The following is a 60,948-nucleotide window of genomic DNA, read 5'->3' on the forward strand; positions in this document are numbered from 1 at the left end:
GACTAGATCTGAGAACCATACTCGGCCCGGCCAGAACGGGGCTACTAATGACAGACGGACCCCGTCCCGGCGTACTCTCGCCAGAACTCCCGGAAGCAGAGCGATAGGGGGGAAAGCGTACAGACGAAGTCTCGGCCAGGTCTGTACCATAGCGTCCAGTCCCAGAGGAGCTGGATGAACTAGAGAGAACCAGAGGGGACATTGTGACGTCTCCTGAGTCGCAAAAAGGTCTACTTGAGCCCTGCCAAACACTCTCCATATCTGATCTACCACCCGTGGGTGAAGTCTCCATTCCCCGGGCCTCGGCCCCTGCCTCGACAGTATGTCTGCTCCCATATTTAACTTCCCAGGAATATATACTGCTCTTAATGAGAGGAGTTTGTTCTGGGACCACACCAGGATCTGGTGCGCCAGCTTGTACAAAGGGCGCGAACGCAGACCACCCTGGTGGTTGATGTAAGAGACCACTGATGCGTGACCTTGATAGTGCGAAGCGGATTGCCCCTCGGGGAAAATCCCTTGGTCTTGAGCCACCACTGTAGGGGTCTCATGTACAGCAGGCCAAGAGGTATCACGTTGGACGCAGCTGCCATCAGACCCAACAATCTCTGAAATTGTTTGACAGTGAGTGACTGGCCTTCTCTGACTCTCTTGACTGAGATGAGGATCGACTCGATACGAGCAGGGGACAATCGTGCCTGCATCGCGGTCGAATCCCATACTACGCCTAGATAGGTGGTTCTCTGAACCGGAGAAAGTACACTCTTCTTGGCGTTCAGTCTCAAACCCAGCTCCCCCATATGTGCGAGAACGACATCTCGATGTCGAACCGCAATCTGCTCTGACTGAGCTAAAATCAACCAATCGTCGATATAATTGAGAATGCGGATGCCCTGCATGCGCAGGGGGGCCAGAGCCGCATATACACACTTTGTGAACGTGCGGGGTGAGAGTGCGAGGCCAAAGGGAAGTACTCGATATTGGTAGGCTTCGCCCCCGAAAGCGAACCTCAGAAACTTCCTGTGTTGAGGAAGGATGGAGATATGAAAATATGCGTCTTTGAGATCTATCGTGACAAACCAGTCCTCGGACCTGATCTGAGCTACAACATGCTTGATTGTGAGCTTTCTGAACTTCAGTCTCATAACTGAACGATTTAAGACCCTCAAGTCTATAATCGGACGCAGCCCCCCATCCTTCTTTGGAACTATGAAATACCGGCTGTAAAATCCGGACTCCCTGTCCTGAGGAGGGACCACCTCGATGGCCCCCTTCTCTAATAGGGTTTTCACTTCCTGTTCCATAACCAGACCCTGCCTGGGGCCCACTATCGTGTGAACGACCCCGTTGAATATAGTCGGCACGGAGCCGAACTGAATGCGGTAGCCTTTTTCTACTATATGCAGGACCCAACGAGATACATTTGGCCGTAGTTTCCACGCTGCTAAATAATCTACTAAGGGAATTAGTCTCTCGAGACTGACCTCTGGTGTAAGAGACCCCCGCAGGGGCGGCGAGCGTCCCAGCCCCGCTACGCGCACTGGCGGAGGATACTGAGAACGATGCTCGCCCGGGGCCGCTGCGCCCTGGAGCACTGGCAGGGTTGGCAGAACGACCCCTAGAGGGCACTGAGGTGGGACGGGCACCGTGGACTGCGGTGTGTACCGTTCTACCCCAGCGGAGGCTGCCCTCTGAAACCCCGGGCCATTGGCGTCAGGGTTTCTTGGCCGAGGACTTCTTAGCTTCGATAACCGCCCTTAAATCTAATTTGGGCTTAGGAGACCTCGGCCTAGAGCGTTCCCGACGCGGAGGAGCACGAGAGGCGACGCTCTGTTTCTGGGCCTCGCGGTGTGAGGAGCTAGGGTGCGGCTGGGGCATCTCCTTCCCAGATGCCCCGAGGGAGCGACGAGGGAGGAACTTATGGAATGCCGCCGCCTGTTTGCGGGCCTCCTGGAACCTTTCGACGACAGAATTAACTGCGTCGCCGAACAGGCCAGTCGGCTGGATCGGGGCGTCCATGAGGCAGACCCTGTCCCGTTCTTTCATATCGGACAGGGTCAACCATAAGTGTCTCTCCGCTGCCACCATAGCTGCCATGGACCGCCCAATCGCTTGGGCGGTCTCCTTGGTGGCGCGGAGGGAGAGATCAGCGGTCCTTCTTAATTCAGAAATATCATGGGACTTGATCTCCTCTCCCTCGTCTAGCTCCTTAAGCAGGTCGGCCTGGTACGCCTGTAACACCGCCATGGTGTGCAGACACGCACCAGCCTGACCTGCAGCCGCATACCCTTTGCCCACCAATGCCGAAGTTGTTCTTAGTGGCTTTGAGGGCAATGCCGGGGCCTTCAGAGACGATGCCGCGCCAGGGGACAGATAGCTCGCAAGCGTCTGTTCCACCCGGGGCATCGCTCTATAACCGTGCTCTCCCATCCCCACTACATTTCCGTAGTAATCAGACGAGGGGATGTAGAGGGGGGCCGAGAATGGACGTTTCCACGACCTGGCGATCTCATCATGCAGGTCGGGAAAGAATGGAAGGCCCCGGCTGGGAGGTGGCTGACTCGCGCGCAGGAAGCGTTCATCCAGCTTGCTTCTCTGCGGTTCGGTAGACTTTTCGGCGGGCCAATCGATACTTAATTTGGCCACCGCGCGAGTAACCACCTCTAAGAGCTCCTCATACTGTAGCGAGTGGGGTGGCGAATCCCTATCGAGCGACTCCACATCGACCTCCTCGGAGGAAGAGAGGTGGAGCGTCGATCCCTCACCCTGAGTGGAAGGAACCGCTGTTCGTGCTTCCGACTCTAGGGATTGGGTGCCGGATCTGGCAGAAGTGGAAGGAGATAGGGACTGGCCCGTCTCCATTCCCTCTACCAGATATCTCTTGTATATGGGGTATCTCTTGCGAACCCCACGAGTGCAGCCGCCGTTCTGCCTCGGCAGAAGCGGGACCAGCACCGCGGGGAACGCTGGCGAAGGCCCCCTCCTCGAAGAGGGCCCTCCGGGAACGAAACAGCCGCTCCGACATTCGCTCACAGTGCGGGCAGTCGGCCCCCTCGAGAGCCGACTCAGCGTGCTTCGAACCCAGGCAAACTACGCACAGGTTGTGTGTATCCCCACCCGTTATATTATCTCGGGCAGGGAGGAACACACAGCCTATAACGCGATTTGGAATCGCCATCTGAGTGCTTAACTTTCGCCTTGCTTTTTGACATGTCTAGGAGCTCTTTTAACTGGACAGACAACAGTAAATAAGACTCACAAGACGGACAAATGACATTCACACACAGAGCGCTTGCTGAAAGACGCGAAGCTGACGCCAGCTGCGTGGCACGTGCTTTTATAGCTTCCTGGTCGCTTACGTCACCACGTCGGTGACGTCACGCCCTTCCATTGGACTGATTACACACGATATTCAGAGTCGCATACGCTGAACGCGTTCCCCAAAGCGCTTCGACGCAGCTCGAGTTCCTGAAGAGGAACTGTGGTTTCTTGCATCTTTTTTAAGCCACACAGAAGTTTTAGCATGGTCAGTGAGATGTTTATCAAGCTGTTATTGTCTTTATTGTGACAGTAGGAGCAAGGGTTGGGGAAGATTGAAATGCCGTATCTCACCAGCTCCTCGTATCTCTTCCTCAAGTCACATTCAGTCTTTGACAGATTCCTGGTTTGAGTGCTCATGGATTATTGGTGTTCTCAGAAAGCTTGGATATTTCTATCTGCTCACTGACATCAGAAGTTTTTTTTTTTTTTTCCTGGATAAGTTTACCAATAGGGAAAAAAACAGAGGGGTGGCACGAGCAAAATAATCACATTATTACGCCAATGCAGCATTTCTGAAGAGCAATCGATGGTGTCATTTTGTGCTTTTAGAAAATGTAACTCAGCGGATAGGGAAAACATATAGCTGGAGAGATCTTAGCACTGATTGTGCTCTCTCCTAAATGGAGGGCTCATTACTTTAAAGGGAACCAGGGTTGTTTTCCCACAAAAACGTGGCTCTTGAGAAAGCTTTTTGTTCAGATAACATATGCTGTTGAGGTAAATGTTCTTTTTTCTCAGTATTCACTTTCATAATATTGATTGATATCATCATAAATCCAAACAGGTATGGCCTCTCTTCTTGTTCCTGGAAACAAAGCTGGTTAGCTGGTTATCTAACTGCACAGTAATCAATAATTGCATATTATGTAGTTTTTGTACATAATATCTGTCACAATTTTGTCTCCTACTCATAAAACACAAGGCACTTTGGTTCAATAATCACAAATGTTTCTGCATCTGTGAAAACAAGGATCAGGCCACATATGGATATGTTTTGTTCATTATGAGTATTAATCATTGAATCAACCCTTACCAATTATGCATGGTCAGTTGACAGATTGTAGTTTGTTCTGGCCAAGAAACACTTATAAGATATGAGATATATACAAGAAATGATATTTGACATATACATTTGATAAGCAGTTTTGTTGTGTATTAATATATATATATATATATATATATATATATATATATATATATATATATATATATATATATATATATATATATATCGGAACACAAGATAACATTTCCATATCTGAAGAATGTAAGTTATGGTGTAAGGCACATGCAACACTTTTTCACTCTTGCTTATTCACAGAATGCCTTTGGTGGTGTTCTGTGATGGTGAATTTTGTTTTTATTTTTATATATTCACATGAGTCCAGCTTGCATCAGTTGACTCTCAGATGATCCACGTCTACCTTTAGGAATTTGACTCCTATCATGGCATTCCTATTTAAGGTGATAGATCTATCATTAATTACTCACCTTCATGTTGTTCTAAACCCATAAGATTTACGTTCATCTTTAGAACACCAAAGTAAGATATTTTTGATGAAAACTGAGCACTTTCTGACCCTCCATAGACAGCAATGCAACTACCACATTCGATGTCCAGAAATGTAGTCAAGACATTGTTAAAATAGTCCATGTGACCTTAATTTTATGAAGCTATGAGAATACTTTTTGTGCGCAAAGAAAACAAAAATAATGTCTTTATTCAACAATTTATTCTGTTCCATGTCAGACTTTGACACGCGAGTACCACACAAGAGTACCACAACGCATGTGTGTGAACTCCTCTGCTTGCAGAGCCGGACAGTAACGGAGTACATTCACTTGAGAACAGTACTTAAGTACAATTTTTAGGGATCTGCACTTTACTCGAGTATCATTTTTGGGGAGTACTCATGACTTTACTCAAGTACATTTGAGAGGCAAATATTGTACTCTTTACTCCGCTACATTTCTATCCATAACTGTAAGTACCCGTTACTTCTTCGGCCCCGTCCAAACTGAGACGGAGCTTACCCCAATCCGATCTTTTTTTTCCTCGTCTCGAGAAATATCCGCGTCCATACGAAACCACAAAACGATGTAGCATAGATGCCTGACCAGCAGGTGGCGCTGTAATTCTGCCACAGAGATACACTTAAAACGGAGAAGAAGACATGGACTATGCTCATAAACCTTGGGCGTGGTACACAAACGAACATGGAACAATATATGTATTAATCAGTGTTAATGTCAGTTAATAAAAAGACAATCGTTCAGTGTTTGTTCATGTTTTTGTTGCTGTTACGTGATGTAGTGGTGTCTGATTAGGGGCGAGACGTGGGCTGATAACATCATCGTTTCAGAAACTGGATTCGCTGTCCAAACAAAAACGCAAAGGCCGCGTTTTCAAATTTATCCACTCTGGGAAACGGTTTCAAAAAACATCGGTTTCACTCTTCCAAAACACCGGATCCGTGTGGACGAAATGTCTATCTGATAAAGAATTTGTGCATATTCACAGAAACGTGTCTCTGTGTGGACGGAAAAAAAGAAACATCTCGGAAAACCCTCAATTCATTGTTTCCCTCTCAAACATGATTGGATTGTGCTGGCGCCACTGATTGGGACAGCCTATCAGCAATCACATTCAGCTTTCCGCCAAAGACTTCATGACATTCGATTGAATTGAAGTACAGTACACACACACACATAGATTGTGTGTGTGAGAATGTTGTTATTCATCTGAAAGTATTTTCTCCTGCCTTTGCCTGTATATCAGTGAGGGAGGAAGGGGCTTAATACTGTCACTCAAATTAAACACAGCTGATTTTCTTTAAGCATTATTATTTTCTCTTATATGCTGCTTGTATAACACGGTCAGGTTCAGAGGTGGGTCAGAACATTGCTATATTGCCTTCTTTGCTGGTTTAGGTTTATTGATTTGATTGATGAAAAAACAGAGAAACACATGTACACACAATTGTAAGCGGAATTTTCTTTTCTGATATTACACATTAATGTAAGCTGAGCATCTGCTTTGATGTTCTTGAGTATGCGGTGTGTTTAACACAGACAGGTTCAAATGTGGGTGCAAAAAAATCCATTAAAACTCCAGCAGAGGTTTGTCAGAGCATTGCCATTGTGCTATTGCCTTGTGGGCAAGTGAGAAATGTTAAATAAAGCAACATGGTAAAAAGATGAAAATGACTTGATTTTACTTTCAATTCCTTTTAGATTCTCCAAGGTATTAACATTAACATTTTTCATAACTCCATGTAGGACGTTTCTGTACATAAATGAAAGCACTGTGGCAGTAGTAATGCAATATTTAGAAAATGTACTCTTGTACTCTTGATAATAAAGTACTTTTAAAACCAAGTACTTCAGTACTTTTACTTAAGTACACAACTGACTGTAGTACATTTACTTGTACTTGAGTAAAATTTAGCAAGGGGCAAGGGCGTAGATTTGGTTTGAAAATTGGGGGGGTTGAACGTTGTATGCTGCCCGTTATTTTTTTCAAAAAAAAATTTTTTTATGTGTATTGTTATTGGATAATTTATTTCTTCCTATCTATCTATCTATCTATCTATCTATCTATCTATCTATCTGGCAACATGCTTTAACTGATTACAAATTCAACATATACAAATATGAAAGAGACAACATTTAGACATTTATTTTAACATTTTTACATTCCACCTTAATGCATTTTAATTTTTTTCTAAAGGGAAACACATCTTTAAAACATTAAAGGCATTAATGTATAGCCTAACTTTACAAAACTGCTGTTTTTCTATACTGTTTCCTATTTTATTTTATTTTATTTTATTGATTGAATGGCATCTTCTTTACCTGATCACCTGCTCCTCCTCTCCCTCTGCTGATTTTTCTACCCTGCAGCTATATTTACCTCGAATCTGTTATAAAAACATGTTAAGAGATTATACACCTCATAACGTTATGAAATTTGTGTGTAATCATCATTCATAAAATTCTAACATAGTAGAGATTATCAAAAGAAAGAAATTAAGTATTGAAACCGCCAGTAGGCGGCAGTGTTTCACTGTTTTAATGAGTTAGCCACTTAAATCGTTAATTCATCCAATTCGTTCAAAAGTCAGATTAATTTAGTAAGAAAACAAACACCGACGTGAATACTTTTGTCGTTGATAATTACAGACACTATTGAAAAATATACTAGCAAAACAGACAGCTGCTTTGGTAACTTGTTATACTGATAGTTATAGCTAAATACATTGCAATGGATTAGCTAGCTAAAATATATGTGGTGTGTACTAACTATTACACAATATTCTCATACCTCATTCTCAGTACATGCTTTAATTTTTTTTGCATCCCTCTCTGACCAGCAGTTAAATATAGTCCGCTGTGCAGCGCTTCTCTTCATTTTTGGCGTTAACATTAACCGTGTGCTCTCCCATTCAAACACCACTCGCTTGTTTTGGTGAAAGTGCGACTCATTGGTTGGGCGTTACCAATCGGTTCAAAGGAGGGGGAGTATTTTTTGTCTGATTTATTATGACATACTCATATTTGATTATGAACAAAATTATTTTTACAAAATAAATGAATTCTATTTTTTCATATTATATTTTTCATTTGATCTACTGTGATTTTCATGTTGAAATATTGGGGGGGTTGTAACTGATGGATTTGAATATTGGGGGGGTTACCTCCCCCCCATCCCCCCCATAAACTACGCCCCTGGCAAGGGGTATCTGTACTTTTACTCAAGTAATGAAGCTGTATACTCTGTCTGACTCTGTCTGCTTGTTTCTGATTTCTTTGCTTAGCAATCATTATTGACTCGTGACGACTTGAATTAAAACAAAAGAACTGATTTATTGGAGTTTCAGGTTTTTACGGGGATTAATTCACTTTAGCAACGCACACACGTATTCAGTTCACTTCTTCTCAGTGCGCTTTTAATCTGAACATCGTGTTTTGTTTACATTTGACTTTAGACTGGAATGCTTTTGAGGTTGGATTTTGAGAAATACTGCTCACACATTCTCACCTTTATCTGGAATGCAGCATAAGCAGTGTGTCTTCTTCCTTTCATGGTGTAATGTGGTCAGGGTAACATTTACAATCATTTTTCATCATTTATTCTGTATGATGTTTTCTGGAGTAATCCAGACACATACATTTCACTCTCTCTCTCAACCCTTTAACAACATTTACAAAAGCTCTTGAACCTAATGATTATTATTTATTTACTCCCAGTGCATTTTCTGGCATATATAAACATTTTAACATGCTTTTATGAAATAAAACTGCTCTTAGGAACATACAGAATATGAGAAAAATGAGTGAAATGACATTTCGACCACATCAATTTTAATGTACACTGCAGCTTTATTCTCCACCTTTTTGTTAGTCCACAACATTCATCCTTTCCCTTCCAGAGGACACGGATGCCAGGTTCATCAGTGTGTGTTGCCAGATTGCTACTGCTTAATAAGAGTAATTAAAACTAAATGAATGAAAGGAGAGATTTTTGGGGGGGTTTTCCAGAATGCTACAAAAAAAATTATCTTTTTTTTTTTTTATGAATAAAGTGCATTTTTGTTAAATAGAATGCAATTTAGCTGTTGGCATAGTTACTGGCTCAGTTACTGGAAATTTGCAAATTACTCAAATGTCAAACTTTCCAACTTTTTGATTTTCAATAAAGATTAATTAGTGGTGGAGATGCTTAATTCGTTTAATGATGGTGTATTTAATTAATGGCACAAATGAATGTATTTAGGTTTCAGAATTCATAAGCATAATATATGTGCAACAAAACACAACAAAACATACATCAAGCTTTTGTAGCAAGATGCATCTGTGTTGTACATAAGAGACTGCCAATATTTTTTTTTTTTTTTTTGGCATGTATTAACTAAAAATATTAAATTAATAAATTTACTTAAATTTAATTAAATTAAATTTACATTTTCAACTTGAATGTCCAGTTCCAGTAACAGATATCTCTGTGCAGTTAATTTTTTTTTCTCCTTCACCAAAAAATCTCTGTTAAATTTTATTAACTGATGTACATTTTAATTTTTGCAGCTCATGCTAGTTGCACTTATGGTACATATCGTTCTAACATCATCTATCACTCATTGCCTGACCTCACTGGAGTGCCCCTGAGTTCATCAATGTTTTTTCATGATGTTGCAGGAAAGCTGTCGCTTATCTGCAGAGTTGAAAAGTTATGGAGCATAAAGTCTTCTGTCTGAAATTGATAAAGCCTGGAGGACTGTGTTTCCCATCAGGGCACAAAGCTTATCAGCACAACCAGCCCGGAGTGATGGCCTGCTTTGCTGTGCTCTGAGGACCAAGACCAACCCAGGAAGCCAGTCAAGGGAACATTCTCCCTGGAGACTCTGTTGATGTGACTGAACTGGAGGCTGTTCTTTATTAAATGTAGGAATCCTGCTGTGGTTTAGGAAGTTTTCAAAAGAGTTTACTTCCTAAGAGGCAAAACATGTCGAACTGTTGCTTCTGTAGAGTTAGCACTTTAAACTGACATTAAAAGGGGTTGAAGTTGGAGTTTGAGGTAGAGGGCTGCATTGGGATTGGGTCTCACAGGAGTGGGCGGTTTTACCTTTGCTGCAGGCAGGAGTAGATGGTCAAAAATTATAGCGCAGGTCTCGGGAATCGTAATAAGAATGATGGAGTCAACAAATGAAGTTGAGAAGAAAATAATAGAGGCTATTTTTCTTTAATAAAAAAAAAGCAAAGCAAGTGCAATGATTGAAACCAAATTTAAGTTGATACTGAAAGAATGGAAAAGAATTGACCTTTGTAAGTAGTTTCAAATGTGGAAAGGTGTTAGTATACAAAGCTGTAACCTCTGGGTTAAGGCGACATACCTGCTCCGTTTGTTATTAGGCATATATTTAAATGTGATTTTATGCTCTATTAGTTTTGATACTTTGTTTTCAAATTGAAAAGAGTTTTATTATTTTATTTTATTAAAAATGGTCCAATGTTTTTGTCATGTGTGGTGCTTTACATTAGCATAATTTTTTTCTTATTGTGAGTTTAATTTGACGCAGTGTTTTATGTCAGTTATTCTGAACATTTAGCATAGCCCTAACGTTTGTGTACATTGTTCAGACTTACTATAATTAACAGTATGTTTGTGGATGCGGGCAGGAGTGGATTCAAACACAAATCATGCGTAACATGATTAAACATACATGTTTAAAAACGTCTCACAGCAAGAACTGGCAAATCTGGTGCAGTCCATGAGGATAAGATGCACGCCATAGGATAAGATGTTGTTCATGCCAAATTCTGACTCTACAATCCAGATATTGCAGCATAAATAAAGACTCAACAGACCAGGCAACCATTTCCAATTGTCCAGTTTTGGAGATCCCATGCATACTGTATTTTAGCTTCAGTTTCATGTTTTGAGCTGGCAAAAGTGGCTTTCAGGGATGGCTTTCTGCATATCATACAGTATATATATGATTGGTCAAAAGGTAATTTTCTGTATATATATTACTGAAAATTGTCCTTTTGACCAATCATGTACAGTTACTGTATATCATACAATATGTTATTGTGATAAAAATAACAGACCAATACACATTATTAACGAAGAAAATTTGTCAAAAAGGCAGAAACAAAAACTAAATCTATTTTAGCAAGAGAGATTTTGTAGGCACAAAAACTGTTACAGAAATATCATCCAACACAGTTACAGAAAAAGCCCAGCTATTTTTTTCTCAGTCTGACAGTCTGTCTGTTTGACCAACCTAACACTTTACTTGACATTCTATTTCACCATTAGTGTCCATCACAACCCTGACTACAGTCTGCAAAAAAAAGGGCTTATGTGTGTGTACATGTGAATGGGACTACGTAAGCTGGAGGCCCATAGGGCAAACTGGTGTGAGGTTTTAAAATTGAGTTTCTCCTGGCAGTGAGACAGTCAAACCAGGACTGAATCCAGCTGTCCCTTTCTTATCAGTAGTGTAATGCAAAGAGCAGAGGTGCAGCCTTCCCACACACAGGCAGTATGAATTAGAGCAAACGAAACAGGGAGGGAGAGACAGACACACGCAGTGAGAAAGGGAGGCTTTCATAGAGGTGTTCAATGGGAGGGAAAGGAAAATGGCAGCTTTAATACAGTACAGAAAATAAAATGGTCACTGCAATCTCTGCACTATGGGAGGCACTGCTGCCTTGCACTTTACATCTATAGCGTGCTTCTAACAACAGCCTCTGTCCCTGATTGCCTCCACTCCATCAACAACAGAGTGACACAATCTGTACGCTCATAAATCCTGCTCACTATCAGTGATGAAAGGGGGGTTATTTCTAATCATGTCTGTGAGAGATGTCTTTAATCTCTCTCTCTCTCTCTCTTTCTCTCTCTCTCTCTCTCTCTCTCTCTCTCTCTCTCTCTCTCTCAGGGTGGTGCTCCCTCTCTCTCTGGTTGGCCTCTTGGTATTCTCATCGCTGACTGACAGAGTGAGTGCCTATAAAACATGCAGAATGCCATCTGTGACTTTTCCCTTTGGGCATGACTTCTAATCAACAGCAGTCACAGAGCTTTGTTCATTTCTTTTGTTCTGTTGATGCACACAGCATCACAACATCCAGGCCCTTCAGTTCAGTTCACCGCTGATAATTGGATTGTGTGAACAGTTTTGTGCACGACTATGTTTTTGCAGATTTATAAATATCTTATTCTCTGGTTCACAATATGCAGTATGCCATGTTTGTGTCAAGTGAAGTGAGTGGAGCTTTTACCGGTGTGACTGTTCATTTTTTATTTATTTATAAATTTTTCTGAAAGCTGTCTCAGTTGGAAAGGACATTTTTAGTTAGCATCAAACATTTGTATGTTCAGATCTAAAAAAAAAAAAAAAAAGAAACAAACAAATGAAAAGATATCATCAATGAGGTCTAAATTACCTGGAGAGAATACCTGCCTTTCATCTCAAAGGCAGTTGGTAGGCTTGTGCAACTTTACTTATGTTTTTGTTGTTGTCATTTGTTTGTTTGTCTGTTTTTCTGAACCAAAAATTATGTCACTAATTACTTTGATGTCACAAGAAAATGACGTCCTCTGACAATGTTGATTGGCTGTTTTTGAAAAGATAATCCTTTGAGCAATTTCATTGAGCAATTTCTTAATTGTTATATGATATACTCTTGTGGAAAAAGTACACTTTAGCATACTTAAAAAAAATAGCAATTCTTACGGCAATAATATATATTTTTAAAGAATATACATAATTGCAAACTAATTGCATGATAGTTGCAATTAACTCAAAATCTATTATAGTTTAAAATTGTACTGGACATTATCCAGTACAGTAGTACCATGGACATTTCCCTTAACCTTAAAACAGAACAGAATGAGAACAAAATTAAAAAAAACTAATGTTCAAAATAAATATTAATCTTTGCTGAAAATTATAAGGCAAGGCAAGTTTATTTTATTTATATTGCACATTTCATACACAATGGTAATTCAAAGTGCTTTAAAAAAAGGAAGTAAAATAATAATAAAAAATATCACAACAATAAAACAAGGAATTTAAAAATGAAAATGAATAAAAATATATATTTAAAACAGTTATATTATTAAATGATTACATATAAAATAAAGTGCAATCAGTTTGCATATAGCACTGTGCTCATTCAATAAATGCACAGCTAAACAGATGAGTTTTGAGTCTAGATTTAGATGTGGCTAATGTTTTAGCACATCTGATCTCTTCTAGAAGCTGATTCCAACTGTGGGCAACATAATAACTAAAAGCGGACTCCCCTCTTTTTTTAGTGAACCCTTAGTATTTCTAATTGGCTCGATCCTAATAATGTGAGTGGTTTTGTTAGTAAAAGTAAAACAAGTAAAAGTACTTTAAAATCAATCCTAAATATAACTGGAAGCCAGTGTAAGGACCTGAGGACTGGTGTGATATGCTCAGATTTTCTGGTTCAAGTCAGAATCCTGGCAGCAGCGTTCTGGATGAGCTGCAGCTGTCTAATGGTCTTCATGGGAAGACCAGTGAGAAGACCATTACAATAGTCCACACTGCTGGTGATGAAGGCATGAACTAGTTTCTCCAAGTCTTGACTGGAAACAAAACATCTAATTCTTGCAATGTTTTTTAAATGATAGTATGCTGAGTTAATTACTGCTTTGACGTGACTACTGAAACTAAGGTCTGTCTCCAGAATCACACCAAGATTCCTGACTTGATTTTTAGTTGTTTGACCAGAGTCAAGGTATGCATTCACTTTGAGAACTTCATCTTTGTTTCCAAATACAATGACTTCAGTTTTCTTCTTGTTTAACAGCTTAGCTGTGTAGGCAAGTTTTTTTTTTTCTCATTATTTGACTTAGTGGGAGCATATACAGGCTAAACAAGAGTGGTGCAAGAATTTAGCCTTGTGGGACTCCATATGTCAAGGGTGGACTCTTAGACTCATGCTCTCCTATACTCACATAATAACCTTTCCCCTCAGTATGACCTGAACCATTTGAGTACCATCCCAGAAAGCCCGACCCAGTTTTCACATCTTTCTAAAAGTATGTTATAATCGACAATGTCAAACGCAACACTAGTCTAGTAGTACCAGCATTGATATTATTATTTTTTCACCTAGGGCCAGGTTTGGACAGCTTTTTCCCCTAATAAATAAAATCATCATTTAAAAACTGCATTTTGCATTTATTTGCATTATCTTTGTGTAATATAAAAATGTGTTTGATGATCTGAATATTTTAAGTGTGACAAATATGCAAAAATAAAAAATAAAAAACAAGAAGGGGGCAAAAACCTTTTCACCACACTGTATACAAACACAATCGTTTTCTTCCTGTATGTTTATTTTATTTATTCTTATTTATTTTGTGTTAATATGGGATGACATGGAGCATAATCCTATGCGACATCCAGTGTAACATCTGACATGATGATGTGAATTCACGCTTTTAAGGTATAAATAAATAAGTTATCAATGATAAAACATCTACAATATAATTTATATGTTGCATTTAAATGTAAAAACTATCTTTATTTAACTATCCGATTTTGCACTTTTTATTTTCACTTAGCAATTTATCCATTTCTACACTTACTTATTTCCTTCGTACATCAGACTTTCATTCTTCTCTGTTTCTCTCCCTTCACAGATTGAGGACAAAATGGAAAACATCTTACTGCAGTAACAAAAACACAAGCTAGGGGGCAACAGTAACCACCTAACAGATGTTCAGGACAAGAGACACGTCAACACAGGGATATGAAAACACACTTCCACCCTTCTTGTAGCGGTCCCTAAATGAGAAATTACACACTCAGTGATTTGAGTGATGAGTAACCGAAGCAGATGCCTGAAGAATCTGGGCCATAGGTATGAGCTGAAGTTTTTGTATGTGGATTTACCACAGTCAATCATGATATGCAGGGGACTGGTGCAGAAAATAAACTTTTTATTGTTGTTGTACAGCATAGTACAATTTTCCCAGTTCTAGTTGACTTTGATTCCTACAACTGTAAAATCCCCTATGAATAAATGAATGAATCAATTACTCAGTCAATGCACAGCCATCTTTTTAACATGTAGCCTATAACTCCTGATGTGCTGCCTGCCACTTGCGTTTTTGATTTATTAAGAGCAGTAAACACAGAATCTGAGTGGTTACTCTATAAAAAGCAAGCAAAGTCTCTGAATCACCTGTTCCTACAGATGGGATCCAGCTGCGTGGAGCTGGAGAATGAAGTCTGGCTGTGGATCTCTCCAGTTGGATGACAGCCGTATATATATATATATATATATAAAGCAAACATTTCTGTCTGAAAATAGAAATGTCTGACAGTGAATGAGAGCATGCTTTAAAATGGTGCATTTAGAAATTAGGGGTGAACAAATGTAATGAAATTTTCCCAGAAACTTCTGCGTATAATCTCCCTCTTCCCACTGGAGTAGGAGCAGGTCATCTTCAGCAAATGTTGTCCTGCTATAAATGGCAACCCAGACAGCTGAATTATGGCCTAACCCACTTCTTTTTCTGCAATATAGTCTTTTTATAAGACTAACGATCATAGCCTTTTAGAGACGCTGGTTAACAAACAGGAAGTGCATACAGGGGTTCTGTCTTGCTCTGCTTATCCATTTCACTAATGAATGTTTTTCCTCTTTATGAACTAACAACGTATTTTGCAATACACTGTAAAATAGGGATGCACCGAATATTCGGCCACCGAAGATTTTCGGCCGAAAATGGCCCAAAAGAGCATTTTCGGTTTTTGGCCGAAAGACTTTTATCACCGAAACAACACGGCCGAAATGTTGTGATGATGACGCAAACAGAAACCGCGACCTGAACGTGCACCTGCATAGCGCAGACCACGAGCTCCCCGCGACATTCACTTCACACCAGTGAGAACATTCTCTCTCTTCTTATTCTTTATTCGCAGCACTAAAGCGTCTCCTAACAAAGAGATTGAGACGGACCACGAAGTGAGAACAAAGAAAGGTACAGTCTTATAGAGTCTGTTAGCACACGTCTCACTGAGATCTTTTCGGATCCTCTGCACTTCATCGCGAATGTGCTTGATCCGCGTTATAAAGATCATTACTTGGATGCGGAAATAAGGCAGCGCGCACGAGAAATGATACAGGCCGCGCTGGATGCGGAGAGCCCGCGTGGAGACGGAGAAGTGCCAAGCGCAGGAGACAGATCAGAGCGCGGAAAAAAGACTCGTCTCTTGGCATTCACCCTCGTTGTCTGATATTTTCAGTGAAATTCTGCAAGAAAGTGCCTCAAATAATAATACATTGGCTATTGTTCTAGTTCTTAGGCTACTATATATGTGACATTTTATTTACAGTAGCCTATATATATATATATATATATATACACACACACATATATATACATACATAATATCAGATTGTAGCCATATTTCTGCTAGATTTCTGCTTTAATTTGATAAAACAAATTATTTATGCCCTGCCCCTATTTAAATACACTCTCTCAAATATTTCTCAAATGTCAGGCAGATGACAAGCTCAACTGCTCAACAGCTAGATGGTTATCTGTCTGAAGTCCCCATCCCCAGAAGTGATAACAGTCTTGCCTACTGGAGAAGTAATGCACTTTCTAGTCCTACAGAGAACAATTTCAAATGCACTTGACCTAAATGCACTTTGTTTTTATGAGAGAACAGTTCATTTTAAAACCTTTCTGCAGGCCAGTAGGCCTGTACATTATTATTTAATATTCACATGAGTGGGATACATTTTTAGTTTGAATTTTATTTTATACTGTGCATTGTTGCAATGTGCTTAATAAATATTGCATAATTTGTAATTATGTATTTTTATGTTTTTTATAATTTATGTAATTGTAATTATCTTTGAAACTTTAATATTAATTTATGCAATTGCAATGTCTTAATTTTAGTAAAGTTAGTACATGGTCATAGCAATAAATGCAATGGAATAATTGGCATAATTTCTTTCGGTGTTTCGGTTTCGGTTTTCGGCCTTGGTTTTCTCTTTTTCGGTTTTCGGTTTCGGCCAAGAATTTTCATTTCGGTGCATCACTACTGTAAAATGCAGTCGATTTATTCAAAGGACTTCTCATTTGTCTCCATAACTGAATTCAGCATTTGTACGTGATTACATAAAAATGAAAAGTAGTCTTGGAATTATATGAATGTTCTGGGTTCAGCCTTCTTATCATTTCCAATTCACTGTTGCAGAAAAGAATGCATCAAATCTGCATTCTTTAACATTTCTTCAAGGGTGAGTGAATCTCCATACCAGCAGTTTTGACTTGTGTTAGTGACCTTGTGACCTTTTTAGCTTAAAGTCGCTTCATTGACCACAGCAATATCCAAAAGTTTAAAGTATTTTTTTAACTCACCATTTCTACCCAATTAAGTATTTAAGAGCAAGGCATAACTAAAACATATATTCATTATAAAAATTCCAATGGAGTTTCTAAGATGTGATCTTATTTTAAAGATTCATTTGTCTTCTTTTCATTTCATGTCCCCTTGAGGCACCCTTGGAAGTTCCTATGGTTCAGAACCACTCTATACCATCTCTGGTGCTGCATGATTGGTGCTGCTCAGCCAGTGATATGAGAGAATAATGACATCCTGCCTCATCCACATCACCCATTGATTATATAATTCCTCGGATACACTATGACCATGCTAAATAAGATGTTCTAGACCCTTTGCTCCAGAGCAGTTTGTTTCTGTCAGACTAAAACGATTAGGTGGTGTAGAATTGATTCATGTTCAACAAAGGCTTTGCTAGTTTCTATCAGCATGACCATGTCAGATTACCAGCCATACATGTTGCAGCAGTGTTTCAGAATGCTACACAATCTAAATGTTAGAGCTGACATTGTGCATGCACTGTAGCTGACTCCAACACTCAGAAACGCAGTGTTCCAAGGGCATTGGTGGTGGCCAGTGTTGGGGAGTAACTAGTTACATGTAACGGCGTTACGTAATTTAATTACAAAATTATTGTAACTGTAATTAGTTACAGTTACTACGAAAAAATGAGTAATTAAATTACAGTTACTTATGAAATTTTTAACGATTACAAAGGGGATTACATTTGAATGTTTACACGCATCCACATACAGATTTAACTGATTTATTTCCCAAATTGCACTGACTATTCTGAGACATACCGCCCTAATAATTTCTGGGATGCGGAAATACAGTCTGGTTCATAGAATCCAGTCATAAAAATGAAATGCCTAACGCGGACGGAATATGCCACATTTTGGATGACTAAATCAAAAGTAGGTCAGTACACTTGAATCAAAACATGACATGGACTAGTGTCTGTGAATATTAAGCCACAAAAATGCAATATATGACTTGCACATTCTGCGTGTCTGTGGAAATCAGGCGCGGACTGGACACCGGGAGAACCGGGACAATTCCCGGTGGCCTGGCAGCCGATTTTGCCCCACTATTTAATATCATTATTGTATAATTGCCTGCCGAATGTACTAAAGCGATCATTTGCGAATCCGCCATTTGATAATTAAATCTCTAATAAGTCATGAATTGTTAGTCATGACTCGTGCGCTCTCCGCGCCTCCGCCAAACGGTTTGGATCAGACTCAGAGTAATCAATGCGAGAGAGAGAGAGCAGAGCAGAACTCCTGTTCAGGGTTTCAGGTCAGTTTCATCTGTAAAGATGCTTTTTCGTCTTTGTTTTTTTTATTTATTTAATCAAGCAGCAGCACGTTGCTCATCAGTCATCACTCAAAATACTATATAAAGGACATCATTATTATCTGTTGAAATGTTACAGTAGTAATTTAGCTGAAAAAAATTCAGATTTTTTTATAGGTTTAGGGGGAGCTACGACAGACAACAAAACAACCCTTACGAAAATTAACATTTGAATATTTATCTATAAATCCAGAGAAAATGGTTACTATTGTTTAACTGTGATAACCAAAAATTTAAAATTATTTTACAAATGCATTTATTTAAAAATAAATACAAATCAATTTGCAAAAAAAAAAAAAAAAATTAAACAAGGTTATTTTACTTTTATATAGGCTAATAAAATCATGGTTAATTTTTGTAAGGGAAAAATATGACTCGTGTACAGTATTAGGATTTTTCTATAAAGATATTGTAGTATTGTAGAGTATTGTATTGTAAAGTATAGTTTTGTTCAATCTTGAGTATTAAAGTCATGAGAGAGATGGATAACAGGGCAAAATAAAGAGACTGAAGAGAAAAATGGAAGTGAAGGTGCAGTTCAGGAGAGAACTTTTAATTATTTTGCATGTCCCCAAATTAAAGATTTAAAATAGATAAAAATCGTTAGATAAACGATTATAGATAAAATAGATAGACGAAATAGATAAAATAGACGAAATAGATAAAATAAAAAATAGTTTGGTCCATGAATTTGTTTGTATGAGTTTGAATTTTCCAGTCTGAATTTTTTTCCCAGTCCACCCCTCCTGTAAATTAATGGCAAAGACATGGTTTCATTTACTACACATAGGCCTACTGAAGCTTGCAGTGTTTTCAACCTCTGCCATCTCAATATAGGAGTACACGAGCACATAAACACAATTTCTAGAACTGCTCTGTGTCACTTCATGTGCATTTTACTTATTTTGAGAAAACTATCATCATATACAAAGAGACAGCAAAAACACCAATGTTTAGGAGTTTATTACACAGAATACGTCACATGCTTATTAGATAACTGTATTTAAGTTGATGTATATGCTTTTATTTATTATTCTTTAATTTTCACAAATTTAGAAAAGTAATCAAAAAGTACTCAAAAGTAATTAGTTACATTACTTTAATAAAGTAATTGAAAAAGTTACACTACTATTACATTTTAAACAGGGTAACTTGTAATCTGTAACCTATTACATTTCCAAAGTAACCTTCCCAACACTGGTGGTGGCAGCGGCTGTTACCCTGTCAGTGAATATGATATGTACTCAGACTGACAGCCTCTGAAAGGCTTAATGGAGTTCTGCAAGCTAACCATGCAAGCCAACAGTCTATTTCCTCCCCCAAATGACGGCTGAATGATATGACATTGCATTACTTGCTACACGAAAAAGACTCAGTCATCGTTAGGTTACAAAATACGTACATCAGAAAGACTGAGAAATACTCTTAGTAGCTTATGAGCCTAAGCTGAAGACGTGCTTCACTTTGATCTGGAGAGGAATGGTGTAAAAGCTTTCACAGGAACCAGCTATAATAAAAACACACTGAGTTGGTTGGAGCTTCTCTGCTTGATTATATAAGATCTGTTGTATGTACTATATTTTTTTCTTCACATATTTCAAAGAAAAGATGTGTTTGAACTTGTTGAAGGTTAACCTGAACACATCACAACAACTTATGTAAGATTTTTTAAGTAATTATTTAAGATTATTTTTGTAAGATTGTAAAAGACACACATAATGTTATTTCTTTAGTGCCACGATTTTAATGAATTTTATTTAAATTAAATGTATTCAATTAAGATGCTTCAACAAACCTACCTGCAGAGCTACAGTACTGTTTAAAGGTCTTGCCACTTCTGTAAAAAAAATGCATTAAAATGATGATGCTGTCAAAAATAATGTTAGAGGACAAGGGAATATTGTTGCGCTCAGATGAAGGCTGGTTGTAAGTCCAGGTGCGTGAAAACAAGTAAAATGTAGAAGAGACTGTTGATGGTTCGCACTCTGAAAAACTAGACAAAGTCTTTAACAAAAAGAATCAATCATTTTATTAGAGCAAGAGCAGTTGTTTCAGCCATCCAGCTATTCTCAATGCTCATAATGAATAAACAACAGACATGCAGTCAATTAATACCCGATAGATAATCAGGAAACAAGTAACAGGTGCAAAGGGAGGGGCTACAGCCCAGACCCAGAGAACAAATAGAAGCACAATTCTTTTGATAGAAAAGTTAACAATATTTATCTCTAAAAAAGAATAAAGGCATTTATAGAAAACATGAATAGTTTATCTCTTCATTCATCCCTTTCGGGAAAAGGCTGTTGAGTTCAAAAATCCAAAAAGATTCTCTCTGTAGCAGTTTTTTATCTACATCACCACCTCTCCTTTTAGGCAAGACTCTTTCGATGCCCAGAAATATCAGGTCAGAAATTGCATGCTTAGCTAGTTGAAAATGTTGGGACACAGACGAAGTTGCATCACATCTCCTGATTGCACTCAAATGTTCCAAAATTCTCGTTCGTTCGTTCGTACATACAACAATGGGCAAGGGCAGATCAAAATGTACACCACGTGAGTAGATTTACATGTAATCAATTGCTTGATTTTATATATCTTACGTGTGTGCAGATGTGTGAAAGATTGGAGTTTAAGGTAATGTATACAGGAAGTGCAACTTTTGCATGGAAAATTACCCTGGGCATTAGAAAGAGTACCAGAAGGAGGTGTGGCAATATCAGCATGGACCAGCCTATCTCTAAGGTTTGAGCTTCTAGAAAAGACACAAAGAGGCAAATCTTGAAAAAGTCCATTCAGTTGATAATCACTTTTAATTATATGCCAATGAGAATTAACAATGTTTTGAATTTCTCTGCTCAAAGGACTATGGGTCAGTTTTAGAATGCAGCGGTTCTCATTTTGTTTGGAGACCAAATTAGACGAATGTGTACCAGAGGCACGTACTTTGTTTAGTGCTGTATCAAGCCAACTGTTGGGATATCCCCTAGAGTTAAAATCTCTGTATAGAAGTCTTGCTTTTACCTCAAAGTCATTTTTGCCAGAGCAGATACGATGCAATCTGGTAAACTGACTGAAAGGAGACCACGTTTCTGGGATGTTGGGTGAGCGCTTGTGGCATGAAGTAAGCTGTTTTTCTCTGTGTCTTTCCTATATAAAGAAGAAACAATATGTCCATCAATAACAGAAATACAGGTGTCTAAAAAGTTCACACTAGTGGCACTCGCTGTATAGGTGTACTTAATAGAAGATCTTAAGCAATTCATGTATAAGACAAACAGTTCAAATTCAGATAATGAACCATGAAAAATCACAAAACAGTCGTCAATGTATCTCTTGAACAATATTATCTTCTCCAAAAAAGGATTGTTATTGAACACATACTGTTCTTCCAAAAAACCAAGATATAGATTGGCATAGTCAGGGGCCATAGTGGCACCCATAGCTGTGCCACTGATCTGAAGGTAATATTGATGTTCAAACATGAAACAGTTTTTAGTGAGCACTAATTCAGACATATCTACAATGAATTTAGTAGGTAAACCATAATCATTAGTCCGAAGATCAAGAAAATACTTCAAGGCAGTCAAACCATCAGTATGGGGAATGTTTGTATATAAAGAGGTTACATCCATAGTGGCAAGCAGAACATTCTGACCTAGATGACTAATTTGAGACAGACATTTAAGGAAGTCAGATGTGTCCTTGAGATAGCTTGGGAGCAAAGTAACCAAAGGTCTGAGAATGAAGTCTACAAAATTAGAAAGAGGTTCAGTAAGACTATTATTACCTGCAACAATTGGACGACCTGGTGGATTAGATAGATTTTTATGAACCTTAGGCAAAATATAGAAGGCTGGTCTAGTTGGGGTACGATTGAACAAATATTGAAATTCTCGTTCAGAGATAAGAGAAGAGGAGTGAGCTTGCTGAAGGAATAGTTCTATTTCCTTTTGAAATCTACTGGTAGGATCAGTGGGCAAAGCTCTATAATAAGACAGGTCTTGTAATTGTCTTAGAACCTCCTGATCGTACAGGGTTTTAGGCATAATTACTAGACCACCTCCCTTATCAGCTGGCTTTACCACAATATTTTTATCTTTGCAAAGTTTGTCAAGGGCCTGTCTTTCAGAAAGTGTCAAATTATTCATGCCATTGTGAGAATGGGGATTGCTAAAAAGCTGCTCAACATCACGTTCAACAAGTCTACAGAAAGTATCCAATGAGGGGTTAAAGATGGGAGGGCAAAAAGTACTTTTAAATTTTACCTCGCTCCTGTTTGTTGTACATCTGAGAAGAGGTAGTTGTAGTGTCCTTGTAATAGGTTTTCAGTCTCAGATTGCGAAAAAATTTAAACAGTTCTATTTTGGTGACAAAGGAATCAGCAGGTTTACTAGGGACAAAACTCAAACCCTTATTTAAAAGGCTTACTTCATCTGGGTGTAGGGTGTTGCCAGTAAGGTTGAGATTAAGTTATCTTTTTCCGGCTCTGCTTCCTCACCATTGATGTGGATTTGCTGTCTGGTCTTACTGCCTCGTCGACCTCGGCACGTCTTCTTAGGCGTGGACGTGTGGCACTTTGGAGACTGTCGGTGTCGCTGGACTGTCCTCCTAAAAAATCACTCTCAACACTAGACGCTGAGGTCAATGAGGCACCATCTTCAAAACGAACTTTGCGAAGTGGCCTGGTTGTTTTGGTCTGATTTAGCCATGTGTAGACTTGGTTATCCCTGTAATCCATTGTGTCTCTGCGAAATTTTCTTATCTTGATTTGTTGTAGATCTTGTTTGAATTTTGCCAAAGACTTCTCAAGAAGCTCAGTATGTTGTTTGAACACAGTCTCATCATGGGAATCAATGATGGAGGTTTGAATCTCATCGATGTCTTGTTTAGTCTTAAGTAACTCTTTTTGTGTGAACTCTATAACCAGGAGAGTAAGATCTAGAGATGCCTTGTTCATAATCTCACACCATCTATTGCAAAAGGCTGGGTCTTCACGACCAATGGTTGGAGCCTTCTGGATACGAAGGCCTCTAGGTATGCGGCTAGCTCTCCAGTATTCACTCAATGTAGAACCATGAAGGTTATAACGAATCTCTTTTTCCATAAGATGTTTATAGTGTTTCATAGAGAATTCAATGTCCTCTGGTTGTAGACAAGGGCGTAGATTTGGTTTGAAAATTGGGGGGGTTGAACGTTGTATGCTGCCTGTTATTTTTTTCAAAAAAAAAATTTTTTATGTGTATTGTTATTGGATAATTTATTTCTTCCTATCTATCTATCTATCTATCTATCTATCTATCTATCTATCTATCTATCTATCTATCTATCTATCTGGCAACATGCTTTAACTGATTACAAATTCAGCATATACAAATATGAAAGAGACAACATTTAGACATTTATTTTAACATTTTTACATTCCACCTTAATGTATTTTAATTTTTTTTCTAAAGGGAAACACATCTTTAAAACATTAAAGGCATTAATGTATAGCCTAACTTTACAAAACTGCTGTTTTTCTATACTGTTTCCTATTTTATTTTATTTTATTTTATTGATTGAATGGCATCTTCTTTACCTGATCACCTGCTCCTCCTCTCCCTCTGCTGATTTTTCTACCCTGCAGCTATATTTACCTCGAATCTGTTATAAAAACATGTTAAGAGATTATACACCTCATAACGTTATGAAATTTGTGTGTAATCATCATTCATAAAATTCTAACATAGTAGAGATTATCAAAAGAAAGAAATTAAGTATTGAAACCGCCAGTAGGCGGCAGTGTTTCACTGTTTTAATGAGTTAGCCACTTAAATCGTTAATTCATCCAATTCGTTCAAAAGTCAGATTAATTTAGTAAGAAAACAAACACCGACGTGAATACTTTTGTCGTTGATAATTACAGACACTATTGAAAAATATACTAGCAAAACAGACAGCTGCTTTGGTAACTTGTTATACTGATAGTTATAGCTAAATACATTGCAATGGATTAGCTAGCTAAAATATATGTGGTGTGTACTAACTATTACACAATATTCTCATACCTCATTCTCAGTACATGCTTTAATTTTTTTTGCATCCCTCTCTGACCAGCAGTTAAATATAGTCCGCTGTGCAGCGCTTCTCTTCATTTTTGGCGTTAACATTAACCGTGTGCTCTCCCATTCAAACACCACTCGCTTGTTTTGGTGAAAGTGCGACTCATTGGTTGGGCGTTACCAATCGGTTCAAAGGAGGGGGAGTATTTTTTGTCTGATTTATTATGACATACTCATATTTGATTATGAACAAAATTATTTTTACAAAATAAATGAATTCTATTTTTTCATATTATATTTTTCATTTGATCTACTGTGATTTTCATGTTGAAATATTGGGGGGGTTGTAACTGATGGATTTGAATATTGGGGGGGTTACCTCCCCCCCATCCCCCCCATAAACTACGCCCCTGGTTGTAGAGCATTAGTTTCATCTCTTGGGAACAAAATGTTCTGAGAATCTTCAAGACTGAAGGTAAAAGTGGTAGCTTTGCAGTCAGTCAGTTGGTTGATCTCTTTAAAGGATGACATCTTCACCAAAAAATAATGTTATAAATAGATTTTTTCCTTAATGCTGCTTTTGCCCTATAGGTGCACTTGTGCATCATTTTCAGGTAGCTTTTCATGTAGGCATCTTGAAGCATCTAGGAGATGTTGCCACAGTGCTTCTGGATTTATTCTGTCGTTTCTTCATGTCGTTCCAGACAGACTGGATGATGGTGAGATCAGATATCTGCGTGGAGCACTGGCTGTTGTCGGACTCCTTGTGCAAAATTTCACTGGATTTTTACACTTAATGGCAAAATGAATGTTTGGATATGTTTCGGATTTCATTTTGACACACTACAGCAAAAGATAGAAATAAGACTTAAAACTATTTTATCTGGTGAAAATACTAGTGTTCTAATACTAGTGTTCTTATATTATATTCTAGTGTTCTAATAACTATTAATAAATAGTTTATCAAACCCTTTTAATTCTCTTACATTTGTATCTCTTACACAAAAGGGATAAAAGAGGAAAAAAGGTGAGCAAGATGCCTGCTTCATGTAGCAGAATAAAAACTGGCATTTTTAGGTTTATTAAAACGCTTTGAATTTTGAGTAGCCTATTAATAAAAGTTTAAGGAGAAAGTCGTTAATGTAAAATATAAAAATGGCAGCTGTGGTTGCCAGAATTATACCGTAAAAAATACGGTAACACCCTTTTAGGTTTAATGGTTTTACCTTAAATGTACAGTTTAATACCGTAATTTAACTGATATAATGTTAATACACCAACTTACTGAAGTACTGAAATCTGTTTTGTACCTTTGTAATACACTGGTAACCAGCAAAAGCAGGTGGTGATGAGAAAGTCACGTGATGAAATAAAGCCCATCACAAGCAGCTTTTAAAAAAAATAAGATACATGGAAGGTGTACAGTGTCATTCACACAGGCACTAAACACCATCATGGTGAGGCTCATTAAACTGAAATATGCAATAAAAACATGAATTTACCAACATTATATGTAACATACAATCCTAATAAACATAACAGATAAGAAAAAAATAAGAAGAAACAGTTCTTTCAAAGAAAAAAAAACATCACATTCAAACTAAATTTGAAATGCAATGCAGAGAATTCTGGGAACGTAAATTACCATTAACCATTTAACAGGTTTGTACTGTAGCATTGTACTGTAACAGTTTTTTACCGTTAAAATCACAGTCATTTTTTCCCAGTGTGCAAACTAGTTTAGGTTTAGATCACTTCCCCTTGGCCGGTCAGAGAGTACAGTCCATAAATAGACTGACACTTAAGTTTTACACATGGGTCAGTGAGTCCATAACAATTAGTGTGTGAGCCAGTCTGGCCATGTGTGTGGGTTGCAAATTTTGTCTACATGGGGTCTTGAGCAGCTGTCCTAAATGAGTATTTTAAAAGAGTGTGCTTTAGAAATTCGAATTTAAAAATCCAATTCACATTCCCTCCATTTCCAATGAAAAATTGTGCCCATGTAGTTATACTGCAGATATACGACCACGTGCAGAACCTGCAAAATCATCAATAAATAAAAATAATAATAATAAATATATTTTATTTAGTATATGAATAAGCCATGAATAATTTCCACAAAACAGATATTCACATATAGTCCACATGACAAAATGATAACTACTGTAAATGAACATAACCCATTCATAAGTATAGATAGATAGATAGATAGATAGATAGATAGATAGATAGATAGATAGATAGATAGATAGATAGATAGATAGATAGATAGACTACTATGCTCCAAAGGGCATGCCTTCTGCAAGTTTTAGTTTTTAATAATTTATGATCTTTCCATTACTGCTTTACACAAAAAACTCCAGCAGAGGACTGTACCCATCTGTTCTCTAACTCTGTATTATATAATTTTGTTCAGTATTATGTTAAGTATTATTTGGACGCATTCACCTAGATGACTAGGTATTCTATGATAATTATAGTGCTATTATATATACACAGTAGGCCTATATTTTTGATAGGTGCTTTGATGAAATGATCGAGAAAATAATTATTTAGAAATAGCCTATATCTTGTCTGAAATGGGAAAATTCTCCGGTCAGAAAGACTCATGCTACAACGTGTCTTCCTCCCCCGAAATAGTATCCAGTACCCAAGGCGTGGTGATGTCTACGCTTTCTACATGTGCTACAGACCGCAGGGAAAATACGTACACTCATGCTGTCAGGCAGAGCAGGCTCCGTCTTTTCAGATGTTCGATTGGACATTGCAGATAGCGCGCTGCATATGATTGGTGGACGCCGCTGTCTGTCAGTTTTCAAGCGTTTCTCTGCTTCCTTGTCGCTGAGCGATGTTTTGAAGGGGAAATGGATTCAGAATTCTTTGATGGGGACGGAAAGGGGAAGTAAATAATTGAAAAGTGTTTTAAACCTGGCAATATACATTAAGCGACTATCAACCAACGTCCATGCGTTTCCTTGCTACTGATCAAATTCGACTGGATAACCTCCTGGATTCCTAAGACTGAAGTTTGAATCCTGTCCACTCCTGTCTTTGTTAACGTACAGTAACGTTAGTCGCACAGGGGACGTCCGTAATAAAGTAACAGAATAGATGACAGCACCATTGACACGTATAGCTTAAAATTTGAATGACTTCATGTTTACAAGTCTTTACTGTTCTGATAAATTTCTGGCTAACGTTACCAGGCGATGGAAAGCAGAGGGTCACAGTCGGGTTTGTGCGAACAAAGGATATGTTAACCTGATCGAAGCGGATCAATGTGTATATTTTCATCAATAACGCGTTTTCCAAAAGAGGAAATACTGGACTTGATATCTAGAAGTGGCCATTAATGTGGCTAGAGTTAGAAAATCACACGGAAGAAGATGGCAGCAACTAAAGGCAAAGCTGGACTAAATAATGAAAGCAGTTCTGGTCGGGATAGTGGCAGGACCGACGCAGGCAGTCCCACGGTATCCGCAGGGGCCCCTTCCCTGACCACCAACAGGACCTACACACTAGATGACCTGGACACCATCGCCACTGTTGGTAAGTTAGCCCTTATGCATCAAATTAAAACACGTTTCAGTTAACCAATATTTCCTAAAACGTTTTCATATTCTCTGTTGTGTACAGTTTGACCTACCAAGTGGCTTTTTTAGTATATGTTTTCAAGGTTTTTTTTTTTACTTACTAATTAGACTACCCAACTATACAAAGAGACAAGCTAGAGCTGTATAGCAGGATATTCAGTTCCCATGGGAATTCCCTTGGGGATGACTGCAGTAATGGGCTGTCAAGTACACCTGCATGCTTGCTTTACCCGAGCAAAACCTAAATATCGTTCAAAGTTATGCTTTGTTTGCTTGTTACCAGTAGAATTTAGTCCCACTTACACTTGCTTCATATTTAATTGAGGCCATTCATGGAAACTAAGATTTAAACTGGCATTTTGAAAGTAAGGCTCAGGAGGGGAACTTTGGAAATAAAGGTAAACAAAATGAACAAACTGCTGAGCAAACTATGAAATGTATCAGGAGTGTCTCCCTTCGTATATATTTTGAAAAGGTGAATGGATTTAACTTTTCACGAATGATAATAACTGTGAGGAAGGGTCTAGTTTTCAGAACACCAGGACGTTTCTTTGGAAAAAAATGTATATTCACAGTTGCATCAGCTTGACTGCTCAACACCCAGGTACACAACAGAACAACATATTGAACAGTTTTCATTCACAATGACTATGTCTTCAATACAGCTCTTTTATGATCTGCATCTGCTCTGTATTCAGGTTCAAATAGTTTTTTTTTTTTTTGGTCATGGTCACAAATATCAGCATTAAACAATTGTGATGATATCATAATGAAGAAAAAAAGCCTAACTGAAACATAAAGCAAAGAACTTTTATTAAGAACACACTGAAGTAAAAGGTGACAGTGAACTTTTATATTAATCATAAAATCCTGTATCGTGGTTTCCACAAAATGTTACTGTAATCAACACAGATAATAATGTTTCTGAGCAGGAAATCATCAAATTAGAATAATTTCAGAAGGATCATGTGACACGGAGGACTGCAGTGATGGCTGCTGAAAGTAAATTTTAACATATATCAAATTAGAAAACAATTATTTTAAATTATAATAATATTTTACAGTATTACTATTTTTGGCGTGCTTCTGAGAAAGTCCACCCACTCAGCCACTGAGATCCTCTTCAACCCACAATGTTTTTCTCGTCTACATTTAATAGATCAGTGTGCAGAACTGCTAATGGCAAATTTCCCTTGCAATTTACTACTACTAATGTATGGTGGTTCTTTTCTTGTCTTTAAAGCGTAAGCCAATAAGAAAACTCAATATCATGTATTTTTGTTCTTCCCCTTCCTTACGCCCCTGAAGACTTCACTATCTTAGTTCACACACACCTCGAACACATTTTAATTAGTTTCATTACACACCTTCTTTTCTGCTCACACATTTGGCAGTGAAAAGTTATTTAAATACATATGTTCCGTGCAAACATGGAACAAGGCCCATCTGACAAGGAGTAAATCTCATGTGGCTGAATTGTATCTGTTAATAGAATGCTCAATTTCTAAACAAGCCGCTCTATTTATATAGAAATACATGGCAACAACATGCTACCTCCTTTCTGAGCACCAAGTGCTTCCTGGTTCTCATTAGCACCACGTCATTTCAGGCAAATCTGACAAGATTATTATTACTCAAGCCATAGAACAAACATCATGACTAAGAGGACATCCTGCATCATGCTAGTCTGCACTAGGTTGACCATTTATGTTTAGCCATAGATGACAGTCATGTCACATAGATCTTGACCACTGCTAATATTAGTCATGCCATTCTATTTAAAGTCTCCTATTTAAGTTTCGAGTAGTTTTGGTGATATCTGAATCTTTTAGCTGGACTGTATAAAACTGAAAGGACAGCTCATTGTTTAAGGGCCTCAGGGTGAGGAGGAGAGCAGTTCATGTCTGGGAAAAAAAATGTGAACATGCACACAGGCATTTGGCACGTGTCAGCATGTTTTGTTTTTGTTTTTCTGGTGTTAATTGTTGTCACACTGTATTTTGACTAGAGTTTGTTAAGATTCCCCTTGTTCCTTTTTTACTCTCATCAAAACTTAGTTGCACAGGCACAGTCGAAAAACAGTTACAACAGTTAAACATGTCAACTGTAAAGACAGCTGGACGGACTTCAACGTGACCAAAGCTGATGCTAGATTAGCAGTAAATTCGTTCAGCTGAAATATATAGAAACATTTCAGTGCATCTCCCATTTTTGCCTCGGAGTAAAAAAATAAATAAAAATGAGTTAATTGCAACTTTGAATCTCGCTGTTTCTCACAAATTTCTTGTAATTACATATTTTGTCTAGTATTTGCAAAATTGTCACACTGTCTCTTTGTCATATTTTAAACTCGCACCTTACATTTACCTTTTCATTTATTTGTTTTATTCCAAAGCAGAAACTGTCTTCCATACTCTACTCTGTAAATAGTATGTTGAAACTCCATCTGTGTGGAGGTTTCAGTTTTTCGAGAATAAGCCTGTCATGCTGGATTCCTGTTGGAAGCCTATCGCAAGCTAATGCAGGCTAGCAACAGTGAGGGTTAACCGGGCTCTGTATGTGGCATTGAAGCCTTTCTTGCTTTAGTTTTACACTGTAAAAAATCAGAAGGTGAGAGAACTAAAGAAATGTGAGACAAGCAGATTCAACTTTTAAGTATGCACAACGTAAACTTAAATATACACTTTTAAAGTGTACACAAAATACAAATAAATAGATACATATTTAATCAGTCTAATTTTTAAAGTTTAGCTCTGTTCAGCATCAGTTCTCTCTTCACAGCAGTTGAGTCAGTGTAGATGTACATGAATTACTCCGGGATATTGGTTTATTTTGATTCAAAGGGAGTGTCAGCCACGTAAAAAAAGTAAATAACTTAAGTAATTTGTGGATTAATGATTACTGGAGACGTGAACCGATTCAAACGATTTAGTCAGATTTGGTGAACTGGTTCAACCGGTACACTAAGAAGAACCGGTTAAATCAAACGATTCGTTCACGAACCAGACACCACTTCTACAAAGGGAAGTTATATTGTTATATAAATAAATAAATAAATTTATAATTTGGGCGACATGGTCATTTTTCAAATCGTCATATCGTCAGCCCACGAGATCGATGATACACAATATTATCGTGCATGGGTGGAACAAGAGAGAGACTCTTTGTTCTTGTCATATCATAACTATTTGGTGTTTTAAACACCACAGGTGCGTGAGAGAGAGAGCCTATGGAATCACCAATAATCAAAAAAAAAAAAACATAAAATATTTTCAGACATACTAATAAACTAATGTTAATTATAAAAATACTGTATTGAAAACAAATACAAAATTCTGCAAAATCAGTCAACGGTGAAAATCAAAAGTAGATTTAATTTAAAGTCCAACAGTTTAACACTAATATTGGACATAAACGAACAGGTTAAATATAAAGTATTCAAAACGGGTAAGTTCATATAATTGGAGTAAAGTTCAGTTGAACTGATGCATTAAGCCTGTGTTATATTGTCCGATCCGGACGTGCACACGGACAGCACAGACTTATCCATTTATACTTACGAAAGCCTATGCTGGCTGTCTTTATATTCTTTTATTGGCGGATTGCACAGGTTTGAATAGCAGTGGGCTTCTTCACACTGCCTGCGCATGTGCAGTTGTGCTTTTGAAGCCTACTGACATAAAAAATGTGAGGCACGCGGCTGTCCACTCAGAGCCTCCACGCACACTCTCCGATGATGATTTTTACGTCACACCTACCTAACGGTCCATAGCGGACTCGTGGACGCGGAAAGTACAAACAGAGGCTTTAGTCATACAGCGTTCCAGACTGTGCGCCCCATGATGAGACCGACGCACCACCTCAGAAACAAGAATGAGATGCGTTCTAACATAACTGTGGCATAAATATATGTGTATATATTGTATTTTCTACATTTTTAGTTCATTTTTAGTTCAGACAAAATGGGAGTTGGGTCTTTTTTAGAGTGTGCTTTATTTAACATGCTTCTGCAGAAATGCAAGCCTAGGGGCATAATTGATGTATCTTCGTCATCATACATACTCGGGCTACACCACACACTGTACAAATCCTTGATTCTCACATAATTATCGGAGCAGCCTCACAGGAATTTTTATTTATTTTTTTGACTGGATATGTAAGTGCTATTTCCAAGAATCAACCATCTTTGTCATATCAGTGATTCAATGTACAAGGAAATTGCTTTGTGGTCTAAGGGAAAATGTTTCTCATAGCATTCTGAAGGGCGATCTCCTGTATAAAAATGGATTTGAAGTGTATACTATAGCATTAGGCCCAGCATACATAATCCAATTTGTAGAGCTTTTTGTTGGATGGTAGGGATTTACTGTCCATGAAAAATGATTTAAGCTCCTATCTGAATGTTCTTATCGTTAAATTGTCATTAAAATAATGAAGAAATCATTGTCAAAACTCACTTTTTTGGGGGGTTTTGCTCGGATTTGATTCATGGCAGAGCAGAGGAGAGAATGAATGTGGATAATATATGGCACAAGTGTTCTTTTGTTAACTAAGGGAAAATTTTAAGGCTTTTGATATCACAGCAAGGCTAAATGCAGCTTAGTGAATGTTATCCCTACCCAGCAGTATAAAGTCAGATGGAATGGCAAACTATTACTAAAACAAGGGTTTCCTAGTAAAACTCTGAAAATGTGCTTAACTGAGACTCGCTTTTTAAAAGAAACATTAAAGCCTTTATAAAGACCAGTTTTAGGAAATAGTTTACCAAGAAGATTGAGTTGAGTTTTATTAGCCATAAAAAGAGACAGTACATCTGGATTACACTTCTTTGCCAAGGATAACACAATAAAGTACAAGACTTATTTCCATCGTGGTGTTTTATAGTAAAAGAAAACATTTTTTGTGACAATATTTACTCCTCTTAAATTATCCAAAACACAGCCTAGATAATTAACCAATGTTCTATTTGCTAGGACATAACTATGAACTTTCAATAGCTAAATCCTTTGCCTTATGCAATTTATAATTTGAATCTAAAATAATGGATTCTGATTTACCTAAATGTAATAAATCTTATTTTCATTCAGATATTGCTTCACCCCAACAAGCTCTAATTTCTCCTGAATTTTTTCAATCTCCATAGCTGCATAATCAGCATATCAAAACATATTTACCTCACGTGCAGCCTGGATATCACTTATAGGCTTATATATAATAAAAAATAATAGCAGACCCTGAGGAACCCCATTATTCACAATTTCATCCTCGGAATTCCCTCCCACTTCTATCTTCTGAACTCTCCCTGTTAGATAGAAAGCTAACCAAGATTTTCCTGTACATGAAAAACCCATAGCACTTACTTTATCTAATGATATTAAATGGTTAACTTAACAGTATCATAAACTTTCTGCAGATCCACCAGATCCTTTCCGCATGTTTCCTTTATCAGCGTCTTCCTAATTAAATCTGTCAAATATAATAAGCAAGTGTCAGTTGAACAAGACTTCTAAAACCTGACTGAAATTCATAAATTAATTTATTTTTACTTAAATACTCATAATATTCATCTGCTTGAACTTTTACTGGATCTTGTCTGATTACATTCTTAAATAATGGAATAATCTTCATATCTGGTACTACTGGGGAAGTCGTGGCCTAGTGGTTAGAGAGTATGACTCCTAACCCTAAGGTAGTGGGTTCGAGTCTCAGGCCAGCAATACCACAACTTAGGTGCCCCTGAGCAAGGCACCGAACCCACAACCGCTCCCCGGGCGCCGCAGCATAAATGGCTGCCCACTGCTCTGGGTGTGCACTTTGTAAAGGTTAAATGCAGAAAACGAATTCGGAGTATGGGTCACCATACTTGGCTCTAAGTCTCGTCACTTTTTTTTTTAAAACTACTGTCCCTTTTTTCAATGAAAGATTGATTATGTGAAAGTAGGTGCAATATTGCTAGCTCCATGACTGGAATTTCATGGAACCAAGTTGCTTTAAACCTTTAATTGCTCTAGAATGACCTTAATGTGAACTGAAAATGTTACACTAAAAGTTTACCAAATAAAAAAAATAATTTAGCAACACATCTTTTCTTTGATAAAAACCACAAAAAAAATAAAAAAAAATAAATCCCACAGTTTTCTTTATTTACTGGTAGGGTTGGACGATGTCTACCAAATTTACATCAGATGATGTCTACAATGAAACATTGTGATTGGCGATGACATCGGGGGCTGGGGTTAGGGGGTGTGCCCGATGCGTGAATCCGTATACAGAAAGGCACGGAAAACAAATAATGAGTTCTACGGAGCCACTAAAGTTAGCTGCTTGCTTACATTACCTTACAGTACAGTACATGAAAGTTCACTTACCACATACAGTACACAGAGTAAGGAGAGATTACTGATAGGACATTGGCGAATGATGTGCAGATACTGAGCACCACTGACAAATATCTAATCTTGTAAAAAGTGTGGTAGGTAGGTACTGCTGCTTCAAGTTAAACTGAAATTAAAATGAGTGTGTTCATTCAAAAGCTGTTTTAAAGCCCTGCATATTGGTAGCGTCTCCCTGATGGCTGCAATGTATATACAGTATAATTAACTACCCAATGATATGATTGCGAGAGAAAGTATTTAATTCTTATTATTTTTTTATTTTTTTTATCCTCCAATCTCATAAGCTATTTATTTCCTTTAGGGGTTCCGTAGTACACTTAATTTCCTTTACAAACATGGAGTTGGGATGTGGTGGATTACGGGGGTATGGGTTGAGATCACGATGGGGATGGATGACGGCATCGTCTATCGGCCCAACCCTATTCACTGGTAGTTTTTGTGCTAAACTTGTAGCAACAGACATGAAGAAATTTTTTTTAATTATTTGAAACTTCTATCAAATTACGTATATCATGCCTTCAGCATCTAACCCTAAAAATTTGCTACCTTTATCTTTTTCTGTGCTAAATTTCAAAATCTAAATCATCTAGATCCTTTGTCCTCTTATATTTAGAGAATGCTTCATTGCTTTATTTTCTTTTTATTAAATCAATTATTGTTTAATTCATCTAAGGACTGGCTTTTTGTTTGATTCTTTCTCATCTCTCCAAGGGGAGCTACTCTATGTACAACTTTAAGAAATACATCCTAATACTACACTTTAACTAATCCATTAATGATACCATTAATGACTCTATTAAAGTATTTCTTTAATGATTCAAAATAAGGTTGTAGTCATGGTAATTGTCTGACAGTGGTTAAGGTTGGTAATTGAAAAGTAAAGGCTGTTCCCATATCTAGATATAGTGCCATCTGCCACCTTAAACAAGAGATTTGACGGTTTAGAAAACTGGAAATATGTAAAATAGAATTATGGATATTTGGTTGGATATTGGTTGCTTGAACCGTGTTGAAAAAAATATCAAGTTATTAAAAAATGTTTAATTGAAATTTGTACACTGATGCCCAGCAGTCAAATTTCAAAAAGGTTAAAGAAAGGATGCTCAAAGTAGGTGCAACCAAAACTCAAAGGTTCTTCTTTTTTTGAAGAAAAGGTACAACATTCACTTCTAATAAAATAAAATAAACTTTATTGGGTAAATGTACGAGTAATGTTTCTGCCATAATCAGGTGTGAGGATTTTATTCTAATTCTTTGACATAAAATACATGTTTAACACCCCAATTGTGGTGTTTTGTTTTCCTTAAAGGGGTCATATGACGTTGCTAAAAAGAACATAATTTTGTGTATTTGGTGTAATGCAATGTGTTTATGTAATTTAAGGTTTAAAAAACACATAAGTTTCCACATACTGTACATTATTGTTGTCCTCTGTGGCCCTCCTTTTTAAAACGTGTTGATTTTTACAAAGCTCATCGGTCTGAAAAGCGAGGTGTATGTTGATTGGCAGAATTCCTCAAGCGTGTGGCAACAAGACAAAAACAATAAATCCCATTACAAACAAGACATTTGTTGCATTCAGTGGGGACATAATTACTGATTATATTGACTTATACTGTCTTTTTACGCGTTGCGTTGTGTAGGGCGCTGCGTAAACACAATCTGCGTTTGTGATCGGAGAGACGACAAACAACAAGTGCTGCTCTACACTGCTTAAAACTCACGTTTGAATTGTCAGTGGCAAATTCTTTAAATATGTACATGTACCTGCAAAAATCCTTGCAAAGTTGGAATTGCACCACTTTATAGAAAGAGACACCGGCACTGTAGTCTACTCTTTAAAGAAACAGTCCTTATCCTCCGTAAAATGTGCTGCACACCTCTGAATATTTGGGTTGAACTGTTCTGGAACAGTGTTTTAGATACAACTTAACCACTGATTTCTAGTTGTGTCCTCTTTTAGAAGGCCAAACAACTTAGTTTCACTTTCACAAGAAAACATACAGCGTTTCCACAACATGGCGGCGGTGGCAACAGCAAGAATAAAAGTTACGCCTTTCTTTGCGTGAACATTTGGGTGGCGTTGTGCAAATCTTCCCACATCGTGACGTACAGTAGACATGTGGGGGCGTGTTAGAATGAGCTGTTTTAGGAGGGTGTGGTTGACTTAAAATCACATCACATGACCCCTTAAAGCATTTATGTGGTTACTAGCAGATGACTAAATGCATACACACCAAAAGCCTACTAAATGCCTAATCATCTGCTCATTTTACAGCTTTTTTTGTATTTATGATCTATGCAAACTATTTGAATCCAATCTTTCTTCCTTGTAGATAAAAAAAAGAAAATAGTTGTCTGAAGCTTAGCAATGTGGCTTTTTAATCATGCAACTGTGAAGTAGTTCATTTAGCCTAACTTTAGCGTTTTACATCTTGCGATTTGTAATTTAGTCTTCAGAATTAATGAAAATTGTTTAAACATGCATCTTGGGTGACATGTCCGGCGAGTATGCTGGCAATGCAGGAACTGGGATGTTTTCAGCTTCCAGGAATTGTGTACATATCCTTGCAACATGGGACCATGCATTAACATGCTGCAACATGAGGTGATGGTCGTGGATGAATGCCACAACAATTGGCCTCAGGATCTTGTCACGGTATCTCTGTGCATTCAAAATGCCATCAATAAAATGCACCTGTGTTCATTGTCCATAACATATGCCTGCCCATACCATAACCCCATCACCACCATGGGCCACTTGATCCACAACGTTGACATCAGCTAACCGCTCACCCACATGATGCCATACACACTGTCTGCCATCTGCCCTGTACAGTGAAAACCAGGATTCATTCATGAAGAGAACACCTATCCAAAGTGCCAGATGCCATCGGATGTGAGCATTTGCCCACTCAAGTCAGTTAGGATGACGAACTGCAGTCAGGTCGAGACCCCAGTGAGTTTAAATATTTGTCCTGGTTCTCCGAAATGTACACAAGACGCACGGACATTTAGCTTCATAAACTACTCAAATTCGCGATCGCCTCAGAGTCAGTCTCCTCCCCGTCTTTCAGCGCGCTCTTCAATCCGCATACCGCGGCGGAGCAGCGTGAGCAGACTCAAAGACAAACAGAGGGAGGACACAAGGTGTGTGTTTATCAATAGATTTTTAGAATATTTGTATCTGTGCAATTCCTTGTCATAAATACAGTTTACAAAAGGTAATGGGGGAGCAATCAGTTTCTCATCTACTGTAAAGTTTTCGCTCTGTTCACCACTCATCACACCACAGCTGTTTCCTCCAGTGAAAATCTAGCCCTTAACACATATGAACGCATACTTTAATTATACTTATTTAAATATACTTAATCTAATTATATGTACTTTATACATACACTACTGTGCAAAAGTCTTAGGCACATTAGTATTTTCACCCAAAAGAATGGTGTTCGGCCAGTTATTTATATCTTTTGCTGTGGTGTGTCAGTAGAAAATATCAGTTTACATTTACAAACATTCATTTTGCCATTAATTTTAATAATCATATAGTGATATATTTGAATGAACAAGCAGTCTGACAACAGCCGGTGCTCCACACAGAGATCTGCTTGTGCTTTCAAAAATATCAGTAGATGATTATTAAAATGTAAAATGAAATGTAAAATGATATTTTCTACTGACACACTACAGCAAAATATAGAAATAACTGGTTTTAAACCCTTGTTTGCGGTGAAAATACTTATGTGCCTAAGACTTTTGCACAGTACTGTACTTTACAAACAACATTGTTGCTACTTTATAAAGAATGACCATACAGTCATACACAGAACTGATTAAAGACAGTGACAGACAGCACTCATTTTAACTAAACATCAGAGTGATTGACAGAGATACAGTAAAAATATTACGTGTGGTTTTGTATTAAACAATGACACAGATCATGAAATACATTTATTAGCCTTAGAGTAAGGGAAGCTTGGGAAATGAGAGAATCCAAGGAGTGTGTGAAAGCTATGGATTTATTTAAAATATTTTGTAATGTTCTCTAATGTTATCCATAGTTTTTTTGTGGCTTGCTTTTTTCTCTCTAAGTATTGGTTCTGGCACCGTTTAGGCACCGGTACCGTTTTAAAAGTATCGAAATGGCACCGGTATCTTAAAAAACCCAATCGATAGCCAACCCTACCTGTGAGGTGGATGGATTATCTCGGCAAAGGAGAAGTGCTCACTAACACAGATTTACACCGATTTGTGAACAATATTTGAGAAAAATAGGCATTTTGTTTACACTGAAAAAGTCTTAGATCATGTTCAGCTCATGAAAAATGGGAGCAAAAACAAAAGTGTAATTTTTCTCAGTATATTATGAGCAATGAGATATTACTTGGAAATGTTTGTGATTATCATTTTAAATAAATTGAATCTGCTTCTTACTTACCCATGAACTGTGATTAAAATCAATAACAAACAACCTCTCAAGCTGTGAATGAAGAGAATTTAGACTTTGAGCTATGAAGGCTATGCTCTAAGATTGCATTGTATGAGATGCATATGAATATGCTGAGAATGTAAAATATTCACTAAGCTGTGGGGTGGGTTTATCACATTATTTAGTTACAACAGGAAGTGTATTTTATTAAATACTTCCACAAAGTGCATTTACTCTAAAGCCATGTTTGGTTTATTTCTTAAAGAAATGAATTGAGGGAAAGCTCATATTCCTTGTTTTATTATTGTTTCAGAGTTGCATTATCACTGTATCAGTGAACAGAACAGCCTATACAACGAAAATATAGACCTTGATGGAAATTTCCAACTTTAGTTATGCATAATCTTTTTTGCTATGTAATACATTTATTTATGTTTATTTTATGTTTTCTCAATACATGATTCATATCATATCTTTTTCTTGGTTGATGCACATGTATGGTTGTTGTTGGCTGCTCAGGTAAACTGTTATTCCCATGCATATGGTTTAGGGCTGCACAATTTAGGGGACAAAAATCTCTGGTTAAAATTGTGATTTGAGATTGTAAAATGCGGTTACTTCTTCTGTACATTTCTATAAAAAAACATGGATTATCATAGGTTTACTTTAAATTACCTTTAACATTAATTTTTCTATTCATGCCCAAAATAGGACTTAGTGTGCATTACCAACCCTTTACGTACACCTTGGCAATTGAATCGCCATTGGCTGGTACATCACCAGACTGATATATATATATATATATATATATATATGTTTATATAAACACATACTGTATATATTTTTAAAATCACACTGCTTTTTAAATATATGAAAGTACACTCTTAACATCAGTCAGTGAAGCATTATAATATGATAATCAAGTATTATTTAATAATAGAACTTTAGTCATTAGAATTAAAACTTGGTAACCATGTATGAACCTATAGATATTTTAACTGAACATTTTAACTGGACTAGCAGTGGTGCTTTGTTGGTCATTCAGTGTTTCTGTTAATAAGCAAAAAACTAAAAACAATAATACTTATAAGATAATAATAATAATACGAATTCTATTAATAAGCACATTATAAAATGCAGTAAGTATTAGCGAGCTACTGGATTCATGAATATTAATCAGGTTGCGTGCATTCGCTTGAACAGATTTGCTGAAATAAAAATAGGGACGATTATAGGTAAGCACCAGCCAATGAGATTGGCATTTTCGTATTAGCTCCGCCCACTACCGGAAAACCTGACAGTTCTTAAAAGGTGAAAAAAATTATAGGGACTTTAATTAATTCATTCTTGGCCATTCAAAGTGGCAGTGGTTCCTGCTGTCAGTGTGAATCTGGCTACGTGAGACTAGTTCAACTGTAGCTCACAATTTATTTGATCATGGCACAAAATTATATTTCTGAGAGATTGTTAAAGTGTCTATCCATATTATTATTATTATTATTTTAAATCTGATTTGCATTTTAGTCTGGCCTTAAATGTAATTTCAAGCTGTAGTTCTGTACACAATAAAATAAATCAATAAATCCATCTCTTTAACTTAATAAGATGGAACAAACATCTGTCCACCACAAGCAGACTGATTTATTAAGTAACACTGTCCTTGCTTATAAATTTACTGTTGCATTGGAGTTTTTACATCTTTTGTTGATTTGTAGATTTTTATTTTTTTTTACATGCAGTGATTTTTGCTCTTGAAAGTAAAAAATATTTCCAATGGCTGTTTGAAATGTTTATTTAAAATGTTTGACTCTGAAGAATTAATAATAAATATTGTTCCATGGTCTTTATTTATTTTCATTTAATTTATAAAATGAACTGCATTCTACAAAAATGCTCAGTTAAATATAATCCAACGCTGCATGGGTAAAATATGGACAAACCCAGCGATTGGGTTGTTTTGACCCAGCGGTTGGTTTACTAGCCAGTTTAACCCAATTTAACCAGGCCATTTAACCCAACTGTTGGCTAAAAACAACCCAAATGCTGGGTTTGTCCATATTTAACTAGAATGCAGTGGTTTGTCTGAACCACCACTTTCAATTCGATCAAAATTTCAGTTCAGATATAACTCATTCAGGTCAATTGACGTTCACATGAAGCTTTTCAATCCGATCGAGGCCTCAGTCCAATTACTAACTGCTTATTTGTGTGCATGTAAACATAGCTATTGAATGCATCTGTCCCATAAGAAGATGAAAGAGTGAAGCATTGTGACTGTCATACTTTTGTTTTCTATAGTGACTTTGATTTCTTCACTTATAAGTTCACAATAACATCTCCTTTGTTGTTTTGAATGTGTTGCTAGCTAAATAAGACTTCCCTGTAACAGGCAGGAAACATGATCTAATAATGTGTCATCAAGTGTCTTGCTTCACATGTACCAGTCGCGTCCCCTCCCTTCTGACAGCTAAGGCATTTGTTTTCTTCCATGCGTGTGTAACCATGTCAACTCAGTGGTCTCTGAACAAAGATTGCTTGTGTGAGGTAAACGTGTTAAATGCCAACATTCCATGTCAGTTATTCCACCAGTATCGTAGCTCATAACTCATCACAATGCAGCTACGAGGAAATGTAGGTCATCTAAAACTACCCCATTACAAAAAGAGCAGAGCTTAGTTCGGTGTCATTAATCATTTTGTTTCTAATTCTGTTTCTTGAAATCGAACTATGTCTTATGGCATTTACACTTTAATTTTTACTGTACATGGAAAAAGAGCCATGAGCCTCAGTACTGGATTGTCTTTTTAGGTAATGGTTTTCATTAATAACATTTTTGAAAATGGTTTTCAATTTTTATCAAAGATCAAACTGAAAGACTATTGTTTTGAGACATTTAAAGGGATCCAGTGTTTCCCACAGCCTTACACTCTATTTGTGGCGGCAATCCCCCGCCCCAGAATAGAAATATTAAAATTTCTTTTTTCTGCCAGCAGGAGGCACTCCGGTAACAGCTGCTTTATCAAGCATTACATGCAAGATGGAATGAACATTTTGAAAAAAGTTGGTTTTTCTTCTGGAATACAGTGATATAAAAACACCTGCGGCGGTTTTTGATTTTGAAACTTGCATTGCTCATGTTTATTCAACAAAGTCAAAGCCTTTTGGAAAATCTATTTGTGGCGGTCAGTTTTGATATTGTGGCAGACCGCCACAAATAAATCAATGACTAAATCAAAAACTTTCACACAAAAATGAAAAATGTGTCTTTTTACTCACCCTCATGTCGTTCCAAACCTTTCTCATGTTGAAGAATGCTCGAAATCAAACAAAAGGTCCCCATTGACTTCCATAGTGTTTATTTTCCTGCTATGGAAGTTAATGGGGACCAACTTCCCTTTGGTTCTTTAAAATATCTTCTTTTTTGTTCAACCTAAGAAAGAAACTCATATATGTTTGGAACAACATGACTGAGTATATGACAGAATGTTGAACTATTATTTTAATTGTATTACATTATTTATTTATTTATTTTTATGTCATGAATATATGCGTGTTTGTTCTGTCTCAGGTAAAAAGTCTTTCTCAAGCCAAAGCTAGGTTACACAAATAAAACACAAGCCTCTCTGTGGTATCTCAGCTCCTTGATCTACTTCATGGCCCTTAAAACCAAATAACTGCCACTAATTCAAGACAGTGGTTTTCCGTCCCTTGACCCGAGTGCTACCCGCAGTGTACACCAACTCCTCACGTATTCTGGGCATGCCTGTTCTTTTTATTCCCATGATGCTGTAAAGTTGTTTGGTTTATCATCAGGGATTAGTTAAGCATTAAGTGTGAGGCTCAGGTCTAAGAGCATATAATGGGTTGTATTGTCCAAATAGCCTGTCAAGTTGGCTCCTGTAGGTATTGACCTCTTAGGCTTGTAACTGCACTCTGGTGAGACTGAGTAGCCTGTAATTTGGTGGGTGGTTCAAGGTGCCCTGCTCTCTCAGCTTGAGAGCTCTCCCTATCACCATTGATCATAGGTGTGTAACCTAAGATCTATTACCCACTGAAACCCATGTCCCCGTACACTAGAAATCAAAGACTTCTTTGAGACGGGTCGTCTTTGAGAGTTTTACTCTCCCAGCTCTGAGTGCTATTCATCTGTGGACAACAAATCTCTGTGGAGAGACCAAACACAAACATGGTTCTATTCTCTCAGATAATATTTAAGAAGTGGGTTAAAGTGTTCATCACAAAAGAATTTATAGATTTGATGGTTCCCTTTGGATAATGGAAAGAAAAACTGAGCAAAGATGAACTCACTTCCATTTTTAAGTATGGCTTAGGTGTTTATATATTTTGGGTCCACTGTGGGTGAAGGAAATATTTTAACATTGATTTCTACATTGTAGCTGTTCTCTTTAAGTCAATATTCCACATTGTTTCAGGTACAGGAACCTTTGGAAGGGTTTTTCTGGCGAAGGATAAAAAGACAAGAGGTTTTTTTGCTCTGAAGGCGATGAAAATCCCAGATGTAATTCGTCTGAAACAGGAGCAACACGTGCATAATGAGAAAGAGGTTCTGACGGAGGTGAACCATCCGTTTCTTGTCAGACTGTAAGTGAACACTACGCAACCTTAACATATATGCTACAACACAAATGAGAACACTGTTTATAGTTATCTCATAAAAATACAGTAGGTTATGATCTGTTTAAACATTTCAGCTGTTTGACCAAAAATATCCATGTCGAATGTTGTTTGACCTTCTACAGTTTTGATTTTCTAGTACAACTTTGGTTTTCTATTTATCTTGAAATATATTTATTTCTTCATTATAGATACTAATCTTTAGTATACAAATAGTTCTCAACTAGGGGGTGTCAAAAATAATGCATTTTTTAATACAAGGTTTTTTTTTGTTTTTTTTTGACTAATATAAACTTATCACGGGCATTTTTTTAATAAATATACATTTTTGGATTTATGCTAAGCTTTAAAATATTTTATCAGGTAAAAACTATTCAAAAGGATTGAGAACCACTGTACTATATCATGTTTATTGACATTATGATATGACCTCCGCTTGCTATAGTCTTCCTACTGTAATTATTGGTAGTTGTTTATGCTTTTGTAATGCAAGTCTTTTAATGTGTAGACTATTTGTCACAAGCATATAGCAAGTATACATGTGTATATGAATTCTATGACCAAATCACATGTAACGCATATAATGTGGAACTTTTTCAGGTTCTGGACGCACCATGATGATCGTTTTCTGTACATGTTGATGGAATATGTGAATGGCGGTGAACTTTTCAGCTATTTACGCAACCGAGGACGTTTCAGCAACAACACAGGAATGTTTTATTCAGCTGAAATCGTCTGTGCCATTGAATACCTTCACTCCAAAGAAATTGTCTACAGAGACCTAAAACCAGAGAATATACTGTTGGACAATGAGGGGCATATTCGATTGACAGATTTCGGTTTCGCTAAAAAGCTCTCTGAAAGGTATGTTGGCACCTGGTTGTCTACAAAAAGAACACTGTAGTTGTCAAAAAGTTGTGCATACACACAAACACACACAAAAGTCTCTTATAGTCACCAAAACTGCATTTATTTGATAAATTCAGTTTTTGGTTTGTTTTCCACAGCCATTACTCAAGTTTTCAGTGTCACATGATCATGTAACCATTTGTGGGTTGACCAGTTTATTTAATTTTTTATTGGACAATTATCCAAACAATAATTTATTTATTCATGTATTTGTTTATTTTTATTCATTCATTCATTCATCCATTATCTATTAGCCTAAATCTTAGTCTTCATTACATGCATTAACTTGTGTGCTTATGTACTTGATAAATAATCTAAATAAAAAAAAGCCAATATAGCGGAGCATTAGAGCTGTAGACAAATGGGTCCTCATATCTGGTCTCTAAAAATGGCACTGGTACATAACTACCTGAAACAGTCAACATATGATGCAATTTAACTGCAGATATCACACTGTTTTTCTGTTTGTTGTTGATGTTTTCTTAGCTGATGTACTATTACATTGAAATATAGTCATTTTCATTTAATACACTCCTATATAGATCTGTTGATGTTGTGAAACCTTTTGAAGTTATTTTTAAGTACATAAACCAGGGAGAGACAGAGAGAGCTTAGCAGCAGTTATCTGAAGTGTGCGCCCTTGAAGATTAAAGTTGATTTTAAGATTGGATTAGGCATGCTGCAGATTTTTACCTTCATTCCATGGCATTTTAACATTCCTGGTTTTCGCATTGTCAAATTAAATGTAAACCGTTAAACCTGCTTTGAAATTCTGAAGGGGATCAAATTCAGTTGTGGGATTTTTCAGAATATTCCTAACTGTATGATGTTATAATGCAGTAACGAACCAACTGATGCCTTCATTCACTCATACTGTGTGAATCCCTCTACAAAAGACATATACGATTGCTTCACTGCGGGTTATTAAAGCTGTCCTAATATGAGTGTCTTTTTAAAAAAAGGCTTAGTTTGGCCCCCTAGAGCATCCATCAGCCCACCGTTATTAATTCTGAATGAGTGCAACCAATGGACCATGGAACAATTTACGAGTAACCTTGCTGAAATTGAAAATCCCTCTGGTTGTGCCCCCTGATAGTATCATTCTAATACAATAAAAGAACAAGAGATTTTGTGTTTGTATGTGTGTGTATGTCCATCTGCAGTGCAGAGTATTGCAGTGCTTTCTCAGAGCAAGCCTTGACCCCTGATGTGTAAGTGTAGATCGTGTTTCTGTTTCTCTGTGCATGAGGAAGGACCCCAGAACTTCGGGGGTCTGACTCTGATGTGCAAGTGACCCACATATAGAAACTGAAAGCAGTGCCTCTGGTTCAATCGAGAAGACAACTGTCCCTGCAAGCAACAGCTTTGGCTTTTCCAGTCTGAGTAGATAGCTTCTGCACAGACTGTCATGTGGCAACAATGCCACCTGGTGGCTATATTTGCATTTGGTTTTATATTCAGAGATGGTTGCTGTTTACTTTGATCAATGGTCATTTGAAGCACCCATATTGTTAAAATGAGGACAGAATGAGGACTTTGGAAATCCAGTCATAGATCAGGCATCATTTTTTTTTAATCATTATTCTAGGCGGCATTAGGGCATTTTTCATGTTATCATCTTGTCAGAATGTCTGCTCAAGATGAGGGCTTATTATTGTGTCAGGGTGGGTTACTGATGAATTGCAGGGCTCTTATTGTGGTCATGTTTGAGGGCGAAGGAGGGAACTTGTCAAACGCTAGCTGCACAGCTTCAAGTGGCCAATCAAAAATAAAATAAAAAATAACTAAAGAGGAATTCAGAGAAAAGTCACCTTCATCTCAACAGCTTTGATGTCCTAAAAATCCTTTTTGAAAATTCAACTGTGAATTTTGAGATGTTTACACGCTTGTTACAGCAATGACTTAAACTAGTCAGCCGTTACAGCAAAGAGTAACAGTGAAATACAACACAGACAGGCCTACCTTTTCTAGCCAGACATGCAAATACAGCCATGCAGACAAACGTATTGTTAAGGGAGTCATCATTTGTGCTTATATTAATAACAGGATCTGATCTTGATAACCGGATTAGTTTCTTTGCTGTTCCTATTAGTATGCAGTCTGATATAATTGGAATAAACATAAATCATCAGAGCCAATCGAAAATCACATCACACCAAACCTCTCTCACAGTTCATAGGAATGCTGTTGTGAGCTGACACTGAGAGGCTTCAGTTAACACAAGGGAGACTAATCCTCTCTATTACAGAGAGAAGAACTAAAACCAGACAGCTGAGCACAGAAAGATATAGAAAGAAACTGAAATAGAGAGCAAGAAAAGAAGGAATATAAATACTCTGAGAGACATGCATGAAAGCTATTCCAGACCCCCTTTTGTGTAGGTTTTCTGTCACCATGGAAGTATTATCATAGTCTCAGCAGTAATATGGCAAGTGAGGTTATATTGAGAATAGATATAGAGATTCTATAATGTACTTTGTCCTAAAAAAGGTTGAAGACCCAGGAGCTAAAATAATCAGAATGTCAAGCTAAAGATCTGCTAAAACCGCAAAATGTTTCTATGAGAATTCTCCAGTATAGCGTTTATGCTACTCATCATTTCCTTATATTGAGATACTGGTATTTACAGAAAATCAGATTAGCAGCTCCAAAAAAAAAAAAAAAAAGTATTTACATATTTCTTCTCCTTTCATTATTGACATTCTGGTATCAACAGCTACTATCTTGTAATTCTGTTACAAAACCATATCTAGACAGAGAAGCAAAGGGCAGTCGTTTGCTGAAGGACAGGTCAACAGACTCATTTATTGACCGGCCCCATGGCCCCAAACAAACACAGTTTTGTCATTTCACCCCATGGAGCTGCAGCTACTCTGTGTAATCAGAAACCTTCTATTACAGTGTAGTGGGCATTCACCCTAGCTTCTAGCTCAATATACAGTTACGCTTATAGTTTCCTTGGCTTGAAGTGGATATGTCTCTACCTTACACCAACCAATACAATCCGGTCCAGTTAGCCAGCTGTCACAAGGTGTACTGTAATTACACCCCTCTGTGTACTATCTAAACTGTCACTGTAGTAGATGGGCTATGTTACACACTGGTTATATATCTATTTTTACTGAGTTAAATATATAGCCAACACAAATCAATATTTCATGTCCGTTTTCTTTTTTTTTCTTTTTTTCTTTTTTTTATGTAATGGTAATTGGGTTTGGCTTCCAACAATTTTCTAAATATATTCCCATTTGTGTTCTGCAGACATACAGGTTTGAAACAACATACTGTAAGGGTGTGTGAATTATGAACTTTTTCTTTTTTGGGTGAACTATCACTTTAAGGCTTAACTTGGAAAGCTTCAAAAATGTTATTAATTTACTGACTGAAAAAAGTAAAGAAACATTCATGTTTGTTCTTTGTCACCATAGCATTTATTTCCATCATCTTAAAACATTCCATTTATTTCCAGTTTTAAATCAGGTTTTGATCCCAGTTATTCTAAGAATTTGGGACCCTGTGGGATTTCCGTCTCTTTCTGTCCATCACTATTTAATTATCTCTTTCTTTTCAGGACATGGACTCTATGTGGTACTCCTGAGTATTTGGCTCCAGAAGTGATTCAAAGTAAAGGTCACGGGCGAGCCGTGGACTGGTGGGCTTTGGGTGTTCTCATCTTTGAAATGCTTGCAGGGTAAGACGGCACTATGATCACCTCCTAAACATTCTACACCAGGGATTTCAACCAGTTATCTATGTAGCCCTGGTAGTTTGTAATTTACTTTAGGGAATCCACAGAGATGTATAAAGCAGACAAAATTTTCTTGAATTCAATTTTATGATGTATTTTAATAGTTATTTTAAGGAAAATTAGTTAATGAACTGATAAACATTGTATATTGTAATAATGTTATTACAAAGTATTACCAATAATACCTATATTTGGTTACACTTTATTTTAAGGTGTCCATGTCACCGTATAATTACTAATTGAAAGGGATAGTTCACCCAAAAATGAGAATTCTGTCATTAATTTCTCACCCTCATGTTGTTCCAAATTCCATACGACCGTCGTTTATCTTCGGAATACAAATTAAGATATTTTTGATGGAATCTGAGAGCTCTCTGACCCTCCATAGACAGCAATGATATTACCACAATCAATGCAAAGAAACGTAGCAAGGACATCGGTAAAACATTCCATGTGACATCAGGGGTTCAGCCGTAATTTTCCAAAGCTATGTAAATGCTTTTTGTGCACAAAGAAAACAATAATAACATAATTTATTCAGCAATTAGAGGAGTACTGCTGAATAAATTATGTTATTATTGTTTTCTTTGCACACAAAAAAGTATTCTTGTAGCTTCTGGAAATTAGGGTTAAACCCCTGATGTTCTGATAACTATTTTACCGATTGTACCGATATTTCTGTGCGTTGATTGTTGTAATATCATTGCTTTCTATGGAGGGTCAGAGAGCTCTCAGATTCCAACAAAGATATCTCCATTGGTGTTCCAAAAATGAACGACGGTCTCACGGGATTGAAATGACATGAAGGTGAGTAATTAATGAGTAATTAAAGAGAGAATTTTGATTTTTGGGTGAACTATCCCTTGAAGTACAGAGTAATTAACTACATGTACTTACTCTATAGTTAGGGTTCGTATTAGTGTTTGCTTTAGGGTTACTTGCATGCAATCATGCATCATTTATTGTTATTATAATAGCAAGGACATGTAAAGTGTAACAAGTACACCTTAAAATAAAGTGTCTATGAGTGTCTAGATTTGTTAAGAGTTGGAAAACCCCAACAGGAAAACAACTCAGTAATTGAATTTCCATCTTTTAAAAATGCATCACTTGCATGACTTTCATGTGTTTGTGAGAGGAAAAAAAAGAAAATTCAAATACTGTTTTGTGACAACTATTTTCCATGTATAATTTAACTGCCCTTAAGGTAATGGCTACTTGACCAAAACCAGTCATGAATAAATACATGATGAAAAATAACACTTGCCATTTTATCCTGTATGGCTCAGACTGTATTATTTGTACTGGCTTGTGGTCAGGAAAAATCAGCTATTGTCAAAGGTACAACACTAGAGGGCAGCAGTGGAATATTAGACACCGAGTTCTTCCAAACACCCAAACCTCTGTGTGCATGTCTCAAAGCAGATGGCCTCTTTCAGTGCTGCCTTGATATTTATCCTTATTATGATATTTATCCTTATTTGCCTAGACGTTTATCCCTGCAGCCTACATTTGTCCACAAACTGGCATATTTAATATGCACACAGATAATCTACTCACGTTTACAGTATCTCCGGGGGCGGATGCATTTCCTGGAATATATCTTATATATTATATCTATAATATAATATATATAAATTCTTATTACCAACACGTGTGGGCTAAATGTGTGGTAGAACAGCATGCAAAATTTGTTGATACATTTTGGATAAATTATACATGATATTTTTTTATTTCTTTTGACATAATATATGTCCTGCAAAAGTACATGTGTTCAGTTTGTCAAAGCCGGTGTGAAACTTAACTTCTTCCCTCCTGGTACAGTTTTGGATGCTGTAGTGTGTATCCCATCCAAACTGCTCCATTCTCCCACCTCTAAATCTGCCCTAGAGCATTCTCAGGCTCTTGTGTGGAGGAAAAAGTGACCCACCCTCTTCATTCATCCCAGACTTCTTTAGAAGTGTTGGCTCCTGCATGTGAGTGAGGGAAAATGACCTGGTCCCTCATTTTTTTCAAGAGACAGGCACATGGACAAAGGCACAGCTTGCCCAGACATAAAAAATGCTCCCTTCAGTTGTCTCTGAGACTGTGAGTGTGCTTGTCAGTGTATGTCAAAGGTCGTTTGAGACTCCTTCGTGGAAAATGTAGCAAGAGTTGAAATGCTTCCTTCTGGAATGAGCCATGAAAAGGTTCGCAACCTCAACGCAGTGACGGGATATGTGGATGTGAGCGAATGTCTTGTTTGTGCTATTCTATTTCAGACCTAACTACATCTAGGTGCAAAATTCATGAAAATGTCAAAAACTTATCTTACAAATCTTACAAATGGGCTCTCTAGAGAGATCACCTCCTTGATTAGCTTCAGAGTTCATGTAAATTTAACAATACATTTTTTCCACTGGTTTTAATGTAAATGGCAACTCGGTAAAACTAAAGTTTAGCTTTTTTTGCTTAAGATTTGCTTTTCTGGCCATGCAACATTTTTTTTTTTTTTAATTAAAGCAAATCTGATTTTATGGGAGGGGTGGGATATCACAAACATTTATAATCAGAAATTCAAATTAAGGAGCCACTGAATTGATCAAAACTGAAAAAAAAAAAATATATATATATATATATTTATGTGTGTGTGTGTGTGTGTGTGTGTATGTGTGTGTGTGTGTGTGTATATATATATAAAACTTATACAAAATCATTAATCCAAAAATAGCATGAGCATAAGATACTTTCAAAAAATATTAATAAATATCTTACCAACCTCAAACTTATGAACAGTAGATTACAGGCATTACCTGCAAAGATCTTTCAAATGATGTGTGGAATCTTGTTAAGAGGAAGTACGTACAAATCAAGAGAGGGCTACAAAGTATTTCCAAAATCACTAACAAGTGGAGACTCTAGGGAACCATAACGGCAATCCAAAGAACATAGTACAGGGGGTGTGTATGTGTGTGTATGTATGTATGTGTATATATATATATATATATATATATATATATATATATGTATATATATATATATATATATATATAGTCATGTGCGATTAATTGCTCATGTTTTTATCACGGTGTAATGCTGTAAACTTCATAACCATCGGGAAGAAGGAGGCTGAAACCGGCAGACATCCAAATGAAGACTTTAATATTCAAATAAAGACAAAACAGCGCGACAGCCCCTTGCGGACGACTTTCGCGCCTGGTCCTCTCGTCCTTCACTGTCGTCGCTCCTCTTTTGTATCCTTCCGATCTCCTCCGTGGGACTCGAGACCGGTGAGTGTCGCAGGGGTCGTTCATTTCCAATCACTCCACCGGCCTCGCCCCATTCCCACGGCTCTCGGCCCCGCCCCACTCGTCACACACGGTTTACTGTATTATCACAGTATTGAAATTTGGTTTCAAAAAGTGGTCATAATACAGTATAACTGGTTTAGTAACATTTTTCTTATATTAACAAAAATAACTGAACATTTAAATACATTAAAGCAATACAGAAATATATATGAAGTTAAACGTTTTACAGAGATTAAAGTGCAAAAGAACTATAAAGACCAATAGGTATCACTTTACAATAAGATCTCATTAGTTAACCATTAACATTCACAATGATCAAATAGCTATATTTGCTACAAAAGTTAATAATCTTTGTTAAAAAATACAAGTCTTAGTTTATGTAAGCTAATTAAATAACACATTTGCAACTTTAGATTTAAACAACGTTAAACAACAATGAATGTTCAGAAAATGTCATATTGGCATTTTGTTAACCAATGAATTGACTAATGTTAACTAATGAAGCCCTAATGTAAAACAATTTTTTGGAAAATAAATAGCCTATTAAGTCTAAAACTTAAATATTTAGCACTGTGATGAACACAATAGCAAATCCACAAACTTGAATGACTATTTAAATACATTTTAGAAAATAGCAGCTGCTTTATTTATGGAGTTTAGAGTAAAGAGTAAAGGCTGCATTTTCTTCAGATTAGCGCCATCTGCTGTCAGAGAGTGAATGTGCTTTCATTCAGTGCATCTCATGTGTTCCCCCATGTGCTTCTCATGTGTGCTTTTTTACATCAGAGTGCACACTCTTTCAAGCAGCATACAACGGTGTTGTGCATTTTTACCAGTTGATGGGAAAAGTATTCTTTAAATGCATTCCAAATTATGAATAATTTGTAATACATAATTATTCATGGTATTTAGAAGTTCCCATGATAACAATACCATGTATATTTATATACTAAATACATAAATATATGTATTTTTGTATTTGTGGGTTAGTATTTTTGTATTTTTGCTGTGGGTTAGGATGGCTAGGCAGAAGCCATTGCTCACATAAAAACCTGTGGCTGCCTAAATTCTGAAAACAAAACAACCAAACAAACAAAAAACTGTGGGGTGTTTATACGTTTTATGCCCTACATATACATCTCCTATATATCATCTTCTTACCCAGATACAGACTTCTTAATAAGGAGTTTTATTACATTTTTAGGAATTTTACAGGCAGCAAGCACATTTATTAAAAGCAGAGTACCCTTGAGTTCAAAAACAGTGTGACAGAATGCAAGAGTCTCAAGTCAAAACACATTTTTCAAAGTGACTTAAAAATACTAGAGTCATGGCATTAGGTGCTGGAATAAAAACAAGACACAATGCATAAATAAATGTTATTCTGCATGGGTACATATATTTGCAAATACCCTGTGTGGAATTCAATACTGTATCTTGTGTGAAACAGACAGATTGACTGATTGAAATTCAGGCCTAGGCCTATTGATTGATAAAGTAATAAAAAGAAACAAAATATTGATTCGAAACACAACTTGTCTGCCACAATAATATCTGTCTTATAAAATATCAATAAATTGATTGATAATTGATTGACTGTTTTGATTAATCTGCAGATCATGTGATTGATTTTTTTTTTCTTTTATCAGTTTACAGTCTTAGTTATGATACAACACTTACTTCAAGAATTCATGAGCACACTTTTTTATACATATATTTCTCAGTGGAATCTTGGCAACACCTGTGCTGTTATGTAAAAGTTTCAGTTTCATAATTCTCCTTTTTTTTTACCCTGTCACCAGCCACTGCTCACAGTAACACTATAGAGACTAATGTCTATTCTGCTCACTTTCTCCTTCTCTCCATCTCTCTTTTCCATCACCTACCACCGCTGCAAGTTCTGCTCTCCTGGCTTCTCTCTCTGTTTATGGTTTCCACACTCAGTCAGTACTGTCAGTCCTGGTCAATCCATTATGTTGAACCACCTTATTTGACTTCTTTCAGAAGGCTGCAGCCTTAATGTCATTCTAAACCGTTCTTTATACAGTCAAACACAAAAGTAGATGTTTATAAGGTTCTTTTCCATTCAGTGAAAGTTTATGGTGAACAGACACTCTGAGGCACCTTAAAAAAAAAAATCTATCAATCATACGACTGAAATAAGCATATGGCTTTTATTTGTAAAGAATTAATGGTACATGGTTGGTCTAGAATTAAATTAAGTATTAAATCTAAAAGGAATCGCTTACCCAAAAATGAAAATTTGCAGAAAATGGGCTCACCTTCAGGCCATCCAAGGTGTAGATGAACTTGTTTACTCTGTTCATTCTGGGTTTCGCTCTTTTAAGCCGTCTCACATTTATCCTCCCTGTTTTGCAGCTCTGTGGTAATGGCTTGTTCAGTGTCTATCACTGCAGGGTGTTTCACTCTATATTTTGCTGCTGATGTATGTCTCGTCATCTCATCTTCACTGTTGACACTTGAGTCCCGTCATTGTCAGTGATCTGTGCCCTCATGAGACTTCAGGTGGTCGCCTAGTAACAGGCTCTTTAGCATGTCTCACCTCGTCTATCCCTCATATTCAGCGGCTCTTTTCGGTGCCAGCTGGATGCAGGCATTAAACACAAGCTCATTGAGACTGCAAGGATGTTTGATGGCATGTTGGTCGAGGCTGGAAGTCTGTAATGGAGGAGTAATGGATTACACCGTATGAACTGGAGAATCGCTCTACCAGACATTAGAGAACACATCACATCGACAGAAAGCATTATACTGAGACAGTAAACAGTAGTCATTTAGAGGCCTAAATGCCACCTTCATCCCTTGCAGTCCTCCTCCATTGGTGCAGACCAGGGATGCATCTGTGAAATGTACACCTGAAAGTGGTGCTAAATACTTAAGTATCTGTTGTTATTGAATTATTATGAATCAGTATTAAATTTGCATTTATGTATATTGAGTCGATTATTGATATATGAATAATTTCAGAGGTTTTTATTAGACTAAACTAACAGGGCTATACTAAGCCGGAGATTAAGTCTGTGTATTAGTTTCTTGCATTTCATCAGAACTTATTATTGAATTCTGATAAAGACACTAGTAACTATCTTTAAGGCTTTCTCAGTTCACTGTCATTCTGACACATTCAAATTTAAACATTAATTTTTTTAATTTTTTTTTTCTTAGACATCCACCATTTTTTGATGATAATCCCTTTGGCATCTACCAGAAGATCCTGTCCGGAAAGCTGGAGTTTCCACGGCATCTGGATTTCTATGTAAAGTGAGTTTGATAAAGAAAACACAACCCAATGACACATGCCATATTTATAGCATACATAAAACACAATGTCTCGTGAAATCATGGCAGCCTCAACATGAAATATTGTTTGATCTCAAACTTATGTGTGGGGGGGGGGAAAGCACATGTCTGTTTATTGCTAGCTAAAAGTAATAAAAGTCTTTTGAAATTGTTTTTTAATTCAAATTAATTTGGTGGGAAAAACAAGACATTTAAGTTTTGTTTTTAGATTTAAAAATATTAGGTGAAAACTATTTGACAAAAACTTGAAAAGATTCAATGAAAATGAGAAATCTTACTGAAATGATATGTTGAAGTTCTAAAATTGCTCGAATCAAAATAATAAACTAAACTGAAATATTTAACAAGATCTAATAAAAATGACAAAAGCCTATAATACTTCCTAAAACTAATTGAAAATATAACAATAATAGATCACTCGAATTATTAATAAATACTATTAAATTATGTAAATAATTCTTACATAACACTGTTCAAAACAAAATACAGTAAGTTTAGGCTAATTTTTATCATCCCTCCTGCAAAAATACATTAAATATACAGAAATATATGTCCCTGAACATCAGTAATGATTATTTTAATGCCTCTGCAACAAAAGCATCTTAAATACAGTAAAACATTTATTAATATGGTACTCCATATATAGTGCTCAAACTTTTACGTACTTTTTTAGTTTCAGTTAATAACAGGGTAAATAAGTTGCTGCATGTCTATAACCAGAAAGAGGTCTTTGACATGAAAAAAATTTGAAGACCCCTGTTTCAGAGAGTTTATAGTTAGAAGAGCGATGCTCTCACAGATATACGTACATGCATTTACATGTGCACACAGTTACAAAGTAACTCGTGTCCTCTAATGAACTGGTCTAAACATGTTAGCTAAGCAGACTGGAGTGGAGGCATCCTCCAGATTACAGACTGTCTATTTACTCTACACTAGTCCGCATGGTGCTTTTGATCTAAGGAAGCTCAGGAGTCAGCGAACGACCCACTGTCCCCTCTTGATGTTCAAAAAAGTAATCCTTTAGTCTATCCCTCTTAGTAAAACACAACAATATCATCTCTTAGTTTTAACATCTTAAAAAGTCATTGCAGCTGTACAAGCACATACAAAAAAATGACATCACCACTGCATTTCCTAATATGGCTTTTGTCCACTAGGGGCTAAACTAGCGTTCACTGCTTCAAACGGTCTGTACTCCAGAGACAAATACAGCTCGAGGAAGATCTCGGAAATAGAGACAGACAGTCACCTCAGGCAAAGCGAATCCGTGTTTCCTTTCGACTGGCATGTTTATTCTAGTTACAATTATGAAAGCAGCCAAAGCTACGACTTATGTCAATAGGGATTTACCGAGCTTGATAAGATAATGGTATCCTGAAGTCAAAAACACATGATCATTGAAGAATGAATAACATCTGCAAGGGAGGCTAGAGTGAAATGGTAAGGTCATCTGTAGCACGATCGCTCCAGGCGTCTCTCGTGTTAGGCTGAGTGAGAACATCAACGGTGCAGCAGTAAACATGCTAATGCACTCGTGTTCGCAGCTTCAAGTCTGTTAAATGGATACAGATTGATTTTAATACATAATGGTTATGTGAAAAGCTTAATGTAGGTAGATTTTTATGTGTGTAGAAAGTTTTTTTGTTAATAAACTGCACCATGTATAATCGGTTACACTTTATTTTAGTGCTGTCAAATGATTAATCGCGATTAAACGCATCCAAAAAATAAAAGTTTTTGTTTACACTATATATATGTGTGCTCTTTGTATATTTATTATGTGTATATATAAATACACACACATATGTTATGTTTGTATATTAAATATATTTATATATAATATAAATTATATAAACATATACATGTAAATATTTTTATGTATGTTGTCTGCATTTATATATACAGAATAAATATATACAGTACATTCACATATGTTACATAAACAAAAACTTTTATTTTGGATGTGATTAACTATCTGTTAACTAACATTAGTAAATACTATAGAAGCCTTTTTTTTTACTGTAGAACCCTTACCAAAAATGTTACCATAAATATCTTGAAAAAAATTACATCGCACACACCAATATTTTCTGACAAAGGCCTGGGGTATACCTCCTGACAAAGTAAAACTACTCTTTTAAAGAGATTGTTATACTTTATTTTAAGGTGTCTTTGTTACATGTACTTACGATTATAATAACAATAAATGATGCATAATTACATGCAAGTAACTCTAAACCAAACCCTAATCCTAACCATATAGTAAGTACATGTGGTTAATTAATATTACTCAGTACTTAAATGTATAATTACACTGTAACAAGGACACCGTAAAATGATTAATCATGATTAACATTGACTAAAACATTATTAAAATCAGAAATTGTATCTGTTAGTATTATTTAATGGACCCAATTGGACTCAACAGTTCTAGCAGTTGTATGGTTATTAACAATTATTATTATTTGTATGAACCATATTATCTAAGATTAATAAATACTGTAACTGTAAAGGTTTTTTTTCTCTCTTTTTTGTTAATTTTAGTTAAGTAACATTAACTTGTGGACCTTAAAAGATTATAGATTTGCGTTTATCATCATCTATCACGAAAATTGTGGACAGCTGTCCTTTATAGTGAAGATTTAACCTTCACTTTTTATTAGTTTTTATGTATTCGCTGTGTTAACTGTGTTAATGTTACTATTTCAGGACTTGTTTTAACGTATTCGTATAACTATTTTAAAGAGCAGATTGCAGATATTGTAAATGAATAATGCTGTGATGCCTTAATTCACTTGCAGCATACAAACAAAAATATTTGTGTAATTTAACTTAATTTGAACGAAGCCATGGAGATTTTTGGTGGTTCTCATCTTGTCTTTGTTTATCTAGGGACCTCATCAAGAAGTTTCTGGTGAATGATCGGGCAAGAAGGCTTGGAAACATGAAGGTAAGAAAGATGCTGGTGACAGATATTTATTAAAAGGATTTCTCTTGTATGGTTTAGCAGGAATCAGCATCTGGGATATTTCCTCGGATTTATCGTCATATCACATTCAAGGCCATCTATGAATCATCAAACAGAATGAACTCTGTTTCTAGTCCAGCTTTGCATCTTAATAAAGCTGCACGTGGCAAATAATAAGACCTTGATTGAGTCTTTCTCCCAAAGGCCACAGTATGCCACATATGTTTCCAGTTACGATAAGAAGTCTTCCCATCTGCCTAGAGAGGATGAGATGAGGCTCTGGAGAAACTCCCTGGACATTCAGAGAGTGATTCTGACACCAGGCAACTCTCCCACTATACCTCCTTCCAACCCCCATCAGACGAGGCGGATACTGGGGAAAGAACTATAGACAGAGTTCTTGTGCAAAATCATAGTAATTCAAATAGTTGCGGTTTAATGGCATTTACTTTTCTAAATTGTCCTTTCAGAGGAAATAATTCAGTAACTGGCGCCAGATGAAGTGGCAGTAGTGCGCTAGGCCTGTCATGCTTAATGTGATGCATATTGTGACTGTGATGTCATGGGAAGTTTGCGAACGGTTGCGTCATTTTCCCATTAGCTCCAGTTAATGCCATCATAATTCTCCATCACTTGTGAGGAGTGAGTTCTGCTGAAATATGTATCTGGCTCTTCTGTTTGTTTGGGGTTTATTCCTTTTTGTCATGAAGTCAGATTCAGAGTAAGAGACTTTTCAAAAGAAATGTCACTTTGTGTGGACTTCCAAAGGCTAGATGCTTCTGTTGTTAATTTAGCACTTTCTTTCTTTTGCTTTTTCTCCTCTCACTAAATACAGTGAGAGTTTAAGACCCAGGCAGCCTGATCACAGCTGTGTTTGCACTGTTTCCACAGCAAGGCCAGGTCCTGCTGGCAGCGCTCATTCACAAGTGCTGATATCTGTTATTCCACTTTAGTGAATGTGTGTCTGTCATGGACCCAGAGTGCAATGCATGGCCCAAATTCAGAGGTTTCTAGAAGACCTCAATAGGTTTGCATAGTTGTCCCAATTTAGTTTTCCCTCTCTAAGAAACTAAAAAGACAGTACAGTGGCTCAAAGGACTGTTTGGGGTCAAATGAGAAGTGTCATGTACAAGGTTTCAATCTAAAAGCGATGGTAGATATTTTAGGTTTTTATGGTTTGTCTCAAAAAGTAATGTTCAGTTAGTATCATAATCTTGTTTATTATTTTTGTCGTCTTCCAGAATGGAGCTGATGATGTGAAGAAACACAGATGGTTTAAGTCAGTAGACTGGGATTCTGTACCCTGTAAAAAACTCAAGGTAAGCTTCATATCAAGCTTTAGAATATCGCCTGTTATTAAATATTCATGCTGTGCCACTATTCATTTTCATTCATTTTTGAAAATCATTACTTGGCCACATGACTGTGACAACACCTTATTAAAAAGCGATCATCTTTTACTTTATTTACTGGTAAAATTTTATAGCCAGAATATTTCGCAGTTTCCCAGAAATACTTGGTAGCAGATAGTGGAAAGTAAACATACATGCCCATTCAGTTTGGGGTCAGTCGATTGTAAACACTGTAAAAAAAAAACCAAGGCTAACATTTTAGTATAGTGACCAATTCTTCCTATTAACTAGTTGCTTTTTAGCATGCCTATTATTAACATATTGGTTGTTTATTAGTACTTATAAAGCACATATTCTGCATGACCATATTTTTGGCAGCCATTACTCCAGTCTTTAGTTTCACATGATTCTTCAGAAATCATTCTAATATGCTTATTTCTTATTATTATAAATGTTGAGGAGGAAAAGTAATACATTTAGAAACTGTGGTAATTTTTTTAAAATACTTTTTGATGAATACGATCACTTTTGATCAATTTAATGATTCATTTCTTTACTGAATGCACACTTTTGAATGATAAAGTCTCTTAAATGAGTTTTTTTCATTGCTGTGACAGCCACCCATAGTTCCCAAGGTATCTCACGAGGGTGACACGTCTAACTTTGACACCTATCCAGAGGATGAGTGGAAGAAGGACACACCAGTACCAGCTAAGGATCTGGAAATTTTCAAGAACTTCTGAAAAACATATTCTTTTTAATGAATAAAAAGAAAAGGACTGGTAGAAGATAATGATTTAGAGTTTTAACCTAAACAATCAGGGGACATTGAAAGGTCATCGTTGCATTATTATAGGCATGTCCTGCACACTTGAGAAACCCAAACAGAATTCTTCTGATCATTGTCAACATAATCATGGTCAAACATTTACAGAGGAAACAGTTCATCACTTCAGCATCATCTGTTAAGTGATGAGCAACTTGATTCAACACCCTCTTATATTATGCAAAATGTATGTTTTTAAAGAGTTTAAATAAGCAGTATCAAGGTTCTTTTTGCTGGATCAAAACAATGGCTTCGCTTATGCCTAAACATGCCTGGTCATGTTTGTGTTATGGCTTTATATCTTAAAAGCTTGCTGAATTAGAGCTTTAGCCTGACAAATTTAGTTTCTGGTTATCTGAACTTACTGTGTTGATCCTTTCCTCCCACATTATATTGCTTTATTCATTTCGTAACACCGGGCCTGTTTCACACTGCACTCTCGAGCAGGCATGTAAACAAAGCAGAAGCGTAACTGCAACATTATGCTTTTATACTGGCAGCATTTTTCCGGCTTAACAACATAGCCAGTCTTTAAAAAAAAAAAAAAAATGCATAGTCAATGTAAATGACAACAATGCATTTTAAATGGTAATTTTTTTTAAATAATTAAGACTACAAAAATGTAATTTACATTTGGTTGTAGGCCATATTTAAATCCAAAATGTCATTAATCTACAGAACCCAAATTTCAAACTATAGCGATGAGTTGGATTCGTCATATTTACTAAACGGAAAGCGCTGCTGTGTGTGTGTGCGCATGTGTGCGTGTGTGTGTGTGTGTGTGATAAGTCTATATTTCACTCCTGTTTTTAATTTGTATGCTGTAAGCTTTTGATGTTGTGTGTAAA

General features: G+C 36.9%; 1 protein-coding gene across 1 annotated transcript; it reads left to right on the top strand.

Moving 5' to 3' along the window:
• Nucleotides 1-27,424: 27,424 nt before the first annotated feature.
• Nucleotides 27,425-60,694, top strand: prkx (protein kinase X-linked). Its single transcript, XM_059554212.1, has 8 exons — nucleotides 27,425-28,177; nucleotides 43,482-43,650; nucleotides 44,284-44,547; nucleotides 48,164-48,283; nucleotides 54,817-54,912; nucleotides 57,847-57,904; nucleotides 59,164-59,241; nucleotides 59,892-60,694. Exons 1-8 carry the CDS (start codon nucleotides 28,015-28,017, stop codon nucleotides 60,015-60,017), a joined length of 1,074 nt encoding a protein of 357 aa, XP_059410195.1. The 5' UTR covers nucleotides 27,425-28,014; the 3' UTR covers nucleotides 60,018-60,694.
• The last annotated feature ends 254 nt before the right edge of the window (nucleotides 60,695-60,948 follow it).

This window comes from Carassius carassius, chromosome 7 (assembly GCF_963082965.1).
Source record: "Carassius carassius chromosome 7, fCarCar2.1, whole genome shotgun sequence".
In the NCBI taxonomy this organism is placed as follows: Eukaryota; Metazoa; Chordata; class Actinopteri; order Cypriniformes; family Cyprinidae; genus Carassius; species Carassius carassius.

Excerpts from the sequence above, each read along its gene's own strand:
- prkx (XM_059554212.1), top strand. The coding sequence starts at position 28,015 with ATGGCAGCAACTAAAGGCAAAGCTGGACTAAATAATGAAAGCAGTTCT. Across the intron at positions 28,178-43,481 it reads GGACACCATCGCCACTGTTG|GTACAGGAACCTTTGGAAGG; the intron begins GTAAGTTAGCCC and ends ACATTGTTTCAG. Across the intron at positions 48,284-54,816 it reads ATCTTTGAAATGCTTGCAGG|ACATCCACCATTTTTTGATG; the intron begins GTAAGACGGCAC and ends TTTTTTTCTTAG.